This window comes from Pyrus communis, chromosome 13 (genome assembly GCF_041283825.1).
Source record: "Pyrus communis isolate YQ-2024b chromosome 13, ASM4128382v1, whole genome shotgun sequence".
Lineage (NCBI taxonomy): Eukaryota > Viridiplantae > Streptophyta > Magnoliopsida > Rosales > Rosaceae > Pyrus > Pyrus communis.
In genome coordinates this window covers 16,293,530-16,363,680 of record NC_142577.1, presented here as the reverse complement: position 1 = coordinate 16,363,680, position 70,151 = coordinate 16,293,530, and the positions used below count along the sequence as shown (strand labels likewise).

Genomic DNA, 70,151 nt, shown 5'->3' with positions numbered 1-70,151 from the left:
TTTTGCACTTTCGGTTATCAGGAAGAAGAAGAGATGAAACGGCTGGAAGCTTTAAAGATACAGAGGCAAAAGAGGATTGCTGCTCGAGGTGGTACCATCCCTGCTATGTCACCATTGCCCTCACTGCAAACCAGGAAACAAGGGCCGACAAAACTATCTCCGAGTACTCACAAAGGATCAAAGTTTAGTGATTCAGAGCCTGGGTCATCATCTCCTTTGCAAAGGATGCCCAACAAAACTGGCGTTGTGGGCTCTGCAGATTCTCACAAAACCTCCAAATCCAGCAAACTGAGTACCGGAAACCACTCTGCTGGACACAGGTTAACCCAGTCTATATCTTCATTGCCTGAACAAAAGAAAGACATCGCTGGTGTTGCCAGTAATGCTAAGCCATCCATGGCACGGATTAGAAGATTATCAGAGCCTAAGGTAACTAACAGCCATCATGTTACTCCAGTGAAGCCGCGGAGTACTGTAACAGTATCAAAACCAAAAGTTTCTGATGGGCCTGAGAGCAAGAAAATATCTGCTATCGTGAATTATGACAAAAGCAAGGCTGCTACTCTACCAGAATTGAAAATCAGGACACCGAAGGGACCTGATGCTGCCCAGAGCACATCAACAACAAAAGGAACGACACAGAAAGATAATTCTGTGAAGTCTACTTCTGAAGGTGGTCAACTGAGGAGGAATGATGACAAAAATTCACACCAGAGTGATCGGGATGACAACCCAGTAATTAAGAAAACCGTTGTGATGCTTGAGAATCCTTCCATTCCTATAGTACATGCATATGAAGAAAAATTGGGGGATGCAAAAGGACAAAATATTAGGGAGAAATCAGAGGATGTGTCAGAGTATGCTGTGATTCGGGCACCGGTTTCACCACTTACAACTGATACCATCAATAGGGAACCCACTCATGACCTATTACAGCAGAAAATTCAATCTCATGAGGTATGGCTGGGCAGATAACCAAGGACTTTGCTTACAGTTTTCAATTGTTAGCCTTTACTGACTACAATTGACAATGATGGATGTGATTGATCTGAAAGTATTACAGCTAAATTTCAATGTTTACAGTCTTGAATATTGCAATTTCAATAACTGTGACACGACACAAGAGGAAGATTCATAGGTTTTACTCGGATGCATTGTATCAATTCTTGGTCATTGTTCCCAGCTAACAAAAGTGCAGTTTAGATGAGTCCTTGCTATTACTACATGTGAAGTTCAAAAGGCTTTTTATTTTTGTTTATTTTATGTTTCCTAGTCATGGCATCCAAATTTTATTTGCAAGTCAACTGCTTTGGTTATTTTTTTGGGTGTTATGTAGGTTGTTAGGCTTTTCTCTCTGTCTGCCTATTGGAAAAGAATATATTTTTTATGTTTTGCTCATATCATTAATTTTTGATCAATTTCCGAGTGGTCTTTGTGCAAATGTTTATTGATGATCTAATATTTTTGTATAACCACTTTGATGGATAGGGCACCGTGAGTAATATGCAGAAGGAACCAGCAAAGTCTCCAAGCAATAGCATCGTTGGAAAGCCATATCAAGCTCCTTATGTGCGAGTTTCTTCTCTGGAAGATCCATGTACTCAGAATTCTGAGTACGGAAAAGCACCCCCAAACTTAGAGACTCTGGCAACAGGCACAGTGACCATAAAAGCGTTTGTTTCTGAATCTAGTAACCTGGAAAAGATTCCAGAAGCAATTGAAAGGCCTCAGGCAAAGGAATCATCAAAAGGGTTTAGACGGCTGTTAAAGTTTGGGAAAAAGAACCATGGCTCATCATCAGGAGAACGTAATGTTGAATCAGATTACGTCAGCATAAATGGTACTGAGGCAGCTGATAATGGGACAAACAATGTTTCTTCTAGTGAAGGTAACTTTGCATTATGCCTTTAAAACATATAAACAAAACATTTTGATGACTGAATTTGAAAAGTGATTAACATTACAGAAAGAATAAAAGAAGACTAATGAAAAATTGCAGCTATAACTAAGTGTCAAGACAGGAAAGTTAAACAAATCTGAAATCCACACGATTTAGGTTGGATTTGGATATGTGGACTTAATTCATAAAATAGCGATTCAGCTTGTGTTGACTAAAGGAAAAAAAAAAAAAAAGTCATAGTTAACCAGTCCTGTACCATTTTGCTCAATCTAAACTCTCGAAACTAAAGTACATACTATTCTCTTTGAGAATATTACACTTTTCATTGTGCCGGTTAAACTTTATACCATCCAAATCCATTGTAGATTAAATATTTCTAAAACCGTCTCTTTAAAAGAATGTCTAATTCATGTGCCTCTGTTTTCTGATTGTCAAAAACTCACTCCGGATACTGTAGGGTTTTGATGCTCCCCTCTGACAAGGCCAATGAGTCACAAGTGAAGAAAAAAAGAGTGAGAAGACTTTTGGCTGGGAGTTCGCTTTGCTTTGTTTTGTGTGCTGTTGTGTTGCATGAGTTTTTGATTGCCGTCTCTCCTGTGTTTTTTGTTTGTCATCACTAAGTTTCTGTTCATTTACGAAGATTGCAAGTCACTGGTTTGTGAAAAAATCGAAATTTGTAATGTCAAGGTGGGGATTAGGTCAGTGGGAGGTTATTTATAGAGTTTGATCTCGAATACTACTTAAGCTGACTCATTTTTTATGCTCCTTTCCAGTGTTTACATTAAAGAATCTTATCTCACAAGATGAAACTCCTAATTCCAGCTCTACACTGAAGTGTAAGTGTTTACAATTTCTGCAACATGCATTGCTTCGTTCGTTCATTTTTCTTTTCTTTTTAATGTTCCACTAATTCTAGTTGTGACTTACAAGTTCTTTCATATGGTTACAGCTTCTCGCCATTTCTCCTTGTTGTCACCATTCAAAAGTAAGACTAGCGAAAAGAAGCTGACAACGTAACGATGTGAATGCTTACGAAATTGAAGGTGAAGAAGCAACAAGCCTTCTCTTATTTTGCCACCACTTGGCCGCAATCTCAGTCATCAAAGCTATACAAATTTTCCTCTCCTGTATGTTTAAAAGTAAAATCTTAGTTTTGTTGTTGTTTAACTTGTCCTTGTACGTTCACATTAGTTTGTTAGTGTTGCATGCGAATTCGTTTGCAGCTCTCCTCTGCGTAATTTGTAAACTCGACGATGATTGTTGTTGGACGGTTTGTTGTGAATGGGATTGATGTCTTGGGTTCTTGGATCTCACATAGAGGAAAAATGAACAAAATAGTGTTCCTACAATTGAAGAGTGGCTTATATTTTCTCTCAAATTTAAACCAAAAGAGTTGGAAAAATCCCAAATAGCATTGCTCCTTGATTTGTTACATTTTTGTTGTCACTCTTTAAACTGCTAGTCATGTCTTTTCGTCAGTACAAGCGATATTCTTACATTAATTTACACTAAGGGAAGAGAATGGCTGGAATCTGTGATGCAGCGGGTTGAGGATAAGTGCCCTAACCGATGGGACAATCCATCACTTGCAAGTGTTAAGTCATGTATGTACTAGTAACATTAAAAAAAAGTCTCTTGCCCGACAAGTATCGTATATGGCAGATTGCTTTGTAAGAGAATGCCACCTATAAATCTTCACTCGTTGCACAAATTGGTAAGGAGAGCATTGTGCAACATTTAACTCGATGGGTTCACAATATTTCACCTTCAATCCTTTTTTTGGGGGGGTTTTATCAACGGGCGAAGGGAGAATTGAATTCAAACTCCGGGCATCTTCTACCAAAAGTTGGTTAATACTCACGGTTGCGAACCACTGAGGTCGGCAAAATCTCAGGTGCAAACGTTGTAAACCATCCTCTATCTATCTTTCGTCACGAGGACGTTAAAATGGCTACACAGTAGAATCTCTCAGAGGTCTCTCATGAGTTTCTGATGTTTTTGAGCCCTTCATTTGGGGTTTTCTCAGGCCCTATCAGGTTTGAAGTTGTTTGAATGATATTCAGATCAAACCCAAAAAGTGTCTAATACAAGATGAACAAGCAAGTGCTCAAGCAAATGGTGTGGCATGTTAATCAAATCTGATGACCAAGCAAGAAACGCAGCCTCTGCTCATCCTATTCGAAGCTTCTTCCGCCAAACACTCGGAAGCCTTGTGTGGATTTTCGATGTGCCGGATGAGATTCACAGCCTCTTGATTCTTCATTACCTGGAACAGATTATAGTCTATGGATTAGTTACTCTCTAATAGGAATAAATTTTGGTAGAATGTGTGTGGGATAAGAGAACGTCAGTGCTACCTCCCATATGCCAGTGCTTGCTAAAATGACAAATTCAGTGTCGGGATCAACCCCTTCAACCCCAACAACAAGGTCTGAGCTTTTGGAACTCTTGGTGTTTGCTGCATTACCTGCAATCTCACACTAACATGTTTACTTTTCGTACACGTTCATACACGAGCATGCCAAAAATGAGGTACATACAGGAATATTAAATACGAGTGCGTCAAAAATAAGGAATGGATTCGGCCGATGCTGGACGTGATGATTCATGGCCATTTAAGGTCATCGAATTTGTTTCTCAGCATGGTGTGGTCGAGTCCAAACCTCATTTCTTAAGTAAGAAAGATATTGTCACATCATCTGCCGTATCAGTTGGTGAATAAATTTGGCGACTATAGGGTTATGGTGCACCGTACCTCTAAGGAACCTGTGTGACCAAATTTTTTTGGTTGATTGCTTGTTCCTGCTGCCTATCTGACGAGCCAAACCATCTTTACACACAACTGCTCTATAGTCTCCCATGTTAGCTAATACAAGCTTTTCCCCGTCGATCACCAGCGCAGAAACTGAACCGACTCCATTCGTCTCCTCCGAGGCCTCTCTAACCTTCGATCTAGCACCAAGATAGGCTTTTCTCATTGTCTCCTTGCTCTTTCCCCTTATATGAGACTGCACATGGTTGGCCTTAAAAAATGAAGCACATAGGAGGAAAACAAAAACACAGACAATTGGGCAAAATTGCAAATCTCCAATAACATCTATGTTACCAATCAACGTATTCTTTTCTTTGTTATATGATGACAAATTCTCCTCTCCTATTGCGCACGCTCGAGCAATTCTAAAGTTGGTGTACACCAAAGAGAAAATAAGGCAAAACCCCGTTCGCATGAGCCGGAACTAATTGACAATTATCTTAATGAAAATTGGATTGTGATTACTTTAATTTGTGCTTAATCAAAAGGAAGTGTTCCCTGCAAATATATGGTTTTACCTCTTTAGGCTTCTTATCAAACAAATGTGACTGCATGTACTTGGTAACTCCGTCGCCAACCCGGGCATCAAAAACTCCAAAAAACCACAGCTCAAGCTCTTCAATTTGCTCTCTCTGAGCCACAACAAAGTCCGAATCGGAATCACCATAAGTAGCCGGTGACGTGTTGCTCTTAATGGTGTGATATCCATGTGAGACTGCAGGCATCATCCACGACGGTTTCCTTGCCATGGTGGCTTCTTTCTTCTTCCCCCCCACACCACTTCTCATGAGGAAGCGTTTCAGCTGTAAAACCGGAAACAACATTGTTGATAAAATCAAGAAAGAACTGCTATAGTTAAGGACACATACATACATACATACATATATATAGGGGGAGAGAGAGAGAGAGAGAGAGAGAGAGAGAGAGAGAGAGAGAGAGAGACGATCTTTAGGGTAAAAATTAGTGATAAACACATATGTATGCAAAGAAACCATTGAAACTTAAACTAAAAACAAGCAAAAAGACAAAAAATCCAACGTTTTTCTTTTTCTTTCGAGCAATATTCTAACTTAATCTAAATTTTAAGGAGAGACTCAAAGTTGAGTACAGAGAAGAATACGTAATTAATATTTAAACAACTTGGCTACGTCCGGTACGAAAATCAAACTTTGTTTATGGTAATTCCATGGGTATATAATAATAAAAATTTCATTTTATTTTTTTCTTTGGTCATTTCCCATATTCCAAACACAATCGGCATATTCCATAATCTAGTACTACCATAATAGTTATCAGCCAAAACTCAGAAACCCCGAAATCAGAGTATTCAGATAGTCCAAGAAAATTAAAAAGGCTAAACAAATGCAGTCTTTCAAGAAAATGAAACATATGTACAAGAGCGCTCAAACGCTAACCGGAAAACACACGTAGACTTACCTTTTTCTTGATATGAAAATCTTTAACGCCCATTAACACCCCTGAATACGATCAGAGGCCTTTCGGTGATTATCTGGAAAATGGAGAAGATGATCCACCTTCAGGCCAACAAAAATTAAGAGCTAAACTTGGCAAATACGACGGTTTGAAAGTATTGTGTTGGTAATGTAATTACAGTTTGGAGGCTATTTAAAGTCGATGAGGAGTCAATGCTGATTTTACATTCATCTAGAGTCATCCTATTTTTAGGGCTAATCAATGTATTAAAGAGATAATTTATTAGCTTTAATCATCTCTTAATCTGTTAGCAAGAAATTTAAACTCTGTAACTCCCCATTTGTGGATATCATGGTTATGGTCAAAATTTACGTGGATATCTTGTTTGTGGTCAAAATTATGTTGTTTTATTTCCTGACCCTTTGTACAGTACAGGCGAGTCTCACATATAAATGTAGTTAGCAATTATAGTACAAACAGGCCCTTTAAAAGAAGGGATCTCTTAAAATAGAGATTAGTTTTAAGACCTATTCCACATCGAATTTTAATAATTCGAATTGTCTATTTTGTCAGTCTCGGTTCATAGATCATCTATGCAAAAATTCAATTCAATCCAAAACCATTTGCCTATTTAATTGTCACGATGAAATTTCAATGTTTCTTAGAATATAGTGAAAATCAATTTCTTTTAACTCAATTAGATGTTTCAAATATTTCTAATGTTACATCTATCTTTGATAACAAAATTGGACAGTAGCCCAAATATATGGTTCAATGTTACATCTATCTTTGATAACAAAATTGGAATCAAATTAAAGGTTTGAATTTTATAGTTTTGATTCTTTTACTAGTCCGAGTCGTGGCTGTGGACTTGCAGTTTGGAATGGAACAAATGTAGACTTGCCAAGGACGGCAAGAAAATGGCCTTTCGGCTTTCATTATGCAATGATTCTTCTTCTCAAGTTGATGGAGCTGTCAGCCTGTCATTGTCCATTGAAGACCTTGACTAATGACCACCTTCTCTCACGTTGCAAAGTTTCTACGACGGCATGATGAAATGCAATCTCTCGAGAATTTTTCGTGAGTGCTACGTAACATTGAAGTGACACTCAAGGAAATAATGTAATCAAGGTAGATAATTAATTGTAAAGTGTACATTTTATATTAAAATAGTTTTTTCTTTACATTTTTTGTGTTTTTTAATGCAAGAGATAGTGGCGAGGGGCATTGAACTTAGGGTGTCAAATGTCATGGTGAATGATCTTAGAGCATTTCCAAATGAAATGTCAAAATATTCAAATAAGCAATAGCGACAAAAAAAATTAAAAATAAAAAAAATAGCAATGTTTTTCAGCCAAATCTGATGTGGTATGACATGGAATGACATCTATTTCCCTTGCTGCCAAATTTGACAGCAACTTCAAAAAAAAAAAAAAAAAAAAAATTATTATTAATTATTAAGTAAATTTGGTTTTAATTCCTAAATTTCATTTTTTATGTTCTTTTTTTTTTCATGTAAATATGGGCTATGGTATGTGTTTCTGGGTTTAGGCCCTATAAGGGTTGTGGTGTGGATTTGGGGGTTTGACCTTGTGGTGTTCCTTAATTGGAGTAATGTCTTTGTCCATTTAGGCATGTATTAAGCCTAGCACAATTATGGGTCATTTAAACGTATCTAGTTTCTCTTTAAGATTAAAGGTTTCACTAGTGGGCAAGTTTGTTTTCATCAAAGAGATAGTAGGCATGAGTACTTGTCGAGAGCCTAAAGTACGAAGAAGTAGTGAACAACCGTCCATAGATTTAGATTCTAGCAAAAGAGATTACATTCTTGTGTTTACATTTGAATTCAACTTTTTTGCAAGTTAAAATGCCACTAATTACAAGAGACTCTCACGGTTGCAAGGACAATTCATGCCCAATCTGTTTTACGCAGACTAATCCACGACGCTGGACTAAACATTGAATTCATTTCCAATGGTAACTTTACAAACAGACTACTGAGCGATGCCGGAACTTAACCACAAGGTGCCTGCGCACTTAACATACAGACTACTGAGCAATTCCGGAGCTAATGCAAAAACTATCGAGATGAATGCGAGCCAACACTATGCTTAAGCTCTTATACAGGCCAAGGCTTAACATTGCACATGAATGCCTTTTGTTGGCCGGAAGCTGAACTACGAAAACCAAACATGTAATGGTTGGGATATTGCAACCGGGGACCCAAAAAATCGCCGACTACTGGTCTCAAAACAGATTTCAGACAATGAACCATGATAAGGGTGCAAAGACCACGCTCCAAAAGATAGCTAAAACATCGATTCCACATCACAATGACAAGACAAAGCAGAATGACAGAAAATTCATCCAATATAAGTTCTCCATTTGTCAACAATATTAGAAACAAAAATTGCTCTTAAAAACTAAATTCGATCCAAGATAAACAACGGGATTACAATCCAGAGTACACTGAAAAGATTCCATAACAAAATTGTAAACCTCACGACTGAAATTGCTTAAGCTGTGGACTTTTTCAATTTTGCAAGCTCGCTCCTCACCAGTCCAGCCCTCTGCAAATCAGGGAAATATGTTACCTTGGGGCGGTTCAACATGACAAGGACAAGAAAACAATAGCAATCATCTAAAGGATTAAAATAAATGATGTCATGATAAAGAGCATAACCAACCTTAATCTTAGCCAACATGAGCTTGAATCGGTCAAAGTCGTTGAGAGCTGCTCTTCTCTTCTGAACAATCAGTTTCCTACCCCACGAGCTGTTCTCCCACTTCTTCTTCACATCTACCAACACACAAACAATTATCAAAAAGGACGGCGTGGGAATGAAAACAAGACCATTGTTATTTATGAGTAATAAAACGTACCAGCAGCTTCCATTGCAGCAAGCAATTCCTTCTTCTTGGGGACCCTCTTGATATCAATCTTGATGTCAGTGAGAGAAAGCCTCTTGAAGTTCATTTGGGACCTCACCATATCAGGAGCATCGACAAGAGCCTACAAAGACACACAAAGCAGAAGTACGACAATCAAAACCATGATATGCACAGATGATATCAATGTAGAAGAAATATACAAATGTACTGTATAAAGAGTGAAGTTCTCTGAAAGACTACCAAACATATGAGGAGGGGAGCAAAAGTTCGGGATGGATCCCAACCTGACTCCGACTGAAGTTATTACGAAAGTGACATTAACCCAATAAAAAATTTAGGAATAACTGGATTAGCATTTGAATTTTGAAATATGATTCCTCACTACTTTGCATGGTACACGCTGTCGACACGACAATAAACACTGAATTTCCTTCTAAGATGTAACTCCAATGAAGCAGATTTCAGTACAGATATATAAAGCAACAACTAAAGCAATACAAAAACCTAACCGCTTTCGAACTCACTGAAAATTTACACGTACAGGTCCTAACAGAAGCTTTGATTCAAAACTTATCATAGCATGCTTCACAGGTATTAGGCATGCGTAACGCAAGGGAATACAAACAAAAATTCCCAATACCCATTTTCATAGAATTATTAAAATAAATATCATATAAAACATCAAATCAAGCATAAATCAAGACAAAAATACAGACAATTACAAAAACGAATGGAATTCTAAATTATTTACAAAAAAAGTAGAGTGAAATTTGGAGATACAAAAAAAAAAAAAGGGAAGGAGAAGGGTACCCTGTTCTGGTCAAGGACGTCAACGATGACGACGAGCTTCCCGTAGTCCTCTCCGTAGTTCACGAGAGCCACCCTTCCGATCTCGACGTACCTCTTGAAAGGCTGTCCAAACAACAACAAAAACGAAACAAAACAGAACAGGGTGAGATCAAACAAGAAGAACGAAACGAGGTCGTATTAAAAGAGTACACAGAGAAGCCAAACGCCATGGATGAGGAGAGAGAGCTCACCATTTTTGGTTCTGGTGAAGCGTGTGATATGTGAGAGAGGTCTGAGGAGGCGGAGCTTTGAAGAGAAGAGAAAATGGTCACGGTGGGATTAGGGTTTTGCTTATGGGTCTTTGTAGTGTGCTGCGGACCGTTGGATTGGGTTGGCTTTTGCTATGGCTGTTGCCGCTAATGGGCTTTACATGAAGACCAAGTAAGGCCCAAATTTATAATTGGGTCTTTGTCTACACCCAAGTTTTATCTTTGGATGCTCTTTATTTCTCTAGGAATTCAATTTCCTTTTACACGTTTATTTGGACACCCAAAAATATAACCTTCTGTTTTACTTTTTATGAAGATTTTGGTTTATAAGAAAAGTGGAGAGGGACGAAAGGTTGTAGATATTTGAATAATCCTGAAATCGAAAGAAAGAAGGGGAAAAATAGGTTATAGGTCAGGGTTGGAGATGGTCCTATGAGTACTCTTATTGTGGACGCATGTTGTGAGTCATGGAAATAGTTATTCCTATTTCCTTGGTCAGTTTGTTTTACGCTTTTCTATTTTATTTTATTTTTTTTAACAAACGAAATTATCTACATTAAAGAACAAACGAAATTATCTACATTAAAGAAGAGGAGGTGGGCTTAACCTCACAATGGGCTAGCAATAATGTGATTCAAACTCACCTTTGGGCGAGAATTGAACCTAAGACCTCACACTTACAAGTGAGGAGAAATACTACTATACCGTAATACTAAATGGCTACGCTTTTCTATTAAGTGTTGAATGATTAAGTAAGTTGAATGAAGTTCTTTTTCCTTCTCCAAAATATTCTATTGTTTCCTGCCATAGTTCTCTTTTATTCAACACATTATTGGTGGACCGCCAATGACGGAGACGAGATAGAATGAAGGCAATATCTAGGGAGAGTGAGAGGGAGAGGAAGAGGAAGAAGGAAGGGACCAAGTGAATTTTTCCAGTGGACGGTGAGCAGATAGAGGAAGGGGCGGAGAAGGTTATTAATATTTAGGGACAATTAATGAAATTTCTAATAAAGTATTAATTACCCACTTTAGCTCACGTCGCACTCCTCCATGTGTTCGTATTTGGTTAGTATCAACATTTAGCATTGTCATGTGGTGGGAGTATTTTTGCTCACCATCATAACTATGATGATTTTTGTTCACCATCATAATTATGATATATGCTCATCATACATTTAATTATATGCCACATGTCATTTTATCTAACTCTTGTTAATTTTCATATTAAATATTATTTTTTAATTTTGAAAAAAATGACCAAGATTAAGTAAGAAGACAAATGGCAAATGATTAGGTGTATGGTGTGAGTATACACCATAATTTGTGATGGTGAGCAAAAATAATCCCTTACATGGTAGTATTGTACTTGATTAGTAAGTACCATCATTTTAGCTCACATAGCACTCCGTGTTTGTATTTAATATATCCTTATAATATTAAGTTTATTAATTGAATGGAAATTTGAAGTGATGTCTTCTGGTAAAAAGATGTGTCTAATCTAATATGAAATTCAAATGAATAGCCACTACTTTTGACTCTTCATGTATAATCACGTGCTTTCCAAAAAGACATCTCAACTTCCATAAACAGGGAAGCCCCTTACAGTCACAAAAGAACATTTCATTGTTTACATAATCATACATAGAGAGCACTAAATATTAGAGAGTCTCATTGAGTCCATATAAGAGAGTTTTCAACACAATTGTAGTTCATTGAAGCCTTATAATTTGGAGTGCTGCTATTACAAGGACGTGATTGTTGGGAAACAAACGCCAATTAACTATGAGTATCGTAATGGGGCGTAAACTTATCTTAATGACAAAATGTTATAAACATTCCTCGACCGATTTTCAGGTTTCTCTAATCCATTATGTCATGTTCATTTAACATTTAGCTGTTGATATGCATGATTTAATTGTGTATTTACTTCATGTTAATTTATAAATTTTATATGTGATTAATATAGCAATCAGACTCTAATTTTTCAACAAAAATATAACATCATTTGTATCTCTCGAATATATATGTAGTAGTCTTCACTCAACCCTAAAAAATTTGAAACAAAGAAGTAGAAGAAGAAGAAGCGAATGATGCTTAGATAACACTTTAAATTCAGAGTAAATTATAGCAACTAAAAATTCATTACTATTGGTCCCTCAACTCATCAAAACATGCAGCTATGGTCCCTCAATTAAAAATCAATTATCATTGGTCCTTCAACTTTAATTTAACTGGAGAAACAATCCCTCAACTTTAACCTAGTTGGAGCAATGGCCCGTCAAGCTTTAAATTCAATTGTAGCAATGGTCCTTTCAACATAACTCATTTTGATAAAATTCTAACAAAGTTGACGAAAATGATCATAGCTACATATTTTGATGAGTTGAGGGACCAATGATAATAGATTTTTAGTTGAGGGACCATTGCTCCAATTTGATTAAAGTTAAAGGACCATTGCTACAATAAATTATTTTCTTTCCGGCCAAATTTTTGTTTTTTTTTTTTTTTTTTTTTCAGAAAGAGGAAAAGTTTAATAAACACCAAAGCCAACATTTTAAATTGGCGACTTGTTGATATATAACCAATTAACCATTGCTTTCCATCTTATCTTTCTCTACAAAGCAAATTCTTCACTCTATTTGAGATGGATGTCAAAGTCCAAAACGACCGACCAAACCCTAGCAAGAACAACAAGATTCTGAATTTTCCACGCGAGTATTTGCCACCCCTTTCCTCATTTTTTATCTTATCGTATCTTGTATGTGGCACTGAATATATCATTCTTTAGTTTATCTTTGTTCATCTTTCATGTCAACACCCTAATTCGATAGTTTAGCCTTTCCAAATTATTTATTTGCTTTATTTTTATAAATCGATATCGTATATTCTTGTAGTTTTGGACTTTATTTGGATTTTATTCACATTTGTTTTTCTGAATTAATGATTATTCTCAAGGTTGCACTTGTACGAAAACTTTTCCGGCCCTAACAAATTTTAATTTTTTATAAGCATTAGCTATATATAGTGATGATGATCATTTGCACTCGAACGACACATCTAATCTCCTTTTCTTTGGTGCTTTTGAAAACAAAGATAAAAGACCGCGTGGGAAAGCTTTAAGAATTTTATACCCTCACTTTGGAATCGTTGAATTCAACTTTATATATGCTTCTAATTTCAGTAATTTGTGTCCTAAAAAAATTAATAATGGAAAATAACATTAACTGGTGTATTAAATTAACTAGTTAATAGATTAAATTAACATTATGATAATATAACATAAGAAATTGTGTAAGAAAATTATATCATATTAGCTTTGAATACACAAAAATGTATTGGTGCAAAATGCCGCATCTATTAATAGTATGATAATATAAATAAGAAATTGTGTAAGAAAATTATATCATATTAGCTTTGAATACACAAAAATGTATTGGTGCAAAATGCCGCATCTATTAATAGTATGATAATATAACATAAGAAATTGTCCAAAAAAATCGTATCATATTAGCTTTGTTATCTTTCTCGCACACACAAAAGTGTATTGGTGCAAGATGCCGCATCTATTAATAGTATGATAATATAACATAAGAAATTGTCCAAAAAATCGTATCGTATTAGCTTTGTTATCTTTCTCTCACACACAAAAATGTATTGGTGCAAGATGCGGCAATTATTACAAGGAAAAGCATCCAAATTATAAAAGGAGGAAAAAAGCAAGTTTTGTTTTTCCTGGGGTTTGGGTTGTATATTGGTTGCATATTGGCCACCCATTAACATGCTGACATGCGAATAATTAGAGTCAAGCGTTCAAACGTTAATCCACTAGTAAACAAACTACCAATAGCCGCCTATTTCATATCAATGTTCATGAATTTTTCTTGAAGCAAAAACAATATACAATTACATCCAAATTACTAAATCATACAAGTAGAAAATTGATTAGTCGTATAAATATATAGCTCTTAAGCGTTAACCTGATAGTAAAATGAGAATGAGATCGAATACTAGACAACTTACCGCAACTTTCATATCAATGTTCATGAATTTTCCATGTAGTAAAAAGAAGGTAAATTTACACCTAAAGGGGGTAAATGATCATACAAGTTCATTTGTTAGAGTAAAATTGTTGCATTTTGGAGATGAATCCCTTATGAGTAGACCTGGCATTCGTGTTGTGTTTTTTGTGTTCGTATTGTTTTCGTGTCATACCCGATAGCTTAACAGGTCGTATCATGTAACACCAGTTAAAGTAAACGGGTAATATGATTCGACTCGAAATCGACCCGTTAATATTATCAGGTAAATGACCTAACCCGTTACTTGTCACATCTCGACCAGGGCCCCCACCACATCCCGAGCTCGATTCCATCGTAGCACGATATTGTCCGCTTTGGGCCCCGATCATGACCTCACGGTTTTGTTTTTGGGAACTCATGAGCAACTTCCTAGTGGGTCACCCATCATGGGATTGCTCTCGCGTGCTACTCGCTTAACTTCGGAGTTCCGACGGAACTCGAAGCTAGTAAGCTCCCAAAAGGTCTCGTGCTAGGTAGAAATGAGAATATAAATATAAGGCTTACATGATCCACTCCCCTGGGCGATGTGGGATGTAACAATCCACCCCCTTCAGGGGTCCGACGTCCTGGTGTCGGTTAGCACAGCTCGATTCGAGTCCTAGTGGATATTCCGAATCGGGGTGTGTCATTACTCGTTAAGAAAATATTTTAAATCAATAAATCATGAAAATGAAAAACATAATTTGATCCAAAAAAATGTAAAACATAATACTAAATTAGTATATACATACTAAAATTTCAGAGTTGACCTATTCATGAAAGTTGTAAAGCTTGTCATTACTAGTGATTGTGTATATATATATATATTCACAATTCTACAATAGTTATTATTAATTTTATTAATTTTGCACTCAAATAAAAAACACTATTCTTGAGATTTGGAGGGTTTTAAACATCTAAACTGTCACATCCCGACCCAGGCCCCTACTACATCCCAAGCTCGACTCCACCATAGCACAATATTGTCCGTTTTGAGCCCCTACCACACCCTCACTGTTTTGTTTCAGAGAACTCACACGAGAACTTCCCAGTGGGGGGAATGCTCTTGCGCGCTACTAGCTTAACTTCGGAGTTCCGATGAACTCCGAAGCCAGTGAGCTCCCAAAAGGCCTCATGCTTGGTAGGGATGAGAATATACATATAAGGCTTACAAAATCCACTCCCCTGAACGATGTGGGATGTTACAATCCACCCCCCTTGGGGGCCCGACGTCCTCGTTGGCACACTTTTGACCAGGGATTAGCATTGATACCAAATTGTCACATCCCAGCTTGGGCCCCCACCACATCCCGGGCTCAACTCTACCGTAGCACGATATTGTCTGCTTTGGGCCCCAGCCACACCTTCACGGTTTTGTTTCTTGGAACTCACACGAGAACTTCCCAGTGGGTCACCCATCATGGGAATACTCTCGTGCGCTACTCGCTTAACTTCGGAGTTCCGATGAACTCCGAAACTAGTGAGCTCCCAAAAGGCCTTGTGCTTGGTAGGGATGGGAATATACATATAAGGCTTACATGATCCACTCCCCTAGGCGATGTGAGATGTTACATAAATGATACCATGTAACCATCTCTAAGCGTAGAGGATGCAATTACGAACATTTATATATGCTTTCACATTTTTTCAGACTTATACATTAATGATTATGAATTTTATTTATTTTGAACTCCCTTAAAAATACTATTCATAAGGGTTTGTATGGTTTTAAAAATTCAAACGATAATGTACCCATCCTCAAAGTGTAGAGGATGTGATTACGAGCATTTGCATATATTTTTTCACATTTTTCGCACTTGTAAATTAACGATTCTAATTTTTTTTAATGTATTTAGTATTTTTATATTATTTGATATTTTTATTTTTAATGTGTTTTATAATTTTTTAATCTCACTCTTTGCCTATAGTATACTATAAAAATAAATGAATAAAACATAATACCATAATAATTAATAAACAATATATACATATCCCCTATATATCTATTGTATTTTATAGTAAGTTTTTTTAGTAGTTTAAAAAATTAAAATCATCAAAATAATTTTTTTCTTATCGTGTCGACATAGGTTACATGCGTGTCATTCTCGTGTAAACTTGTTAAGGATCCATTATTAACGAGTTCTTATCGTGTGATCTGATTAGTTATCGCGTTGATTCGAAACCCATTATTTACGTGTTGTTTACATATCATGTTAACGGATCATGTAAGAAATTGTCAGGTCTACTTATGACTTACCTAAACCCAACTAGTTGTTGGAACACTCACACGTACATTCAATCTGGACCGGCCATAATATTCCTAATGGTTGTTGACTTAAACCTAACACATGGTGAGTCAACATGGAATATTCTCTACTAATTATTGCAATGAAGTGGCCATTTAGCACACTGGGTGGACGGTAAGGAATCTCTTGTATAAATCATCAGGATGACCGAGGGCAAGCATTTTTAGACTTTTTATCCTTTTCCTTTTGTCGATTTTATTAGCATATAAGGTACTTATTCCCTCAAAAAATAAAAATAAAATTTGCACCTTCATCCTTTTTCAAGCTATAAAAAGTCCCTCTCTTCTCATCTCCATGCAAAAACCCAAGAGAGTGAAAAATGGGAGAAGGAGAAGAGATTAATGTAGGAGAAGAAGAAAGAGAGAATATTAGTCTCAAGGACCTCTCTAAGAAGCTTGAGGAATTCGCCAAGGCTAGAGACTGGGAGAAATATCATAGTCCCAGAAATCTACTCCTTGCTATGGTATAACTAAATCCTTCCCCCACTACTATGTACCTTCATCATTTGTTTTGTTAACCTTGAAACTATGTTCTATGTATGATGCATGCCTAACCATGCTACTCTATCCATCATCTTGTCATTCATTTCTATGTTACTTTTCTCTGTCATTAGTTTTTACATTTGGGTCATGCAATCTTCTTTGCTCTTGGAAAATGTTTTGAGGACATAAGATGTTTATATATTCGTATTACCATATTAATTATGATGATATTATGTTAATGTATGGTTCAAATTCACAGTCTGAAGAATATAAGTATATTAGTGTTTGAAAAATTGCTCTAGGCGGTTGCCTAGGGCACTAGGCGATGGCTAACAGCTACGATTTTGCCATAGACGTGAGGAGAATTAGAAAATGAATCAGGCGTCCGTCTGAGCGAAGCTAGAATAAAGTAGGCGGGGGCGGGCGAGCTTATACGGAACACTGAATCTGAAATTTTTTTAGTTGCAGAGCTAGTAACAAATTCATAAGGAAGATGATTTGCCTTTGAATATTACCTATGTCTGTAAACGACATTGTTTTTCTCTCAGACTCATCGTTTTGTATCCTCTTTTCCTCTCTAAATGAATCCCACCACCTTCCTCTTTGCTAACATTTCATATTTATTATCCTTACCACCTCCTCTTTTGTTGAACTTTTGTTTTATATTTTATCTAGGGTAAAGTTAGGGAAACTAAATTTGTACACAAAATTTTGAAAACTAAAGAATATGCAAGTTGATGATTTGTTTATCACTTAAGCATTGATAAACGTAATTATTCTTATTGGTGACACATTATTTAGTTTGTAAATTAAATTTAGTCTTCAAATTTAATCTCCCTAGAATTACCCTTCTATTCGTCGTTCATTATTTACTTTTTCTCTTTAAGATCCTTCCATATTATTTACTTAAAATTCTCTTTACATATATAAAATATAAATAATGCTAGGCACATTGAATATAAGATATTGTATTCTCCCTTTTAAAAAGAACACAAATACTATTTAATGCTTATTATATATATATATATATATATAGTAAATATTATTTTTTTAAAAAGCGCCTAGGCCCCTTTTAGTTCTCTAGGCACTAAGCTCATTCTCGCTACCCGACTAACGCTTTGTAAGTACACACACGTTGGAAGATGTTGTTCCTTAATTTGCCACATGCATACATACAGTTTTTTATTTTTCCTCTTTTGTTCCATTTTATTTGATCTCTTTGTAGATGCAAACATATTATTCCTAAACATGTGCATGGGCTGTCCGTTTCATTAAATTTGTTGGTGTTTCTTTATTTGATAATTTTAAATTATTTAACTTACGGGAATGAGAATTCAAATTAAGGTTTAAGTGGACGGTCATAGTGCTCTGAGCAACTAGCCTAATACATACCTGTTTTTGAACTTTTAACATAAACTTCATGAAACACCAAGACCATTAAACATTATTCATTCACATGAGTGTGGTTTAGCAGTTTCTGAATATGAAACTGCTAAACTGTATGACACGAGTGGTTGAAAATACAAATACAAATAGAATTCGAAAACAGATAAATAATTTTCATGTTTGGTATAACATATAGGATGGACTGGATGTTGTGTATAGGTGGGAGAGGTAGGAGAGCTATCAGAAATATTCCAATGGAGGGGAGAGGTGGACAGAGGGTTGCCAAATTGGGAGGAATCAGATAAAGAGCATCTGGGAGAAGAGCTTTCCGATGTGCTTCTTTACCTCATCAGGCTGGCGGATATATGCGGCATTGATCTTGCTCATGCTGCCTCCAAAAAGATTGTCAAGAATGCCATCAAATACCCTCCCAAATTCTTCTAAATTAATTACCTTAATTATTCAAACACATGATAATTTGTGTATTTCTCAATTTTGTTTCATGATAAGATGATGAGCTTTGAAAACTTGGAATTTTCAATAAAATAATTATATGAATTTAAGAGTGCAATGTCTAATTAATTTAATTTCTCCTTATTTTCTAATTGGCTGATGGAGATCGTGTATACTTCATATCATCTATTTGTTTCTACTTATACGTTAAAGGTGTTCGCTTTAAATTATGAATAACGAGTTTGATATAGTGTAAATATAAAGAGGTACATCACGAAACTGTAGGACAATGCACAACTTTTTAATTTGATGATTTGTGAATTTGATTAAAAATGTACAAATACAGAAATGCACTTGCATACAAATTTGTTTACTTCATATTTCTTGGTTCAATCTACTCCAATAGAAATTTAATTATGATCATTTATCAAACTCAAACAAGGCCGATATCAACTTTTTACACCAGCTTTTGATTACCTATTAATCTGACAATTATTTGTTTGTTTCGAATAATTAACGTCCAAAACAAGCTCCGAAAGTAGATAATCAAACTTTAGTGTTCAAGATTAAGTGGTCCTTTACCATAATGGTGAAGAGGAGTGTTTGCCCTTGCATCATGACGTGGATTTGAATTTCGTTTGCTCTCTAATTTAACATCTAATTTAACAAATTTTAGTGTTCAAGATTTGGCAGATCTCACCCGAGTCAAAGGCCTCAGAGTTGCAGAGATAGATTTTAATTTGAAAAAATTAGTATCTGATCCCTAATTACTAATGTTCATTGGCTAAGACCTTATTAGTTTTCAAATTTTGATTGAAGTCCCTAGCATTAATGTGATAATGAATTTACATGTTTATTACATATTTTTTTAAAATAAAAATTAGTAATTGATTTAGAGTTTTTATACTCACACCTTTATTAAACTTCAAATTAATTTTCAATTCAAACATTTCCAAAATAAAAAAAAATTAAAAATTAGAATAAGTTTGTACCCATTAGTTTTTTATAAAAAGATTCTCAATTTTTTAATCTTAAATGTACCCATTCATATAATTTTCAATTTTTGTAATCTTAAATGTACCCATTATTAAATATACCAATTTGTTATATGTAAAATGTACCATTTTTTTTTAATATAAAATGTACAAATTATTTATATAAAAAGTACCCAATTTTTTAATATAAAACCCATTAAAAAAAATTTAATCCATTTTTAAACTCATATGGGTACATTATTTTTTCGTTGATTTGAGAATGTATCTATGTCAACTTTAATTGAAGAAATTTACTAATGTTTTATTAAGCCTAATATCTTCCTTTTTTTATGTGTTTTGAAGAATGTACCCATGTTTTGGTACAATAATTTTTTTTTTTTTGTTAATTTTGATGAATGTACACATATTTACACATGACACACCCCGACCAAGGTCAGGGAGTGCTGGCCATCACGCGTAGGTGACGTAACCATGTACACAGTGCGGAAGCTAATAAAATAGTAATGTAAAAGTACGAATAATTAAAAACTAGCATACATAAGGTAAAAGTAATAAGTGCTAGCGTAAGTGAGGCACAAGTTCAGAGCAGAAAGCCTAAAGCAGTCCAAACTAAAATGACGCTACAACAGTACACCCGAAGGTGGACCTACGCTGGTGATCGTCTGTCAGAAATGCCGAGAAAGCTCTCTGGGAAACCACCGAACCTGCTAGGTAGCTAGAACCTGGAGGGGCGCAAAACAAAAGCGTGAGTGGGCAAAAACAAAGCTTTTCGAAAACCATTTCAAAAACAAGATTCTAACCCCTCGCCGTAAAACCTGTATACTTCCCAGAAAATAAACATATGTACGTAAATGTAGATATGCCAATCATGCATAAGAATATGCCATGCCAAGTCTCACAATATAATGCAAGTGCTCAGGTATAACTCACATCGCTAATATATATAATCTGGCAGCCGGAGTCACCTAACGTGACCTGTACGGCTGCAACTAGAGCTCAAATCTCAATCACAATAACTAAATCTGCCCACGAGTCGGAACTACCTAAAGTGGTCTGTACGACAGGCCTGGGTGTAAAACATATAAACGCTCTAGTGCTACGATCACGTGAAGGCTGTGCGAATAATCGCGGGTCACCTACGAGTCGGAACCACCTAAAGTGGTCTGTACGACAAGACTGTGCACCTAACTTGGATCCAAGCTGAGCGTGTGGTGCGGGAGGTGAACAACACGTGAAGGACTGTGCCCTACTATGGGCGGGAGCACTAACACCGGGGGTGCAGGTTATGAGCTCTCTAAGCATCATGAATCACTACTGAATATAAACATGAATAACACTTACCTCTGCCTCCACAGCACCAAATATGCATATGTATATAAATATATACGCCCAATAATGCAACTAATAATACATAAATGACGATAATATAATGCATGGCATATAGCTAATAAACATTTAATTCAATTTCTGGGAAAATATAAGTATATAGGTATATATGGAAAACCAAAAGCCCACTCACTGATAAGTGGAAGGGTCGTAGCCCCCCTGCCTCGAGTGACCACGCTCGTCCTCGGGATACGTCTCACCTATATGCGAAATAACTATAAAAACGTTAATTTTAAAGCACATAACCAAACTTTCGAAATAACTTCTCATACATTGCTCAAATGGGGTGTATGAATACACCAACGTGATCTACTCAACCTCACGAACATCCCCAAATTTTTAGAAAAATTTTCCACCGCCGCACGCGCCCCCACGCGCCGACCACGCGCAGGCACGTGCCTGGCACGCTGACGGCGTCAACTGACGCCGTAGGGAATATTCCGTCAGTTTTGACAGATTCAGTCAACGGCGTCAGGAATATTCCGTCAAACTTGACGGAATATTCCGTCTTCTTCCCCGGCGACGTCGCCGGCGCCGAAAAATCGCGAAAACTTTAAACTTCGATATCTCCGCCGTTTTTCAACCAAATTCCACGATTTAAGTACCAAAATGAAGCCTAGAACTAGAGGAACACAACTATACAACTCTCGAGGGTTAAAAACCACGAAATCTCACCTGAAAAATCGAACCAACTCCGGCCAACTTCGAAACCAACGATCCCGACGTCCAATTCCTTCAAACGAACTACTCCGAGCCTCCTTGGGACCTCACCAAGCTATCTACAAGCTTCATTTTCCCTAAAACGTGAGAAATCACGTGTGCATGAATAGTACCCCAAATCGGACATTGTGAAATCGACGTGAAAACGATGGAGTTCTTACCTGGAAATGGTATGGTTGGACTCGTACGAGCCTCACGAGCTCGAATATGTACTCAGTTCCTTCGATCTGTGGAGGTTTAGTGTGTTTGTGTGTGTGTCCGTACGTTTTCGAAGAAAAAGGGAAGGAATGGGGCTCGGGACAGGTGCAGAGAAATAGGGAGAAAGGTTGTGGTGTGTGGGAAGGTGTGTGTGGCACCAAACATGCCAACAAAACCCCAAAACAAACAATAAACGTAACGAAATCGAACTAGGGGCAAAACTGTCTTTTCACACGTACGTTTTTTGATATTTTCGGGACGGGCTGTCACAACACACACACACATGCAAAAAAATATAATAGGGAGTATAATTTATATTTTATTATATTTAATCCCGAAAATTATGGGTTATATTTAAAATCTTATTAATATAAACACATACAAATTTCAATTTTTATTTTTTAATTTTAAAAATATAGTAACTTACATTATTACATTAATGTTAAGGACTTCGATAAAAAACTAAAAACATACAAGGTTTCAATCAAAGCATATTGATAGCTAGGAACTGCATCCAAAGTGTTCCTTTTGGTACCGTTTGGTACGTGGGACGGGATGGAACAGAGTGGGACAAGACATTCCGTCCCATGTTTGGTGCGTCTAAAATGGGTGGAACGAACTGTTCCACGGGACGAGTTTTGGGTGAATTTTCGTTCCACCTCATCCCCCTGGAACGACTCGTTCCATATCCGTGGAACACAAAATTATAACCTCTCCGTCTCCTTCTTCCTCCTTGTTTCCATCCGAGGGCATCTTTGCTCCCGCTCCGTTCCGTTCCGTCTTGTCCCGTCCTGTCCCGTCCCATTCCGTTCCGTCCCGTCCCGTCTGCATACCAAACGATTCCTTTAATTCCTAGTCCATGATTATCTCCATATGAAATATGAATATTAATACACACTATCATGTTTTGGTTTTAGCTACCGTAAATTCATTTACTTAATACATTAACAATCTAACAATAAAATATACAATTAAAAAGAGAGAATATACTAACAGTTAAATAGTAAAGCAATTAAGGGCATATACTGTACTGTAATTAATCCTCTATTTTTCACCTTTTTGTACACTCTAATTCGATCCCTTGATTTTTCTTAATTTGTTTAATCCAATAACAAGAATAAAAGAGCGAGGTGCTAGAATCGAGATATAATCTGAATTTCTGTGTTTGAAACCAATGGACACAGTGATTAGAAACATTCATGTTAAATCCTACATCATACATTAGTCTATCTCACTAGTTCATCTGATATAACCAAAAGTCCTGATCTCTCTCATTTCTTTGAACGGTCCAAATTTATCCATCTGTCGACTCCTAATTATGAGATTCGGAGAAGAATGAATTCGAGGTGATGAAACTGAAAGATTATGCGCATGAATTATTACTTGATTATAAAACGAAAAAAAAATAAAATTAAACAGATTATAAAAATTAAAATTAAAACGGCCACGAACCCGCCCAGCCTTGAGCGGGCTGGCGGTTATCCCTTTCGCCAATCCAACACGTCTTCGTATCCCGGACTCTGCGGATTCGCAGTTGATGTCAATTAGTCAAATCCCCTTCACTCCATCTATACATTTACCTTCCAAATCAATTCAAATCACAGAAGACGGATCCGATTCTCCCATTGCAATTTCTCCACCCAAAGGTTTCCCATTTCTTGAATAATCGAATCCAACCCAACCCACATTTTAAATTTCGATTTTGATCCTCACCATTTCTGCAATCTCACTCAGATCCAACCGCACCAACAACTTTCGTGTAAGCTCCGATCTTCCTCTCACTCTATCTGAATTACCCATTTGTTGTTCATCTGGATCTTTTTTCGATTAATCTGAAAGATATGAGCTTTATTTGTAAATTTTACTGTTTTTTTTTTTTGCGTGTGTGAATTTTAATGGTGATATGAATTGCGCAGTGAAGTGGGAAGAAGATGGAGGGGACTGTGTTCGCTCCTGCTCTGGAAGGATTCAAGACTGTCAAGTCCGAACAAGGAGAGATTCTGACCAAGCCCTTCCTTGATGTCTGCAAGCAGATTTTGCCTGTTATAGGTTCATTTCTCCCCCTCTTTTTCTCTGACCTAGAAATTGAACCGGGTTTTCCTTTGCGTTAATGCCCGATTGCTGTTTGTACCTGGTTTTTAAGCACAATGCTAGCTACCCTTTTGTTAAAATTTTATAATATGAGCTTCATGAGTTGGTTCTGGGCTTGATCCTTTTGACTTACAAGTTGAAATTCTAAATTGGTGTTAGATAAGTTTGGAGCTGCTATGACCCTTGTTAAATCGGACATCGGAGGTAACATAACGGTAAGAATGTTCTTTTACTTGTATTTTCCCCATTTGTGCTCACTGTGAGTTTAGTAGAATTATGTTTTGTGTTGTCTAACTTGTATATGTCAGTGATCTATATTTCCATACTATGTAAACAAGTTAGATCATCTTTTAGGTTTTTCTTATTTTGAGTGCCCATTTGTGTTCTCAATCTCGTCAATTTTGGGTTTTTACAGAGATTGGAATCTAAATATACATCCAATCCTGCCGCATTCAACCACTTGTACAGATTGGTACAAGTTGAGATTGAAACGAAAACAGCAAAAGCATCATCCAGCTGCACCAATGGTCTTCTTTGGTTGACAAGGTAAATGATATGATCGTTAACGTGTGTTTTTGTGCTTTAATGATGTTGCACTTTGTTAGAATTGATACCTCATATGTGTGATACTATTCTTATTCATTTCAGAGCAATGGATTTCTTGGTAGAGCTATTCCGGAACTTACTGGAGCATCAAGATTGGTCAATGTCACAGGCTTGTACAGATTCCTACGGCAAGACCCTGAAAAAATATCATGGATGGCTTGCTAGTTCAAGTTTCAGTGTAATGTCTCTGATGCCCCTTCCATTATTTGATGCACTACCAGTTTTCATACTGGCTTTAGTCCTTTGATGTCTTATGCTGGACTTAGATAGTACTATGACAGTGATTATATTTCTGCAAGTTCAGTGCTTCCGTTTTAAAATGCTTGACTGTGTAAAATTTTCGTTTTGTTGGGCCCTGGAGGTACCCTTATGGTTTTGCAAATCTCTATCTTTATAAACTACTCTTTGGTGCTATTCTTTCTCTTGTACAAGAATTTAGGCATGTAAAAAGTACAGATCAGAAACCAAGAAACTATTAATTTTATTAACCCTGGAAGCTTTTTTGTGTTTTCCCTTTTAGAAAAATCCCTATCGTAATAGTCTTACTCTTCCAGTAGAGGATGGTTTCTAAATTTCTGATACTACGAGTAAAGTCCACTTAGATTTAATCATCCATTAGTTGATCATTACTCTGAGATTTAATTATTATACAGTTTCGTTTTAGTATTTCACCTCTTGCTTACCGAATGTTTGAAATATATAGCGAACTAGAACTTTTTTCTTCTAGAAATTTGGACTTACTAGTCACTATAATGATAGGTTGCCATGAAGCTTGCTCCTGACCGAAAGAAGTTCATGGAGGTGATAGGGGGCAACGGCGATATCATGGGTGACATAGAGAAATTCTGCACTGCCTTTACGCCTCTTCTTCAAGAGAATCACAAGTTTTTGGTAAGGTTTTATTTGTGTTGCCGAATTTAGTGAGAGCGAATTTCTATGACATCATTGTTTAGTTCTGAGGTTCAAAGTTGCATTATTAATTGACCACAATGATTGGGTAGAATGACCAATGGATGATTAAGGGAGAAGTTGAAGGAACATACTCTATTCCATTAATTAGCCACGGAAGATTGAGTTTGGACAACGCTCTGTTTTGAAAATTCCCCGAACTATTGCTCTTGAAACACGTTATACTAAAAAGTAACTCGGGTCTTGTAAGATTAGTGAAACTCAAAGATCTGAAATATCCTTCGGTTGGAAGGGAAGTTCCGTAATTTCCTCCAGTTGTGATTCCATTGATTTTCTATTTGGAAACAACAATGAGAACTGAAGACAATAAATTAACAACTGATTTGCTATCGGAAACAGTTAAAATATATGCTGACGAAGTTTATTCAATTGACACAGGCTAGGGTCGGCATGGATGATTTGAAGGCTTCGTAATTGAGAAGGTTTTCTGATGAGAGGAAGCTTGTGCTCTTGGACATGTTCTAGTCCTTCAACTTAAAACATGAAAAATAATGCAACTTGTTCCTGCATTTAACTTGGATATTTGATTTTATGTTTGATGTTAAATTCTTATGAATGTTTATTACACAGGGTATCTGATTGTTATTTGGTTTTATATGCTGCGTTTCTTGCTCGTGCCTTGAGTTGTTATCATGCTTTCTTCTTGTATGCTTAGGTTGACGTGAGATATTGGACGAAACCAGTTTTTAAAATATCAGTATCGGTGGAAATATTGATATGCAAATTTGTGGAAATATCGACAGATATATCGAATACCGATATCGGTTGCTTTTGATGGAAATGATGGAAGTGTAAATTGAAACTTTAGGGATTGTCAAACATTGGTTTGGACGAAAAATAAGAGTTTTTTTTTACTTTTAAGATGTGTTGGAAATATTGACGATATCTGTCGGTTTTAACCTAAACTTAAAAGTTTCTTCGATATGAGGTGAAGTTTAGACTTCACTCCTCATTTTTATATCTTTCTTTGATTTGTTTTTGGATATTTCCATGGAAATATCAACCAAGTTTTTATATATTTCTTTGATTTGGACATACGCAACAAGAAATTCGAATGGGTAAATTCAGTATAATCGATTTCTAACATTACGCGAGGCCTTTGGTTTTCTCCACTCTCTTTATTTGGGGCTTGATGTTGATGCAGGTAGGAGACTAGGGAGTGTTCCCTTTCTCGAAATCCTTTCCACCATATGGATTTCTTAACTATAGAAAATCACACCCTGACCTATCTGCGCCTCCCTACATTCTCTAACCATTTGGGCCTCAGCCCATAAATGAGACATAGGCTAGTTCCGTAAATTTGAACTAACTTCGTTCGTAAAAGAACATCGACAGCGCCTTTTAGTATTCAGGTTATCGCCTTTTAGTATTAAAGAACAAGAGCACGACGTATTAAAACTACTGACATCTATCGGTCATGATTAAATAAAGTGGATATTAAGTCAATTTTCTCCTATTTTCTTAACTTTCTTGATTCATGAATTTATAATTAAACACCTCATAAAGCATATTTTTGAGCTGTACAAAAAAAAAAAGACAAATGACTTATTGGAGTGAGTCGTTATGGGTGAATTAGAAAATGATAAAAAATTAGGAAGAGGATGATAAATAAGATGTGAGCAACTAGTACAATTCCACAACTGCCACACAATTGTTTTTCCCAACCGCTTTTGCCGCACATTCACCGAAAAACCGTTAACAAGCCCCCTCACCCAAATTTGGCCTATGGTTCTCGCCATTTCTACTTCTATCTTTCTTTTGCACCCGAAAATCCAGTGAGCTACAGGTTTTGATGATTGGCCACCGGGAACGACCACTGCACTCGTCACCGGGACATCCATCAAAACCTGTGCTCTCCTTGCAATTCTGATTCTTCTCGGATTTTCCGACTCATGAAAAAAATTAGGCCAGACCCCATGGCACCACATCTCACATTTGCAAATCTGGGTTCGTAAATTGACCTCTCATTGCCCAGTTGGATTATTTGGGTAGGGTTGGCAACATTTATCATGATGTCTTCACATTGCTAGACCTTATTGTACCATGCTGAATGCCTTTCTTCTCAAGGTACCGGAACTACATTTTTTTTTTGTTGTGTGTTTTTGGATCAATGGGGGAGGCGGGATTCGGACTTTTTTGTGTTGCGCTAATTGGGGATCAATTTCGAAAATGACACAAGGTGGTGTAGCAACTAGCAACTGATGAATATTCTTTGGGAAAAGAAGTTTTCAAATTGTTGCTGTAGTATTGATTCTTTTCTCTGTTTTGTGGTTTTCATGATCAGGAGCTTGTCATACACATTGTTGCTTTCTTTGCATTTGAAGTTCTGAATAAGCGCTGCTGTCCATACGCGCTACACTCGCAACTTAATTTTCTGCTGAAGATTTCTTCTGCAGTGCATGTCTTGAAGCACTTGAGCCAACAAAATGGCTACAAAGGTGAAGGGGCTCTTGAAAGGCCTGAAACACTTTTCGCAAATGTTTGGTACGTGCAATTTCCGTTGATTTTTTCAAACATTAATTAGATGCATTTGGTTTCTCATCATACTATGTCCTTGTCATGAATTGACTAGATAGTTGTGCAGTCTCTGATTTCAACATATGTTCTTGGTGAAATTAGCTTGCAGTTCCTATCGTCAGCAAGAATTAACAATGCAAACTAAAATATTGCAGGATTTTTTGCTTTTTCCTTAATGTCTTCAGGGTGATATGAATAATCTTTTACCAGATGTTGAAAGGGAAGGGCAAAGTGATTGACCAAGTTGTACAATTTTGCAGATGAGAAAAATGATGACATACAAATTGGATTTCCTACAGATGTTAAGCATGTTGGGCACATTGGATGGGATGGTCCATCTACAAATAGTACTCCGAGCTGGGTACGTTGCTCGCTCTCCCTGTCTCTCGATCTTAAACATCCACACTAGTTAATCATTCTTAATTCAAAAAGCACATTTTTTCCATTTTACATAAAATTGTGACCATGACAGTCATCTTGCAGATGAATGAGTTCAAAGGCGCTTCTCCAGAAGTCTCATCCCCCAGGCAATTGACTGTTAAAGAACTGTCCTCCCAAGGTTTGCTAGTTTTTCTAACACGACATATCTTTTCCACCTCATAGTATTAGCCTTGCCTGTTTAGATTGACAGTCTGACAACATAGCATGTCACATGTTGATGTGAAATTAAAATTGATCACCGTCTTTTGCAGATATGCATAAAACAAGCCTTGCTGCCCAAGAATTGGTGCAGCGAAATGACATTCCAAGGACTAGGCATCATTCCACAGATGAATCTGAAGGTTCCCCAACCAAGAAGAGCTCTGATGGATCAAAGAAGCATTCTAGGCGCCACCGCTCCAAGGAAGGACCAATGGATTCTCCGTCTCGCGAGTCTCGAGAAGGTAGTAGCCGTCATTCAAGAAGAAGCCGGAATTCTAACAATCTTGGATCGGAATCCCCCTCACAAGACCCTCCTGGAATACCAAAGCAAAGGAAGAAAAAGGGGTCATCTGAAGGCGGGTCGGCGAGGTCATCAAGAAGGGCAAACAGATCAAAAGGCCAGAATTCTTTGACTGAGATTTCGTTGGAAGGTTCAGTGCATGGATCCAAGAGTGGAGAGAGTCCAGTGCACCCAGTTTTGAAGGAAGCAAAACGTTCCTCGGGCGGGAATAATGTGAACTAAATGCACAAATTGAGGTCTTAAGTTCTTAAACCCTCGAAACCAAAAGTGTGACACTTCTGCTTGCTTACTTCATTGATCATATTTTATTTTAATTTGTCATGTTGATAGCTGTGACGTGCAAAGCTCCAAGTGAGATTTGAGAAGTTTGGTTTCCAATTTATGCACTGTCTTACTGCCTCTAGAATACGTACAAACAAATTTGATTGAGTCGAATGAGTCTACAACAGCCCGGTGTTCGATTCTCTCACTCCATCAGAGGAATTTTCTTGGTTCATCATGTTGTTTCCAAGCCAAGTATTTATAATTATGCCAAACCCCGATCCTAACTCGCACACGAGGTTCTTCTCCAGTCTAAATATTTTATTCTGCTGACATCTCAAATTCAGTTTGACACAGGAAGCAATTGAGGTAAAAAAAATCTCTATAAAAGTGGGGATACATGCCCCAATTTAGGTCAAAAAGATATTTAGTCTCCGGCGGGCATTCCTTTGGGTGCTGCTATGCATAATTTTTATGCAACTCTTCTTGCAGAAACTCCTCTTGTAAAAAAGATTTCATGAAAGAATCAAGAATAAATTCCTTCAAATATCTGAATGCGAATCATTTTAACGAAAATGCGATCTAGAGAACTCAGATTGTTTCCAAATTCCGTTCCTTGTGAATCAAGGCATACTCACGCTGCCGGTTGTAGGTCAACTTGACAAGCTCCTTTTCTCCAGAGCTAAATGTAAACACTTAAAACTTGTAAGCAACAACAGAATGCTTTTACAATTAGTAATAAAGTACAGCACACAGCCCGTGTTTGAGGAAAGTGAGAGCGTTCAAATTAAATCATTCCTCTGACATGCGAACGTATGAATTGGTATTCGAAAATTACTGTTTTTGACTGATAACTGAGCGGATCGATTTTATCTGATCTTGCTTCAACTTTCAAGCCACCACTCCACCAGCATATTAATCTCGTATATATACCTATACTAGGTCAGATTTCAGATAGCTTTAACATCTCAATGCACTAATGCCTGAATTTCAGAATTCTTCAAATAGTTTTGTAATGTGAAAATTGGAGAAAAGAAAAACAGTAAAATCTGTTGCAATAATGTAGGATGAGTTGGAGATTATTTAATATACAACTTTCAATGGAAAACACCGTACAATTTTATCGAAACCAAATGAAAAGATTCGAATAGGGCCTGACAGAAGTTCAAATCTAGCTTGCATTTCTTGTGAATGATGAACGACAGTGGAATTTGGTTCACCAACCCAAAACCATGTGGAGAGTGGAGCCTTTCTGAATGTTGTAAATTGAAAGACGGCATTCATCATCAAGGCGTTTACCGGCAACTACAATACTCTGAACATGAACCGGCACTCTGACCTTGCAAAATATCTTGTCCTTCACCTCTCTGACAGTAGTCTTTCGTGTCACGTCAAGTGTAATGGTTTTCCCACTCCACGTCTTAATAAATATCTGAAACCAAAAGGCCAGAACTTCTAAGGTGGAATTTTCTTCGACCTGGTAAAAATCCAAGGTCTTGCAATCCTGCAGCTCATTTCCTGCATAGATCATACTGCAATCGGTAACAGGACACCCGATAAAGCTCTCAACAATCGTTTTGATATCCGAGACAGTGTAAAAGACCTTAACCTCAAATTTAACCATCTTTCCGCTTGGTATTTTCACAAAAATCGACATCACATCTCTTGGATTGAAAATCACATAAAGGGTTGATTCTGTTCGAATGTCAAGTGACGCCAATGTCTGGTAATCTTCAAGTAGTTTTCCTCTACAAACTAGAGAGTACTGGCCTGATTGGACTCCCTCCTTGGACCAGATCATGGATTTGATGTCATTGATGATATTGTACCCTTTTGCTTCCAATACAACAGTCTTCCGATTTGACGGAAATTTCACATATATTTTCATGCTCATTGAATTCGGGTGACATATACCATAACTTGGTTCCTCCAGAGTTCCTCGATCAGCTGGTATTTGGCTATTGTGAAGCCAATTAGTATTATTACCCAAGAGAGGCTCCTGAGGGTTTTCGGCTTTCAAATTTTTAATTACGACAGACTTCTTGATCCTCAGACATATTTGTTTCAAGACCTTCCACGGTATATTCCTCTGCTACAAAGACCAAACAAATTAATCTCATGAAAAAAGTTCAGTTTGAAGGATGCACAAAGAAACAACTTTAGCTGTGTAACGAAGAACAAGAAAACGAAATAAGAAAATGTGAGAGGAAACATAAGAAAAAGAGAGATGGATTTATAATGTTCCGATGAAAAAAATAAGATGATGTAAATAAAAGGCAATAATAAAACCTGCTGACGAGATGAATCAGAGTAACTTGATGGGAGTGTTCGGAATCCCCGGCGTGAGGGTCTACGGAGTCTCAGTGATTCCATTGGAAATTTTCAAGACCGTATAGTGATTGTTCAGATTGCCAGGTTTCGGCAAAAAATTGTATCTCGGATGAAACTTGGAAAGAAAGACATGAAGAATGAAGAGTCTCTAAGTAGTTGCCTTCCCAACAAGACCAAAAATGTTATAAAAACTCAACAACAACAACAGCACAACCCATTTCCGCTGACTGATGAGACGATATAGTAAACTACAATGTATTGGGAGGGAGATTCGAACTTGAGTGCAGAAGGGGGACACAATGACGAATAGGCATAATCCATGTCAGCTGTGGTGCTCTTAGTATATAGCAAACTGAATAATACCAACACTAAAAGCCATAGCTTTGAATGGTAGGACAAAAGGAAATCTCCAAGAATGTCAACCCTATATTTGTTTCAAATAATTTAAGGTGAGGTTCAATTGATTAAGGAAGAAAGAATTATAAACTGATTAAAAATCAGCATATATACTAATCATAGATAATAATTAGTGGTTAGCGTTTGAATTGACTGATATAGTAGCTGGGAAGAAACTTCAGTTAAATTGCATATCAAAAGTTCTACTTACTATGTCTTATAACCAAAGTTCTAAAAAATGCTAGGCACTAGTCTAGCGGTAGGTAGAGGCTTAGCTCCTAGGCGGGCGCCTAGACGGCCTACGCAGATTTATGTAAATTTATTATATATTTTGTAAATAAGTGCCATTTACACGTAAAAAAAAAAAAAAAAAAAAAAAAAAAAAAAAAAACTATACTTGTATGGATAATAGAAAATTGATAAAATGCAAAAATAGAAGTAGAAGAACACATAAAGTACATCCATCCAACAAGTTCAAGTTCAATAAACAGTAAGCATATAATCATAATGAGGAGTATTCTTGGATGATAGACTAAATTCTTCTTGTTCATGATCTTTGCATTGGATTGAACATAAACTAAATTATTTAAAGTTGTTGTATCTAGTTTATTTCTTTTTTTTTTTTTTTTTGTATGTATCCCCTCAAAAGTTCTCCAATTCATTTCACATTTGGATGAACTTGTAGTCAATCCATCCTTTGCAAATTAGGTACGCCATTTCCATAAGTATACCACCTTGAAACTAAAAAATAAAAAAGCACACAATTAATTAAAAATAAAATAAAAATCAAGGACAGCCTGGCCTGCCTAGCTCCAGACCGATTTTTCGAAACTATTTGCCCTAAATCGAGGAGGGTCTTCACCGCCTAGCGCCTAGGCCGATTTTTAGAACACTGCAATTAATTATATCTAATCATCTTGGTTAACGTTGCTAGAACTACCATAGGTGTGTGGCTTAGCAGGGCAGTGAAATTAGATAAGGAATTAGTTTAATTCCACAAACCATGAGTGGCACTTAGCACCATTTTATAGCTTTCTGGATTAGTAGAAGTATACGTGAAGTAATCATGATACTTTTTCTAACCTTGATTCTAGTTACAATGCAATTTGGTTCTTCAGTCATCCATATCCCAATCTAGATATATATGATATGAAATTATGTTAAATCACATATAGATATCTATGATCACCATGATACATCTGTTCAAGCAGTTCTTACAAATATAACTTGATAAATAGTTATTCTAGCTAGATATTTTTGAGATTGACCTTTAAGTGGCTTCAAGGGATCTCTGCTTCTATTGAAAAATTACCAGAAGGTGACAGATTCATTATTAACGTTCATGTAAACGCATCTCCATACTCATACATATGAACCCGAGTATCACATTATTGGGTCTGCGAAGTAGCGAGGGCTTTGAAGTGAAATCAAAGTTAAGCTTAAGATATCTAAAATGCCTAAGATCTGAGAACTATTTGCATATTACAACTAGAAGCTTTCTAACGACATGTGGTAAACATCCATACGTTTAAGCTTCTTGGATAGTCATTGTTCAATGAACTTGTTCAATAGGTAAACACCTGTATATCCACACGTGTCCAACCTACGTAGAAGGAGATTATGCTAATTTAATGTCATATACACCAGCCTTTTCTGATAATCAATGTCCAATTGACTTTCCAATGGCTGGGAACTTTATTTAAGAATTAAGTGAAATGGAATACAAGTCTTCCTACCCTAACCTTGTTGCTCCTTGAGGACATTGCTTCCATAATATAAAGCAAAACTCATGAATTAATTAATCTTGCGCTTTATTAATGAATTAATATGGAGTTGTTATGACACGCCCCGATTCCAATATTCCCCAAATACCAAGATAGGCACATGTTGGCCGACACCCGAGGGTGACGAAAGCCATTTATTGAGTACAAATGTTGAAAACAAGGGGTAGATAAGACTTATAAATATAAAAGAATAAAGAATATGCATTTAATGAACGTGTTCAGAGCATACAACTAACTAGAACACTAAAAGAAATAATATAAAATTGAATGAAACAAAGGATGAATCCTACATCGAGAGAACTCGAAGATGGCAATGCGGAAGTGCCTTGACGTCGGAATTGTATGCCTCGATTCTAAGTCTTGAAGGGGGCGCAAAACAAATATGAGTGGACCAAGTTGATATATATATTTATATATATATAAAATAAAACAATTATCAACGTACTAACCCCCAGGTTTTATGAAAACACATATAACATGATAAAATAGGTTTTCTGAAACCTAGCATGTCGTGCAATGTCTCACAACATATCTTGTATAGATAATAATCACTAGTGAATGTCCAATATCCCTCTAGGCCCTATGCCAACTCCTCGTCTCTGTGCAAACAGCCAGAGGAAAATTACCCCTAGGCCCCGTGCCAGCTCCCCGTCCCTGTGCTAATAACTAGAGGAAAAACCCTTCAGGCCCTATGCCGACATCATAACCGTTGCCCGGGATGGACTGGAATCTATCTCTCATCCTATAGCGGAATTGGGACCACTAGGTAAGTACAAAACCATTGAACATACATATATTGAAAAACAACTTCATAGTATAAAGTCATCCATCATCTATACTATAAAGAGGTGTCCTAAAGGTGTTCTAAATATCATATCGTCATCCATCAGATATTCTATAAGAACACGGGTTATAGGAAAAATAGTAATAATTCAAAATAGCTTCAGTAAGCATGTTATCTCATAAAACGTTTCATAAAACGTAATCATTAAATCATGCTTTTCATGTTTGCATTTCTACTATTAAAACATGCATTTTTAGAAGGGATCCACTCACAGATACTTAGCCGCTGAAGAATCATGCAAACTAGTAGAGATAGAACGCCACAATAAATTGCCCCTAAGCACATAAAGGGTACAATTAATAAAACTTTACTCAAATGATTGAATTTGGGAAAACAGACGTCAGAAACGAATTCAGGATGTTGAATTACTCTAAGAAGGGTTCTGAGTAAATTTCGTAAAAGTCAATACAAAGAATATTTCAAAGAATATTCCCTGATGGAATATTCCCTAATGGAATTCCCCATAAAAGGTTGGGCCGGTTAAGGTTTAGGGTTTGAAAGGTTAAAGGGTTTAGGCTTAGACTTTTTAGGTGGGTTGGGTTTAGGGGGTTTAGAGTCACGGGCCTAAGGCCCGACTTCCAAATGGCCTAAGGGCCTCAAGCAATAGGGGTTTTAAGAGAAATGGGCGTAGGGCCCAACAGACATGGCCCAAGGGCCTTTAATAAAATAAGATAAAACTAAACTAAAATGAAAAGGTTTGGGCCTTGGTTTTTAAACTAAAAGGGTTTAGGGCTTTAACATATAAGGCCCAAAGGCCTTTAAAACCAAAAATAAATAAAACAGAAAAATAAAAAGGGTTGAGTTGGGCTCGACAGGAATGGCCCGAAGGCCTGGGAGGTTTCTTGGGCTGGGTTCACGTCGGAGAGGAAGGTTGGAGTTTTGACCGGAAATTAGACACACCTTAAACACTCATAACTTTGTCAATACTCAACGAAATCGAGTGATTCAAAAAGAAAATTTATTGTACTCAACAAGACGAAGAGATTGATACCTTGCACGCCGGGCAACTAGCCATGGTTTGGCCGGAAATTGCCTCAAAATGGGCGGTGCTCGTCGGAAAATTTGGAAAAGCTACTCTGACCTATGTATTGCGATTCACACATATACACCACTTATAATAACCTTCGATCTAACCCTAAAACACAACCCAAGGGTTTCTAGAAGCTTACCAACGTTGGAAAAATACGAAACACGTCGGAGAAGACGACAAATAGTGATAGCTTCACTGTGGGGCTTCCCATGCACGACCTAGGGTTTTTGGGGCTCTTCCATCCAGGTGTGCAGGTGGTGGTGCGTGTGTGTGATCACAAAGAAGAGGACGGTGGGTTTGTAGAGTGATGAGAGCTCGGAGTGAGGGAGTTCGAAAGTGAAGAGAGGGAGAAAGTTGAGGGAGTTGTGAGATAAAAAAGAGAGAGAAAGACTTTTCAGAAAAAATGAAAGAAAATGGGAAGGAAACTGAGGAACAAATCAGGGGTGGGCCCTTGGGCTCACCAATTAAGACCCAAAAACTATTATTTTAAACAAAAGAAACTCAACCAAAGTAAAAATACAAAAATACCCTTTTCATTCCGTAAAATTCGGAACGGGTTGTTACATGTTACATAATATCTAATATTGCAAAATTGGTTTTTAACACACAATTTCAACAATCTTCCACTTGCACTAAAGCTAATGCTCATAATGACGCACACCAAAACTATCTAGATGTCAATAAAACAGCTTCTATGTTATCACCTTAATTAGTGATTAGGTTCGCTACATTTTATGCAGTATTAACTCTTAAACCTAAACCACCTTCTTCTTCACAGATTCTATAATCTTGTAATTAACGATGCTTTTTTATTTTTGTTTTGATGATTCATGAAATCGTAGTTCCTTGGATTGAGCTAATGCCCCATTTTAATCACCTAATAATATCATCAGTGATTCAATAGTAGGAACATTTACAAGTCCAGTGATGAACTTCATTATCCAAAACAACTTTTCGATTAGCATTGAAGCAGAATCATATTTTGTTTCTCATACTTTACCTCTCTCTCTCTCTCTCTCTCTCAAACTTTTCTCTCATTTTTTATCTTCTCTCCACTCATCACCTCTCTCCATCCATGACTCCTCACCTCACCACGACCGCCAATTTCTTGCCCTCATGATGTCACCCACTCAAAAACCTCCCACTCTTCTCCTGCCACAGCATTAGCAACGCGACAAATCAACCCTAACACAACCTCCATGCGCTCTTCTCCTCATGCTCACCGCAACAGCGGCGACCATCCCTTCCCACTCCACCATGTCGCTCCGAAAATTAAGGCGGTTCAACTAGAACGAACATATTTGTAGTGGGAGCGAATGCGACAATGGTGATACATTCTCTTCGCCGAGGTCGTCCACCTATGGTTCGATTGGCCATGACCAGGTCCTCCATTTTCTCAATTTCTCTAGTTTTTTAAATTAATTTTTAAAATTATGAATAATCGTAGCGATAATTCGAAGTTGTTAGTGATTCTTAATTTCCGAGTTGATAGTATTTCGATTTCTAAATCTGATATGTTTTCCTTTCATTCAAGTTCTTCTCGTATGGTTAGGAATCTCACATTCTCTCTACTCACCAATTGTTTAATTTCGAAAATCTAAATTTGCCTCCTACGGTTACTGAAGATGAGACTGAGGAGGAGTTTAAAAACTTCAGTCAAATTATACATGATGAGGGTTGGCAAGGTGCTATTGTCTCTAAAACTATGAACTAGATCGGAGCTAAAGTAGAAATTGGTGCATGCGGGAAATTAGAGTCTACTACGCTTTTATTAAATATGAAGACATTGCTGGCGTTCACGATGCAATCAAGGTTTTATTTTTTTGTGATAAGTTGTTGATCAAGTTTTTTTCTTAGGAACTTTAACGAAAAGCTCTCGGTACTGTTCAATTTAACGAAAAACTACATTTTTACTCTAAAAAGTCAATCATGGTACTATTCACTTATAACACATTTTTATCATTTTCGTTAAAGCTCAAAGTTTTCAAACTTTTTTCATTAATTTTTCTTTTTTTTGTTCGTTTCAAAATGTTCATTGGATTCAGGCAAATTTCCTGTTGTTTGTTGAAAGTCTTGTCAGTTCTCATATATAGTTATGCATCTATTGGAGATTCTTAAGGCATACTGCATTTGTCTTTGGGTATTCAATTGTTAGAGAGTTCCCATACTTGCACTATTGTCAACATTGATGAACTATCTGCCTTCGTATTTGCTTTGTTATAATTTTTTGGGTTTGTGCTTGTAATTTGTACTTGTTTTTAAATATGTGTGGGGTTTGGTGTTGTGGCACTTTTAAGGTAATTTGGTTGCAGATGAATGCCTGAATATTTCAATGCTAAGTGTTATTTGGATATTTTGTTGACTATGGTCAGTTATTAGACAATCTCTATGGGATTCGGTATAGAGAATTAAAGATCATTCCATTATTTTTAAGTTAATGTGGATTGATGGCCTGTTGTTTCTTCAGTCAGTTACCTTTATTAGGAGGTTATGTTGTCCTTGGGGCATAATATTAGAATACAATATAACTTTGATTGTAGTGTTTTCCTTTTTTGGGTGTATCTTGTGGATTACTGGTCCATTGCTGTTGTAGTTTGATGTTTAGCACATTATAAATCCATTAAATCTCTCAAATTCTCAATTGAATCTCTCAAATCCATTAAAATCTCTCAAGTTGATAATTTTGAAATCAAGGATTGTTTGTTTGCTATTGGTCCCCTTAAATCTCCTGGTATTAATGGGTTTCTAACCCTCTTCTTTCAACATTGTTGGAATGAGTGCTAATGATGTCATCACTTCTGTTCAGCATTGTTTTTAGCATAGCGGAATTCCTCATAGTATGACTGAAACGCTTATCACTTTATTACCTAAAGTCCATAATCCAATTTCTATGAGTCAAATTAGGCCCCTTAGTTTATGTACTACAATGTATAAAGTAGTGCAAACTTTTTGGTTTGCAAACCGCGGCCTATAAGAGCACTTCCAATGTAGGAAGGTCTCCTGGGTAATAGGCAATCCAATTCCTTTAAATAAACAGTGACTACCTACAACGAATAATAACTGCCCAAGTTCATCTCCACTCCTAAATTAAATAGCCCAAGCAATTCATATTAAAATTTTAATATTTTTTTATTTTATAAAATAATAAAAGATAACTTTATTTTTAATTTTGGATAATAATAAAAGATTGGTTGAAAGTATTTGAAAATATTGAAATGTAGTGTGAAGTGGAAGAAAATGGTTAGGTATTTATAGAGAAAAAAAAAATTATAATTTTTTATATTTCTATTTAGTTTTTTTTTTTTTTTTTTTTTTTATAATTTTTAATAATTGCTACAATTTTTTAATAATTTAAATTGTGGTTGACTTCAGCTTTATGTAACATAGGCAGGGTGATGGGCTAGGCAATTATTGCTTGACTTCTCTATCAGGCTCACCTTGGGTCCAATTGCATGGGTGGGCTGGAGTGTTTTGGGGAGGGGTAGAGTGGATTGGGTTGCCAATCCCCAAGGCAATAAGCAATGGTGGAGCTGCTCTAAGAGCACTTCCAACGTGTAAAGGCTCCCCTTAGCAATAGACAATTCAATCCCCTCAAGTGAATAGTAATTGTCTTTAATGAACAGTAATTGCCTATTGCATATCCACTCCTATACTGAATAGCTCAGGTAATTCGTAATATAATATGGAAATTGTTATTAGCACTCCAAAAATCTCATTTGGCACTCCATATAAAATAATAAAAATAATTTTATTTTTAATTTTGGATATGATTTTTAACCGATCTCGTCACCCCACGTGTTATTATCCAAAAGTACAATTTTTGTGGATAGATTTCAATAAGATTTTTAACCAATTCTGTCACGGGACGTGTCCTTACCTATTTAGAATCGTTGAAAATATTGAAATGTAGTGTAAGATGGGAGAAAATGGTAAGGTATTTATAGAAAAAAAGTTATAATTTTTTCATAATTATTTTGAAATTTTTTTGGTTTTTTAATTAATTTTTAAATTTTTATTAACTTAATTAATCTGGACCGTTGGATTACAAAAAATTGAAATCCAACTATCCAGATTGTGACACATCGCCCACACGCATGTGTTGCCCACGCGCCTGACACAATTTTTTTTTAATAACGTGGCTAATGTCAGTGATCGGGGCTTAGATTTTAGCTTGACCTCTTGGTTGGGCTCCCCTTAGCCCAATTGCCCAAGGTGGGCTGGAAGGGTTTAGGGGGCATTGGATTTAATTTGTTACCAATCCACAAGGCTATTGCCCACAATCCAAATGCTCTAATGGAGAAGATTATTAGCCCAAATCAAGTCAATTTTGTTCCTGCGCCTTCATATAATAGATAATATTGTTCTAGCTCAGCAAGTTTTGCATAAGTTTAAGCTTGCTAAAGGAAAAAATGGCTTCTTGGTTTGGAAAATTGATTTGTCTAAAGCTTATGACAGATTGTCATAGAGTTCCATTGCTTATGTTCTTTTTTAAATTATATTAATGGAAGCTTACTCTAGCTTATCTTGAGTTGTATAATGCTGTCAATTTCAGAGCTATCGTTAATGGAGAACGTACTGATGCATTTCAACCAGGTTGTTGTATAAGACAAGGTGATCCTCTTTCTCCTTATCTTTTCGTTATTTGCATGGAGAATCTAAGTCATTTGATTACCAATGAAGTTAATAAGAAAAGATGAAAACTTGTCAAAGTGTCAAGATGAGGTCCTGATATTTACACAAAATTATATCCTTCCTAATAAAGGACTCCTAATATTTACACAATCTACACATGCGCTTTTTAATTAACTCACATTTACACTCCCCCTCAAGTTTGTGCATAGATATCACACATGCCCAACTTGCCAAGTGAGTCATCAAATGTTCTACTACATACGGCATGAGTGAAGACATCTGCAAGTTGCTATTCAGAATTAACAAATAGTATAGATACAACTTTTTCTCAATAAAATGTCAATCAACCTCCTCATGCTTCGTCCTGTCATGTTGTACCGAATTATCTACTACATCCCTTGCAGATTTGTTATCACAATATAACTTCATAGTCTTCTTTGGCTTGAACCCAAGACCCCAAAGAAGTCTACGTAACCAAAGAATTTCACAAACCCCCTAAGCCATACCCCTATACTCGGCCTCAGTTGATGACTGAGACACCACCTTATGTTTCTTACTTCGCCATGTAACCAGATTTCCTCCAACAAAAGTAAAATACCCAAAAGTGGAACGCCTATCAGTCACATCACCTGCCCAATTCGCATCAATAAAAGCTTAATCCTCAGGTCCTATGTCTTTCATACAATATTCATTTCCCTGTTGCAGACTTTAAATATGACAAAATACGCATAACAGCAGCCATGTGATCCACACTCGGTGAGTGCATAAACTGACTCACAACACTTACAACATACGCAATATCTGGACGAGTATTGATAGGTGCCTTATTTATCATATTTTCATATTAATTATCCCTAGGTTTTTTTGAGGAATTGATTATAAAAGAGCCTTATTACTTTCCTTTTCTCAGTTTCAGCCATTCGGCGCACTTAGAACGTTTTTGGTGATAATTCGACTTTCTAGAGAATTTTTTATGTAAGGCCAATTGTGTCTGAATTTCATAATTTCCCATGAAGCCAAACATTCTAGTTTTGCAAATCAATCCCGCAAAAGTTGTTTTCCCGTCAGAACTGCACAGTTGTGGGAGAATGATGATTTGAAGGCTTTCTTGATTTTTCCTAGTGGCGTGCGATATATACTTGGAATGATAAGAGATAAGGCTACGTTTCCCATATGTTTACAAAATTTTCCAGAAGATAAATCGACCTCAAAAATGGCGTGCAAGATAGATGATGTGTTTCCCAAGCCAAGAAGGATTCTTTCCTAGTTTGTGTCGTTAATTGTTTATGAGTTTGTTTTATTTAGGAGAATTTATCCCATACCTTTTAGGGTTTTCTAGTATAAATAAGGTGCCCTAAGCTCTCTCTACAGAGTCCGACATCACCCCACATCCATACTATCATTCACCATCTCCGCAATTTGTGAAGAAAAGTTTAGGGACGTGCTTTGCCATGGATTCGCTTCTATCTTTCTTTTATTTTTATTTCCATATGTAACGAAGTTATTTTCTAAGGTTTATGATGAAGCCATGAGATGAATATTTGCGAAGTACTTTGTTAATTATTATCCAATTATATGCCATGTTATATTCTTAATCTTTGTGGGTATATTTTATTCTAAGTTTGAATTTCTAATGACTGATCACCTTTAGGAATTTTTCATTTATATATTTACATAAATCTATGAGGATGACCAATCAATTAGGTTTATTGGAACTAAGGTTAGGAAGAGTAGACAAACTAGTGAGAATGACCAATATCAAGCTAGTCCTACTTGGTTGACATGATTCTTCTATACTTAATGGGTTTTTATGTGTTTAATTGTATGCCTAACCAATAGGATATAGTTATCATGTAAAGATACAAGAGTTGATGCCAGACCACGGAATAATTCGTACCTTAGAAAGAACAACTTTTGACATTGGCATGGTAATTGGATAGTAGTTGGCTCTAGGCAAAGTAAATACGATTGTTGTTGGTGGATTCATAACCTTAGACTTCCATTGTTTCTCAATTTCTTCTTGTGTCATGTGTGATTTTAATTAATTGTCTTTTGTTTTTCTTGTTAATTTTAGTCTTAATCAATTAATCAATTATTAAATTCAATCTACCCTTTGTTTGTTTAATTAAGTCTAGCGTGATTAATCGGTTAAGTTGTGTTAAAGCAATCCCCGTGGGATCGACCTCGTATTTACATATATTACTACAATTGATTCATGTGCTTGCGAGTTTGATTTGGTTTAGATTAATCTATTATTTAGGTTGGTTTAAATACACATCGAGTATGAGCCAAATAAATCAGTCTCCCTACAAGTCTCTAATATCTACCCTTATCTACCAGTTTATGATCCGGATTCAAACCCAGATGATGTTTTTCCACAATGGGAGTATCCACAGGCTTACACCCCTAGCATACCCGTTTCCTTTAATAAATCCAGAACATATTTACGTTGGGACAAGAAGATACCTTTGGATAAGCGAGCAACTTCAAATCCAAGAAAGTACTTCAAATCCCCCTAAATCCTTCATTTCGAACTCTGCAGCAAGGCTCCTTTGCCATTTTAATATTTTCTCAGAATCATCACTGTTATAATCATATCATGTTCATAGATAATCAATGCAGTCACTTTATCATGCCTACACTTCACAAATAATGTGTGATCAGGATGACTATGACGATACCCATTCTTCTTCATAGCTTGAGTAAACCTATCAAATCATGCATGAGGTGATTGCTTAAGTCCATAAAGTGACTTACGTAATCGACATACACCGGTTTTTCCACCAGCATCATAGTCAAGAGGAAAATCCATATACACCTCTTCTTCCAGATGACCATGAAGAAAAGCATTTTTCACATCGAACTGTGTCAATTGTCAATCCATATGTGCAACTAGAGAAATAAGAACACGTACTGTATTCATCTTGGCTACTGGAGGAAAATTTTCTTGGTAATCCACGTACCATATGTTTAAGTATATCCTTTTGCCACCAACCTTGCCTTGTACCTGTCAATCGATCCATCAGCCTTGTATTTAATTGTAAATACCCAAAAACACCTTCTTTCCCTTGGGTAGCTCTATTATTTCCCATGTATTATTTTTCTATAGCGCCAACATTTCTTCATCCATTGCTTTTACCCATTTTGGATCCTTCAAAGCTTCTTCCACTCAGGTTAGAATCTAAATAGACTCCATACTATTTCACCAACGCTTGCATGATATGTAGTTGGCTATTGGGTACTTCACTTTTCCTTCCGAAGAAAACTTGTCACACACCTGGATTTTTGCCTTGGTCACAACTTACATGAACTTACAACATTATTTGGATTAGTTGCATAATCATCTATTATACTTACCTCAGGTATACTTAGAGGAGATGTATTGGACGACACGGTGGAGCTAGAGAGAGGGTGACATACTAATAGGCTCGGCAAGAGGTTGTCGTGGCTGGGTACTATATGGTTCAGCAACAGATGGCTGCTAATCATCACTAATCTAGACAGAAGTTAACCGAACATCTATGCTGCTCTCGGCAAGAGTTGGTCGAGGCTCTATCTTGTTTTCAGCAAGAACTAGCCAAAACCCTGTAGTGCCTAGGTCAAAAGGTACAGGTTGATCTGCTTTACTATTCTCGGTGGCATCACCTGGATATTCTTATCCCCTTGAAATACTTTGATCACAAACTCCTCCCACGTCCAACCAACCAAGATCACCAGCAGAGCTAGTATTCTCCCCCTGGTGATCTGAAGTTGGAATGGACGAAGTATAAAATATTCAGACTCTGAAAAAGTAGCATTCATTGTCATATACATACGTCGAGTTTTTGAATGATAACATTTATACCCTTTTTGCTAAGATGCAAAACCAACAAAGATACACCGAATGGCACATGGATTAAGCTTACTACAGGTAATTTTCTGAATATGAACATACGCAACACACCCAAATACTCGATGGGTGACAGTATTAATCAACACCACTGGAGCATGTTGAGTGAGAACTTGGAGAGGTGTTCGAAATTCTACAACTTGGGATGGCATACAATTGATCACATGTATTGCATAAGTGACCACTTGAAGCCAAAAAAACTTAGGCAAGCAATGCACATGAAATTTCAAGAATGAGAGGGTTCTTTCTCTCAGCAACCCCGTTTTGTTGTGGGGTATATGAAGGCACATTGTTTCATGAAGAATTCCTTGATCACGAAGAAACTCAGATAACTCAAAATTAACATATTCACATCCATTGTTAGAGAGGAGAACTTTAACAGTATAGGAATATTTTTTTTAATCATCTAAGAGAAAGAACGGAACACCATACCAACATCACTTTTACTTTTAAGCACATATAGTGAAATCGTAAAGGTGCAATCATCTACAAATGTGACAAACCACTTGATTCCAGATGAAGTAACAACTGGAGATAACCCCCAGACATCAAAGTGCACAAGATCAAATGAAACATGTCTTTTATTCATACTAGGAGAAAACGAAGCACGATGGCTTTTAGCAAGAATACATACTTCACAATGTAAGTCTAATTCACTTATTTCATGAAATAAACTAGGCAACATATGCCTTAAATAACCAAAAGATGCATGGCCCAATCGACAATGCACTAACCATACTTCTTGTAAATACTAGCACGAGACTCTTGAATCGTATTAGCTCTGCTGGGAATGATGTCATCCACATAGTACAACCCCTCTCTCTTAGTGCCATGCCCAATTATCTCCTCGGTTTGAGTGTTATAAAGTAGACAAAAGGTCGGATACATTAGCACAACATAATCCAGTTGTTCAGAAACTTGTGGTATAGAGAGAAGATGATGTGATAAAGAGGGGACAAATAAGTTACGGTGTAGAGACAAAGATGGAGTAAGATTCACGTTGCTTGCTCCAAGAATCCAACCTATATGATGCTTAGTGTCTGAGGCTAAAAGAACACGCCTTATAGTACCTGTATTGGATAAGGATTCACTAGGAGCAACACAGGTCAACAGTGTTTGACTTGGATCTCAAAAACTAGGCTCGGCCTTCTTGGTGTTGGGTGCGGCAATAGCAAGAAAGGCACGACCTCCATTGGTTCCACTATTTCCTCGCTTTTTTGCACATAAGTGTTTCTTCATCTCCGGAAACCAATCGGGTACTCCATGTTTCGCAAAACATGTATCTTCAGTATAACAGGTTTGACCACAGAATGTACACTTCAAATCATCTTTGTTTTCTCAAGTAAAAGGATGAGAATTCGAAGATGAATTTGAAGAGAACGTTGAACGGGAAATGGACGATGGCCGAGACACCATTGCCACAGATGGCGCTCCTCCTTGGTTGCTCATGGTACTCCCACCCATCATAGTGGCATGCCGTTGTGCGATCAAGCCTAACAAAAGAAAACACCTCCTTGACATGTGGTAATGGTTGAGTTCGTAAAATATCACTGTGTACCTTATCGAATATATCATCTAATCTTGCCAGGAAGGCGTACATACGATCAAGTTGAATTTACTCTCGAAGGGTCTTTAAATCAATGGCACACTCCATCTTGATAGGTCAATGTTGATCGAGTTCTTGCCAAACGGATTTAAGGTCAACATAAGACACACCAATAGGACGCTCTTTGTGACGAAGTCAAAATGACTTTACCTTCAACTCATAAATTTGGGAAATATCAAACCCATCATAATACGTGCAAGCAACCTCTTCCCACACTTCCTTAGCCGTGCGAAGGTGGATGAAAAAAACCCATGATAGTAGGATCCATGGAGTTAGATCAACCATCCTTTCATAATTGCATTCCCTATCTCCCATGTTTCATAATCGGCACTACCTTCACTAGGTTCCTTGATGCTCGTTGTCACAAACTTCTTTTCCATGTCTAGCTATATGCATCTCCAAGACCTTGGACCAAAGTGGGTAGTTCAATCCATTAAGTTTCACAGTATTCGGTACGGCTGAAGCATCATTCTGAATAACCACTCGATTCAAAACTAGGTTCTTGGTTGTGCTTCGCTCATCACCCTCCAACTTCAGTTTTGGGCTTTCCTCTGAACACTTCCCAATTAGCACAAGGAACTTGGCACAGCACAACAGAAGGTAGAACACACCTCTGCGATTTCCATAGCAGTACATGGCAAGAGCAGATGCAATTCTTGCAGGAAACAGACACGATAGCAGCAAAAAATTGTTTTTTACGGTTAGGGTTACGGCAAACTAGGCTTGGATGCCAAATAGAACTTTTACAGCTTAATTCTCATTGTATTACATAATCAAAGATATATACACATACAATCCTTGTTCTACAAGGTAACAATAAAGGACACAAAATTATATCCGTCCTAATAAAGGACTCCTAATATTTACACAATCTACACATTCCCTTTCTAATTAACTCACGTTTACATAAGTAATGTGCTTTTTCCAGTGAATTAGTAAATTTTGAGAAGTCAAAACTTTTGTTTTTTCAAATACTAGGAGAAGAGTGGCTCGTAAAATCAGCAGGATATGTGGCTCAAATGTAGCTAGCTCACTTGGGACGTATCTTAGAGTTCTTTTATTGCATAAAAGGATCAATAAATCAACCTATTAATATGTGGTGAATAAAGTTCAAATGAAGTTGTCTTCTTGGAAGAGTAAAATGTTTTCTATGGCAGGTAGGCTTAATTTAATTAAGTCTATTGCTTCTTCTATACCGGTCACACTATGCAAACAGCTAGCATTCCTATCAGTATTTGTGATTCTCGTGATAAAATCAGTAGAAAATTTCTTTGGGGTAATATGGATAATAGAGCCAAACCGCACCTTGTGAGTTGGAACAAAGTTTGTTGTCCTATGATTAAAAGGGGGGTCTTGGCATTAAAAAAGAAAATCAAATGAATAAGGCCCTTCTTACTAAATCAGGTTGCAGGTTACTAAATAAGGACAATGGTCTATGGGCTAATATGTGTAGGCGAAAGTATCTCAAACATGGTGAGGCTGATCGTTTTAAAATTAAAGTCTAGAAGGGTGCTTCTTCTTCTTGGAGGAGTATGACTCATGATGTTGAGACTTTTCATAAAGGCCTGAAATGGAGAATTGAAAATGGTCAAAATACAAATTTCTAGTTTGATATTTGGGTTTGAAATGATACCTTGATTAATTATGCTTTGCCTTCAGTTCATGGCTTTGATCCAAATTTTAAAGTTGCAGACTTCATTGAGGGTGGGTCTTGGAATGTTGATAAGTTTACTCTTATGATTCCTCCCCAATTTATAAAAAAAATTCTTTGTATTCTGGTTGCTTTGTCCTGTGGTGGCAATGACTCCATGATTTGGAATGGCACCAATAATGGAGAGTTCAGTGTGAAAAGTGGTTATCTTATGCATTTTTCTAACCAGGAATTTGCTGATAGTTCTTGGGCTTTCATTTGGAAAATCAAGTTGCCTCCTAAGTATAATGCTTTCTTTGGATTTTAACTCATGTAAGTTGCTGACTAATAAACAACGTTTTAAAAGATAGATGTCTAGAAACACTTTCTGTCAGATTTGTAATTCTGTAGTGGCGAATATTTCACATGTTTTCTCAAGTTGTCTTGCTGCTATTTGGAGAAATATTTTCTTTCCACATCATCTTCATTGGAACCAATTTGATTCCTTTTTTGGTTGTGTGGGGGCAAATTTAAAATGCAATGATCCGCATGAGCTTGGGTTATCTTGGAATCTTGTTTTTGCTGTAGCCTTATGGTTCATATGGAAGTGGAGGTGTTATGCTATTTTTTGTCCTAATTTTATTAAACCTTCGGATCCAAAGAAATGTATGTTGGAGTATTCTACTGAATGACTCAAGGGTAATGTTAGCATCTCAAGTAAACTCAACCGTGTGCAGTTTCTCTTAGCTTGGGTTCCTCATCCGTCTGGGACCTTTAAGTTAAATGTGGATAGTGCTAGGCTTGGTTCTAACAGGGTGATTGGAAGTGGAGGATTAATTAGAGACTGGCACGTTAACTGAATCACTGGTTTATTGCTAGAAAAGGAGTTTGGGAAGTTCTCCATGCTGAGATTTGGGCTTCGTTTTATGGGTTGAAGGTAGCTAAAGCTAGAAATTTCTCTCATCTTATTGTCGAGGTTGATTCTGCTTTGGTGGTCTCGCTCATTCATGGTTCGCCTAGCCTTATTAATCATCCTCTCTATGGTCCTATCTCGGAGTGCAGAAGTTTGATCATAGAGAATTGGAGTTGTAATGTGTAACATGTTCATAGAGACCGTACTTTTGCAGCTGACGAGTTAGCCAAATTGAGTTTAAATAGTAAGATGGAGTTTTAAGAACTTGCGGAGCCTCTTCCTTGTTTAGTTCAAACTTTTTTGGACGACTTCTCTGGAGTTGCTGCAGCTAGAGTAGTTGTTCCTTAGTGTTTTCCTTTTCTTCTTCGATGTTAGCGGGAAAAAATAAAAAAAAGATAAAAAAAAGAGATATTTCTTTTCTTTTTATTTTTTTAATTTTAATTATTTGAGTTTAATGGGTTTTTTATTTCAGTGTTCTTCCTTTGGAAACATATGACGTTTTGGCTTCCACGACATTTCGCCAATACTTTACGTTGTCTCGCGTGTGTGCGCGTGTGTATTGAACTATGGGATACACAAGGAAGGTGTGGGAGCTCCCATCATGTGGGAGCCCTTTCTGCAAGCCAGACATTGATCCCGATCTGGGTTAATCTGTAGAGAAAATTGTAGGATTTGTCCCTTAATTTTAACTCAATCGCAGCAATGGTTCATCAACTAAAAATTCATAATCATTGATCCCTTAACTCATCAAAATGTGCAGCTAAGGTCATTTTCGTCAACTTCGTTAGGATTCCATCAAAACGAGTCATGTTGAAATGGCCATTACTACAATTGGGTTAAAGTTGAGGAACCACTACTCTAGTTGGGTTAAAATTAAAGGACTATTTCTCCAATCATAGGTTAAAGTTGAGGGACTATTTTTACAATGTTTCTCATTTGTTTTTTCATATTTGTCCCTTGATTTAGCCTCACATGCTTGGCATGTAACTCGTTAACGGAAGTTGTAATGGAGTTACGATACATTTCGATGAGTTAAAAGATCAACGTTCATGAAATTTTAGTTTGAAAGACCATTCCTCTAATTAAATTAAAGTTGAGGATCATTGCTACAATTTCCTCTAAATTCTGTGTTGACTCATTGATCGAGTAAAATAGAAACCCTTGCGTGTGGAAGGTTGTTTTGCGCCTTTTAGTTGGGAAGACCACTGTTCTTCTGTTGCTTTACACCCTTTCATGCTTCAAATTTCATTGAGTTTCTTGCCCTTTTTGTCTTTGAGTGGAAAACCAAAGCCAAACCACATTGTTGTTTTGTAATGTGTTTGTTATTCTTCCTTGCGGTTTGATGTACTGACTACCTTGCTCGAATCAAGATTAAATGCCATGGAGTGGAACATATTGAGTCCGCAAAGCCGATTAACTCTTTGTTGAGGTATCTCGCTGATCAGATATGACAACCACTTGAAGACCTTAAGAGCTGTGACCTTGTGGCTTTCCAAGCATCTTAAGCCCTTGAGAGTTGTCGGTCTCCTATCTCTCCGTCAAACTTCATGGCGGTCAAGGCCATTCTGCCAATTTCATTAGGTCAACTTTTATGTTTTATGTTCTGTTTCTTGACTTCTCCTTTGGAAATATGACTTATTGAAACTACAAGTTCATTGCTTGCTTGCAATTAAAATGCCTTTTGGGGTTGACTGCAAAATTGTTTGTTGCTTTGGATCCTCCCTGCCACCATTCAAACAGCCTGCTAGTTGATATCTTCAGAGATAAACTGAATATAATTTCTGTGTTTCTACCTTTAGAGAGTCTTTAATTCCGGAGTTTAGCGATTTAAAGGTTTCGGTTTTCTGTTCAGTGTTCACCAAGAAAAAAAAGGGTTTCAGTTTTTTGTTTCTTTGAAAGAATTCGATGCTGTTTTCCTTCAAAATTCATCTGTCACCCCTGTAACTATCAAACATTTAGTGTATAATTCATCTTTATTCTAACAAGTACTCACTCCAACTGGACTGTACTCTAAAAATGGACTAATAAAGCAGTACTTTGAAAAGTTGTAGCTCCACATGAATGAAAAAGTGTAGCTCTAATGAACGAAAATCGCAGCCAACCTAAATGAAAAATTGTAGTTCCACATGCGTCGGTTCTTAGATTTGAACACTCCTCTTCGGAGAACCTTGGCCGGAGTCCATGACACCAAATGAGAGGAGAGATCGGTAGGTGGCAGAGAAGTGGAGATGTGCTAACTCATTAATTATGATGTTTTAATGAATTTAATTATTCGAAATAGGTTCTATGGTTCATTGTTCTTAGCGAGTATAGGTTGATTTTCGTAAAATAGAAGCGCACTCTTGATCACGTAATCTTAGGCAGTCCATGTACAGTGCGCTTTAATTAGAATAAGAACGCTAATATGAACCAAAAGAAACACATTCATATAATAATGTGCTTTTTCATTACAGAAGTTGCACCGTCTCAATGCACTTCTTACAACAACCAAACCATCCATAGATTTCATGCAATCAGATTCAGAAGTACTACTTATGTTTTCTGACAGTGATACAAGGAGTAGAACCTAAGTTCGGTGCTACTTGGGGTGTCGTACAATCACCACCTTGGACTGAGAAGCAGGAAGTTGGAGTGAGTGGTAGTTGGTTTTCCAGTGATTTCAATGGGAGAGGACTTAATGGGAGAAGCTGACTTGGGCTTTGCATTCCCTTCAGTGGTCTCAGGCAAGCCAGGTACCCATTTGATTGATTGTCGAATAGGGGCAGCTTTGTTGCCTGAGTTGCTGCTTCCTTCTCCTTCGCTACTGAAGCTCCACTCGGGTCCTGCCATGAAGAATCCACAGATGGTTAGATGGAGTTTTTCGTGTTTCTTAATCGCAGAGGCTAAAGAGTTCTATGTTTGAGCATTCTATCAGAAACAGAAAATATACTAAAGAATTCCAATTTCGTCGAAACCAGAAAAGCTGCAACCTAGCATGCTGCACTGTAGCCTAGCATGTTGAAACATGGTTTGAGACTAACAGAAGGACTTACCCCAAGCATGAGAAAAGTGAATGCTTGATTGTCTGCCCCGAGATAGATTTCAATCAACTTTCGCAGGTCAGCAAGGTTTGCGTCTTTTACAACCTTCAGTGTTGTAATAAACTTCCCTGGATTTTCTTTTGAGCCCTCCCATTTCACATACACTTCAGTTGTATCCGAATCAATGCCCTCATTTGAAGGGTCGCAGTTTTCTTTGGAAGCCAATGCTCTCTCATCACACACTCGGCTTTTGTTTATCTCTGGTTCCACCAATTTTTGCTCATTTTCTGATTTAAATGATGCAACAGTGGGTGCTTGACTTGGGATATGCTGAGATAGCTCTCTGTAGTTTCCACAGAGTGTAAATATGTTGCGGATTCTGACAAGCCTATCATCCGGTTTTCCATTGCTATCTTCTTCCTCTGGATTTCTGCTTTGCCGATGCACAGTTGGTGTATCTTGATATTCCTGAGGTAAAGATGTCAGGTAGCCCACATTATAATTACTCCTGAAGCTAGATCCATCAACCACACACACTCTCTTTTCCTCTATAACTTCTTTCTCAACCTCTTCAGCCTCCGCATTTTCATTAGCTCCTTCCTCTTCTTCCATTTCTTCTTCCTCAAAAACAGTGCTCAGACATACCCTGTCAGCATATTTTGGTTCAAAAGAATCAATGTGTGCAGCATTTACAATATTGCTGTCAGATTGAGAAGCAACCCCAGGTGCCACTCCTACATATTTGATCTCCCGAGCAAACGGTTCTTGATCATCCATGTCTAAATCCATTGACTTTACCATTCCTCCTGCATCATCACTGGCATAGATTCCTAACAACCTTTTGGCAAACTGCGTTCCATCAGGCTCCTTTGACCCGCTCTCCTTACCATTTCCATCACTTGAGCGGCACAGTTCAAGCTCAATTTCCTCCAACCGCTTTCTCAGCATCTCAACTTCCTGCTGCTGTTGCAAAATCCTTTCTTCCATTCTCCTTCTCTCTAGTTCAACAAACTCATTAGCCATTCTCTGGCATTCAGCCAATTTCTTTTCCAACTCATATTTCAGAGTCTGGGCCACTTCATTCACCTTCAAGTTGATTTCTTCCTCCTTTGCCCCAGATCTCTTCCCTTCTGTAAGCTCAAGTTTAGATCTCAAAGCAGCAACCTCCTCTTCTTTCTTCATTAGCTCCTTGTGTGCTTCATTCCGCTCTTTCTCTTTGAGCTTATTCTCCCTTTGCAGTTTAAGGATAAATTCATCCATGGCAGCAATCCTTGATCCTAAAATAACTGCAGATGCATCTTCAGTCCCAGTTTTGTCCTTGAGTGGCGTATGAGGGCCGCGGACAATACATTTTGCTTTTGCACCGTATTCAAGGGTGGAGATTGTCTTGTGTATCTCCTTTGGGTCTGGACTTGCACACAGGACCATTAAAATTTTTGTCTTGTCGTCCTCAAAAGAATCCTGGACAAAAGGAACAGAAGAACCATCATCCACATACTCTTACACAGTTAAAGGGCACCATATAAACCTAGTAACTGGCATTAGTGTGACTAAAAGTAACCTGTAGAAGCATGGTCAGTTTGCTGTCCCTGAAGGGCACATGAGAATCGCCATTGGCAATGGATTCAACTACCCTTTTCAAAGCTATGTTTCCTTGGTTGATCTTTGCAGTCTGCAAATTCAATGTAAGCATAAATCAGCAATCGTTGTGATGCCAATGAAAGTGTTGCATACAATACAAGCATAAATTAAGCACGACCACGGAGAAATTACCTGCATTTTTGCCTCGAACCCAATTTGGCCTGCTTGCTCGATATTTTCAGATCCAGCCATGTCCACAAGCATCAAGCGGCCTCCCACTGTTGGCACATCAAGGATTATCTGTACAGAAAATGGAAAAAAAGTTATATCCAACTAGTGGAAAACAAGATTTGGTTTATTATTATATAATTGAAAGTTTGAGGGAATTCTACCATGCAATGGCTTCGAGAACTTCTATCATTGCAAAGGGTGCTCCTAACAATCCTTCTCTTTTCCACTTTCTGAATCTCTTTTGAAATTTTCCCAGCTTCATTTCCAGAAATGTAGGTTGCATTCTTTGCCTTCTTTCCCATCACTTCAAGCCTAACCTGCAGATCCAAGTAATAGTACAGAAAACCAAAGCAAAACTATGTACAGTGAGGCAAAACAACCAAACCAATTTATCCTTATAAATTACAGTGAGCAAATCAATTCAGAGTACGTTATAATTAGTTTTCTTGAATTGATGCGAACACAACCAACTTAATCAAATTTACAGTAAGCAAACACAACCAAATCTAAAAATTCAAACTTGCATAAAACCCATTTCCAAATCCAAACTTAGAGTTCTAAACAAAAATTAAATGTGACAGAAAACTCATAAATCATCAAGAACTCAATAAGAAAAGAGAGACCCAGTTAGTCTAATCACCTTAGAATTGAAGGTATTCCCCCTAAGTTTAACCAACAACCAACCAAATCCAAATATCGAAATTTGCACAGAAAACCCATTTTCCAAATCCGAATTTACAGTTCTAAACACAGAATTTTTTTACAGAAAAACCATAGATCGTCAAGAATTCAACAAGGAAAAGAGAGACCCAGTTAATATTATCACCTTAGAATTGGAGCCATTGCTCTTTGGCCATCCAAATCCGAATCCTCCGCCGCCATTGCTCGACAACAAATCATAAATCTCCTCATTGTAAATCTCCAAAACAGTGACCTGCACAAACGACCCAACCGCAGTACCACCATCGTCTTCTCCGTCCCCAAGAATATCTTTCAGCGACCTGTAAACAATCCCAGGCTGCTTGAAACACCCGAACATGGTGTGGCTCTTCCCTGAACCAGTGGGTCCGTACATCATGATCGTACATTTTTCCCCCAATTTCACGCTGTCAATCCTGGACTGGACAAACTTTCTGTAAAACGTCCCCAAGTCGTCTTCTTCAGACAAAGAAACCCCATCGAGCGTGAAATCCCGGTATCCAAAATCGGCCCGGACCCGAATACTCTGCCTCTGAGGATTGATCTGGAGAACCGATGCGGGTTGTTCTTTTCGATCTGGGTGGTCTCGGATTCGGGCTAGGACTTCGACCGGGTGCTCCGCCGGCGGGTCTTTTACTGCTGAGTTAGGGGTCGGAGATGGATGGGCTTTCGGAAACTGGAGGCGGTGCTTGGACAGCGGAGTCTTGAACTGGGTTGTGTGGCAGTGGTTTAATTTGGAAGAAGACGGCGTCGGAGCCATTTTGGGGTTTAAGAATCCAAGATTTGATCTGAGTTGCAGAGACAATGAGGGTTAGAGAGAGAGAGAGAGAGAGAGAGAGAGAGAGAGCTGGAATGGAAGAGTCTTGGAAAGGAATTAAACGAAGTCAAAAGGATTGTAATTTGAAAATGAGGGGCTTTCAGAATTGTATTCGAACTTTAAAAATGTAGCCGTTGTGATTTGTAACGTCTAGTTTTTTTCTCCTTTTGTTTTGTTTTTTTATTTTATTATTATTATTATTTTTTTTAATTTCACCTGCTTTTCAAATTGACTTGGTGGGTCAAGTAATTTCAACGTTCCTTTTAACAATGATTTTTCATTAGAAGATGCATATCTTTTGTCTCAAGGCTACTATCTAAAAAGTGAGTGACAACATAATTCAAAATTTTGTTATGGTCAAAGGAAAATGTGAAATTACTAAGCAAATTCACTGTATTGATTTCTAAGGTATAAAGGGTTCAAAGAACCCCGAAATTGTATTAAGCATGAAAAGTAGAGGTAATAAATTAACTCATTTAGTCATTAATGAGTATCTATTAATATTCATTTAGTTTGATTTCATCTTACACATCATCACCATTATCAATCTCACTCCTATATCATGGTGATATCAAATTAAACGAGTTTTAACGAGTGCCCATTAACAACCCAATGAATTGATTTGCCACCTCTTATGAAAAGTAATTGATGATATGGTAAACCATAGCCAAATTAATGGCCCGAAAAATACTTTCTTAACTGCTAGATGTAAATTTTTGTCACTTAATATAACGGTTAAGGTTAATGATATTTTTCTTTATTGTTAGTGAGATGTTTTAGCTTGAATTCCCTTACTGATAAATGTAAGGGAAATTTTTTGAAATGTCAACGTATACATAATTTTCAATTTTTTCTATAAACTAAAATTTCAAATGAATTGTATATAAATTTTCCAATCTTATTTTTTTTTTTTACCATCTCACACAAACTCCAGTAAACTTTCCATCCAAAACAACTCATGTGCCCTGCACATTGCTTTTTGTTCGGGGTTGTTTCAGATTTTTTTTAATTAATTTAGATAATTTGTCCTCTTTGGCAACCCGTGTAAGAGATCAGATAGGATAAATAATGCTAACCAAGATGTTCGGTTCAGTTATGTACTAAATAGGACCCATGTTTCAATTGGACCCACATGTTTTATACTGTATCTGAAAGCCTGCTAATTTACACTCCCAAAACCTGTGTATTATTTAGTCAGGTCCATAAACATGCTCCGTCTTGCTCTCTCGGTCCCGCTCTCGCATCGTTCTGCAAGCTTACTCCCGTTGCCGTCATCAATTCCAAGTTTTCTTCCTCCTCTTCTTCTCCTTCTCCTCCTCCTTCTTCTCCTCCTCTCTTTATCCTTTGTTCCGCCCTTATTCTCTGTAGGTGTTGGGTTTCCTTCTTTTTTTCTTACAATTTTCTTAGTATCTTTCTAGTTGTAGTTTGTTTTTTTTTTTTTTTTTTTTTCTTTCATATCATTAGAACTTTGACAAATACACTGTATGGAAAGCCGGAATAGTCTAAATAATTAAAATAAATGAATGAAAGAGAAAGAGGTGTCCAACTACAAGTCTACAACCGGATATTTAACATGTTACATGTTACAATACGAGTTCCTGCCGAATTCATACAGATAAAACTAGCTTTAGGATTTCAATCTTTCTTATTATTCTTCTTCTCCATCTTGGAGGTAATATAACCACATCTTTTGTGACATCCCACATCGCTCAGGGGAGTGATCCTTATATGTATATTCCCATCCCTACCTAGCACGAGGCATTTTGGGAGCTCACTGGCTTCGGGTTCCATCGGAACTCCGAAGTTAAGCGAGAAGGGGGCTAGAGCAATCCCATGATGGGTGACTCACTGGGAAGTTGCTCGTGAGTTCCCAAAAACAAAACCGTCAGGGAATGGTAAGCCTAAAGCGGACAATATCGTGCTACGGTGGTGGAGCGGGGCCGGGAAGTGATCCGCCCCGGACCGGGATGTGACAATTTGGTATCAGAGCCTAACCCTGGTCGCGTGTGTGCCGACGAGGACGTCGGGCCCCTAAGGGGGGTGGATTGTGACATCCCACATCGCCAAAGGGAGTGATCCTTAAATGTATATTCTCATTCCTACCTAGCACGAGGCCTTTTGGGAGCTCACTGGCTTCGGGTTCCATCGGAACTCCGAAGTTAAGCGAGAAGGGGGCTAGAGCAATCCCATGATGGGTGACCCACTGGGAAGTTGCTCGTGAGTTCCCAAAAACAAAACCGTGAGGGAATGGTAAGCCCAAAGCGGACAATATCGTGCTACGGTGGTGGAGCGGGGCCGGGAAGTGATCCGTCCTGGGCCGGGATGTGACATCCTTCGTAGTACAAGTAATAGTTAATAACTCCAAACCAAATTAGGAAATACAATAATAATAATTATATGCTGCTACTACAAAATTATCTATAACTGGCGGTCCAAAAACCGACAAAAAACATATATTACTGTCGGATTTTAAGCAAAATCAAACAAAAAATGGATGCAGTAGCAGATATAATAAACGACAGAATTGCCAGTGTCAGGAAATGAATTTTCCGACAGAAAATATTCTAAAACCGACAGAAATTGTGTCGGATATAACTAACAGAAAATATATTAATAATAAATAAATAAGAGCACTTCTATTGGATAAAACCGACAGAAAATACTAAAACTGACAGAACTTGTGTCGGATATAACCGACAGAGAATTTATTAAGAAGAATAAATAAAAGCATTATTGTCAGATAAAACCGACAGAAAATATATTAATAATAAAAAAATATATAAACCACTTTCTACATTTTCCATATCCTTCCATATTCACTGCATTCACTGCACTTTCTGCATTTTCAACCTGTTTCTGCATTGTTGGATATAAACCACTTTCTACATTTTCAACCTGTTTGACATGTTTCAAATCCTTCCATATTCACTGCATTCACTGCACTTTGTGCATTTTCCATTTTCACTGCATTTTCCACATTCAACCTGTTTCAAATCCTTCCTCTCTGATGACAACATGTTTGACAGGGGAAGAATTTGTATGGACTATTTATCTTAAACAACATCCATTATTGTTTGCTTCTTACAATTATCTTAAATAAATGTGCTTGAACTCATGTCTAGCACATACATATACCTTGAGTAGCAATTTTCCTCCACTTCCTCCTACACTTCGTGACCTCGCAGGCCGTATTTGAGGTGTCTCAAGCAGCATCAGCACCATAATGTTGTGCTAACCGTTATGAGCAACCACATCTGCTCATAGCACCACCACCAACAAAATCCAACCCACTGAAACAAACAACACAAAATTGTTCAAGTTTTCCAACAGCATCTAACTACTAACAAATTTTAGCAAGTTTAAATTCGTACCCACAGTTCCCCATATGAGAGACAGAGAGACAGAGAGATAGAGGGAGGGAGGGAGAGAGAGGGGGAGAGAGAGAAAGAGCAAGAGCAAGAGTGTTACCTTCTGAACTTTGGTTGCAAGTGTTGAACTGGAAGTAAATGAGGAGAGAAGAAGGAGAAGGAAATAAGGAGAGGAGAAAAGAGGGAAGGGAGAAGGCACCGGTGCAAGGAAGAGATGAAGGGGTTTTATTCTGGAAAATTTCATTACTATCGGTTAAAACTGATAGAAACCGACAGAAACATTTTCATTACTGGCGATTTTAACCGACAGCAAAAAAAAAGGCGTTCCACCCCCCCCCCCAAAAAAAATATATTGTTATGATTTTAAAAAATAAAATACTAATTGTTTGGTTTAATAAATAAATAAATAATATGTATTTAAATAGAATACATTTTTAAAAATTAAATAAATAATTGTTTGGTTTAATAGATAATAACTCATGTAAAATATGCAATAAAGAAACAAAAAGATAATTGTACAATGAAAATGTCATCACACAAACTAAATATTGTCTAATCAATACTTGAAAAACATAAATAAAAATTTAGCACAAATTACTTTTCCCACTTAAAAATTTAGGCAAATTTAATGCAGATATGCATTCTACAAAATTAGTTTCAATGATCGAACCATTAAACTTGTTTGTAGACACTACAAGATCGCATACGTAAAAAATCGTAAAAAACAAACATTCAGAGATTACGTAATGGAACAAAAGTTATTTTAGCTCCAATTTAATAGTTATTTTAGCTCCAATTTTAATGATTTTTTACAGCTACACACATCGATCCTATAAGAATGTAATGAGTAGATTTGATCTTCAATTTAAAATATTTACACTATTGGATACCACAAATCTTATTTTATACTTAATGGAAGTATAACATTAACTCTTAAGTGTTTATTTAATCTACTGTTTTGATGCGATACACATTCTACGAAACTTTTTTCAATGATCTAACAGTCAAACTTATTTGTACACACTCCAAGATTGCATGCATAAAAAATCACAAAAAACAAACATTCAGAAATTAGGTAATAAAATAAAAGTTTTCAACGGTTATAAATGAAAAATCACAATTTAACGGTTATTTTAGCTCAAATTTTGATATTTTTTTACAGCTACACTCCTCGACCCTATAAGAATGCATTGAATGAATTCAATCTTTAATTTAAAATATTTACACTAGTGGATACCACAAGTCTTACTTTATACTTGATGGAAGTATGATATTAACTCTAATTGTTTGTTTAATCTACTGTTTTGACGCTATATGCATTCTACGAAATTTTTTTCAATGCTCCAACCGTAAAACTTATTTGTACATAGTCCGAGATTGCATACGTAAAAAATTTTAAAAAACAAACATTCAAAGATTACGTAACAGAACAAAAGTTGTCGACGGTTATAAACGAAAAATCACAATTTAACGGTTATTTTAGTTCCGATTTTAATGATTTTTTACAGCTACACTCCTCAACCCTATAAGAATGCAATGAATAAATTTGATCTTTAATTAAAAATATTTACACTAGTGGATACCACAAATCTTACTTTATACTTGATGGAAGTATAATATTAACTCTAAGTGTTTGTTTAATCTACCGTTTTGACGCGATATGCATTCTACGAAAATAATTTCAACGATCCAACCGTAAAACTTATTTGTACACACTCCGAGATTGCATACAAAAAAAATTGTAAAAAACAAACATTCAGAGATTATGTAACGGAACAAAAGTTTTCGACGGTTATAAATGAAATATCACAATTTAACGGTTATTTTAGTTCCAATTTTAATGATTTTTTATAGATACACTCCTCGACATTATAAGAATGCAATGAATAAATTTGATCTTCAATTTAAAATATTTACAATAGTGGATACCACAAATCTTACTTTATACTTAATGGAAGTATAACATTAACTCTTCAGTGTTTATTTAATCTACCGTTTTGACGCGATACAAATTCTACGAAACTTTTTTCAATGATCTAACTGTCAAACTTGTTTGTGCACACTCCGAGATCGCATACGTAAAAAATCACGAAAAACAAACATTCAGAGATTAGGTAACAAAACAAAAGTTTTTGACGGTTATAAACGAAAAATCACAATTTAACGGTTATTTTAGCTCCGATTTTGATGATTTTTTACAGCTACACTCCTCGACCCTATAAGAATGCAATGAATGAATTCGATCTTCAATTTAAAATATTTACACTAGTGAATGAATCTTATTTTATACTTAATGGAAGTATAACATTAACTCTTAAGTGTTTGTTAAATCTATCAATTTGATAGGATATGCATTCTACGAAACTAGTTTCAACGATCCAACCGTCAGATATGTTTGTATATACTCTGAGATAGCATGTGTAAAAAATTGCAAAAAAAAAAAAAAAAAACATTAAGAGATTATTCTGGCGATCATCCAAAATTTTGCCTTGTTCATGTCGGTTATATTTGACAAGGCCATGAGTGAAACAAAAAAAAAATTAAAACATGTGTTTATTTATTTATTTTGAATCAATATAACATTTTAAAATAATAAAATCAGACATGATTGAGTACACCACATGTTCATGTGTGTTTATGTGTCAGATAATGTGCTTTGTGACGCATTGAAAAAAATTGTTTGAATTTCTTTGTATCTTGTTGCTTGCCTGTGAGGGAGCATAATCCTTATTACAAAAATGATAGAGCTTCAAATTGTAGTCTGTTGTTATTATTCTCTCAGAAAATTTATGGCTCGTGAGAATTGGGTTCATTAGTGTCACATCCCGGCCCGGGGCGGATCACTTCCCGGGCCCGCTCCACTACCGTAGCACGATATTGTCTGCTTTGGGCTTACCATTCCCTCACAGTTTTGTTTTTGGGAACTCACGAGCAACTTCCCAGTGGGTCACCCATCATGGGATTGCTCTAGCCCTCTTCTCGCTTAACTTCGGAGTTCCTACGGAACCCGAAGCCAGTGAGCTCCCAAAAGGCCTCGTGCTAGGTAAGGATGGAATATACATTTAAGGATCGCTTCCCTGGGCGATGTGGGATGTCACAATTAGACTTTAGGGTCATGAGTGAAAAAAAAAATTATTTAAAATATGTGTTTATTTATTTATTTTTAATCAATATAACATATTAAAATAATAAAATTTTCATTTATGTCAGTTATAATCGCTAGAATACTAAAATAATAACCACCAAAAAGTAAAATAATAAAATAGTCAATTTAGGTCGGTTATAACCGCCACCATTAACTTAAAAATCGACAGAATCTTCAAAAATATTTAAAAAAAAAAATTCAAAAATACTGTCGATTATAACCGACATGATATTTATGATATCCGCCATTAAATATCCATCAAGACTTTATGTCGGATATAACCAACATAATTTTCTAATATCCCCCACTAATTAAATGATGTGTCGGATATATTTTATCCAATAGAATGGTTCTAATATCCGCCACCATCATCCGCCACCTAAAGCTAATATTGTAGTAGTGTTCCTAACAAAATTAGGACTCACGCCAACACTCCCCCTCAAGTTGGTGTATAGATATCGCATAAGCCCAACTTGTCGAGCGAGTCTTGAAGCCTTCTAGCAGAAACAACATAAGTTAGAATATCTGCCAACTGTTCTTCTATCTTCACGAACGGAATGTCAACCAACTTAACATCTAGCTTTTCTTTTATGAAATGTCTGTCTACCTCAACATGCTTTGCCCTATCATGTTGTACTGGATTGTTAGCAATCTCCCGCGCTGCTTGATTATCACAGTACAGCAGCATAGACCCTTTTGGTTTGAACCCTATCTTAGTGAGTAAAAAGCCATAAGAGCTCACAAATACCATGTGCCATTCCTTTGTACTCAGCCTCGGTCGAAGACCTTGCCACCACATTTTGCTTCTTACTTCTCCAAGTCGCAAGATTACTAGCTACGAACGTAAAGTATCCTGACGTAGACTGCTGATCAGTAATATTTCTAGCCCAATCTGTATCAGTATACCCTTTCACCTCCATGTGTTCATACTTTCTGTACGTTAACCCTTTTCCAATAGCTCATTTCAAATAATTGAGAATTCACATTATCGCCGCCATGTGTGATCCTCACCAAGTGCATGCATAAACTGACTTGCCACACTTACCGCATAGGCAATATCAGGTCATGTAAGTGACAAGTAATTCAATCTTCCAACTAACCTTTGATATCTTTCTTTATTTGTCGAGACTTGATCCTGATATATCGCGAGATGATGATTCTGCACAATCGATGTATCCACAGGTTTACACGCTAGCATACCAGTTTTTTTATAACAAGTGTAACAGATACTTACGTTGTGATAAGTATATGCCTTCTCGAGACCTAGCAACTTCAATTCCCAAGAAGTATTTGAGTCCTCCTAGATGTTTCATCTCGAATTCGGAGGACAAGTACCCCTGTAGCCATTCAATTTCCTTTGTATCATCCCCTGCGACAATCATACCATCCACTTATATAATGAGTAAGGTCACTCTACCATGTTTTCGCTTGATGAATAAAGTATGATATGAGTTCCCTTGTCGATATCCATACTTCTTCATAGCCTGAGTGAATCGCCCAAACCAAGCTCTCAGCGACTGTTTTAACCTATATAATGCCTTCTGAAGTCTGCATACTTTTCCACTGGAATTCTTAATGCCATATCCTGGTGGAAAATCCATATACACCTCTTCCTCTAAATCTCCATGTAAAAATGTATTTTTCACATCAAATTGTCTCAGTGGCCAATCAAGGTTAGCAGCAAGAGATAACAGAACTCTGATTGTATTCATCTTTGCAATAGGAGCAAATGTTTCTTGATAATCAACACCAAAGGTTTGTGTATACCCTTTGGCTACCAATCTCGCCTTGTATCTATCTATTGTCCCATCCGCCTTATGTTTGATGGTAAATACCCATTTGCATCCCACGGATTTCTTTCCTTTGGGAAGTGTAACCACACTCCATGTTTTATTCTTCTATAACGACTCCATTTCAATTTGCATTGTCCTTGTCCACTTCGGATCACTCAAGGCTTCTTCCACTTTAGTAGGTATTTTAATTGTTTCCATTTGTTGGACTAATGCACAATATTTGGGCGAGAGTCAATGAGTAAAGACATAGTTAACAATTGAATACCACACTTTCCCTTCTGGAGAGTACCTGTTTGGTGGTTTTCCTCGATTCTGTCTAAGAGGTAACTCATAAAGTGGTTTAACAGTTTCTAAATGAGTACTTACATTAGAAAGAATATATGTAGGATCATTGATGGGAACTTGAGGAGGTTGAAAGGGGTTGTTAAACGTACAAGAGTCGGCACCAGCTATCATTTCTTTTTGCCACGTGAAAGTAGTTAGTCGTGCTCCCAGCCCACTTAGGCTTGCATTTTCTGGCCTTGTTGTATCGACCTAATTGCCCAGCCCAATTGGGTTTTTGTTTTCTTCTATGTTGCCACTTGTAGCATTTTCACGCCTAGATGGGCCCTCAACAACATCATCATTATGCCTGCTACTTGGGCTTTTTTCTTTCTTCCTTGCTGCCATCTGCAGTTTTCTCATGCCCAAATGGGCTTATTAGCGCTGCCATGTGCAGCAGCATACTTATCATGCCATATGGGCTTTTGAAGCTAGCTTGTTCATGCTCACTTAGGCCACTTGGGCTTTCAATCGTGTTACCTATTATATCAAAGACAACAGGGCTTACATTCACTTCCAGTCATCTCTCCTTAAAGATTAGGGCCAGGGGGAAAAAGTTCATCTTCAAATAAGGTCACATCTATGGTGACTTATACATGTTTAGTAAGACGATGATAACATCTATACCCCTTCTGTTGAGGACTAAAGCCAATAAAAACACATCGCACCGCACATGGATCAAGCTTGCTTCTTTGATTTTCGTGAAGATATACATACACCACACAACCAAAAACCCAGGGTTTGAGATGAAGAGTATAAGGGAGCAAAACATGATTAGCAAGCATGACCAAGGGAGTTCTAAAAGAGAGAACACGCAATGGCATTCGGTTTATGAGATAAATAGCATAGGTGACTGTATCAGCCCAATATGTCTTAGGTGCACAGTTACCAATAAGAAGAGCACAGGTAATCTTCGTTCGGCAACTCCATTTTGCTGTGGGGTTTGAGGAAACGTAGTTTCATGAAGAATGCCTTTTTCAGTAAAAATTTAGGAAAGATCTTGATTAAGGTACTCACCACCATTATTGATTGAAGCACTTTAATAAGGGGTGAATATTGAGTGTTGACCATGTGATAAAACTTTTTGAAGATGCCACCCACATCACTTTTAGTTTTCATGAGGTACAACCAAGTCATTCTAGTGCAGTCATCAACAAACGTTACAAACCAACACACACTATGCTGAGTAATAATCAGAGATGGCCCTCATATATCATAATGAATTAACTCAAATTGGATTGTAAAGCCTAGCTTTACACTTGCATCCCCATGTATGGAAATGTGAAAAACTAGGTTTCCTCCCTGTCCAAGCTTCTAAAGGTGTAATGTTGACAGCTTTGGTTAGCACTCTAATTGGCTGTCTTAATGGCTTCACCCCATAGAAATTCTGGAAGATGTGTATTTGAAAACATGCTCCTCACTATGTCTTTAAGAGTTCTATTTCTTCTCTCAACTACTCCATTCTATGATGGTGTACCTGGTGTAGTATATTGAGCCATTATTCCCTCTTGCTGCAGATACAATGCAAATGGTCCCTTGAGTTGCCCTTGTTTTGTGTACCTCCCAAAGAATTCACCTCCACGATCGGATCTCACTATTTTGATTTGCTTATTAAATTGTTTTTCAACCTCAACTTTGAAGATTTTAAAACAATTTAAAGTTTGAGAATTTTCAGAAATCAAATACAAGTAAGTATATCTTGAAAAATCATCTATAAAGAGAAGGAAGTAAAAGTGTCCACATATTGTTTTTGTTGGAAATGGACCACACGCATCTGTGTGAATGATCTCTAAAAGATCATTGCTTCTTTTAGCTTTAATTTTGTTAGTTAAATTAGTGGTCTTGCCCTTAAAGCAATCTATGCAATCCAAGAAGTCATCAAGGTTGACATTTGACAGAATACCATCATTTTTAAGTCTCAACATTCTGTCATTGGAGATATGCCCCAATCTTCGATGCCAAAGCATGGAAGATGTATCATTAGTGAGCATTCTCTTTGGTGCAGAATGCACTATGTTGAAACAATCATGATAATATGAACATTCAATTTGCCAAAGGTCACCATTTGGGAAAGCATAGCCAATAGCACTGTCAAACTGGTTCTTAAGATAAAACTTTATTTGATTGGCATCTCCAATATAAGAGAAACCATTTTTAACAAACTGAGTTACAGGAAATAAATTCCTTCTAAGTGAAGGTACATAATGTACATTGTTCAAAGTTAAAACATAACCAGATGACAGTTTCAACATGACAGTACCAACTGCTTCAACCAACACTTTATTTCCATTCCCAACATAAACATTATATGACTCTCTACTTGTCTCCTTCTGGCTTTGAAATCCCTGCAAAGAATTTGTTATATAGATGGAACATCCAATGTCAAACCACCAAGAGTTTTAAGGTACAAAAACCATACTTGATTCCACAGTTACAAAAACATAAAAAACAGTCATACCTTTCCTAATTAGCCATGCCTTAAAAGTTGGGCAGTTCTTCGTTAAATGTTTAGTGGATTGACAGTGATAACACTTTAAAATGAGGGTCTTTTGAACTTGTAAACCAAGTGAGGTAGAGGCTCCACTAGTTTTGAGAGACACACCAGAACCTTTGAACTGTTTCTTGGGACCTATTGTAGCATTTGGTGTGGTTTGAGCTCCAGAGGGTTTGTTGCCCTTTTAATTATCATTTTTGTTCCCCACAATCATTTTCCCTTTGCCTTTGCTAGTATTGACAAGATTAGCCAATTCCACTATGTCTGTTTTTTACTTCTTTAACCTCTCTTCCTCTTGACAATAGATGGCAATGAGTTCATTGATGCTTCATGTCTCCTTTTAAGTGTTATAGTTGACCTTGATCTGGCCATACTCTCCAGACAAAAAACACAAGGCCATATGCACCAGAAATTGATCAGTGATACCAATCTCTATTGCATTCAGTTTGTTGGAAATATTCACCATCTTCAACAAATGCTCACGTACACTACTTGACCTATCATGCTTGCTGTTAATGGGGGCAGAAAGTGATGCACCCACTTTAGCCTTGTCGTACCACTTAAACTTCTCCTTAATCCTAGCCATATAGTCCTTGGCTAAGTCACAACTGGATATGCCATCTCTGATGTGTTCTTTCATTGCATTTTGCATAATGAGAAAAGACATCTAATTGGCTTTTTCCCATTTGGCAAAGTGTTCTCTTTCTTGGGTAGTGCTTCCAACAACTAATGTTGTTGGTTTAGGAGTCTTGAAAGCAATGTTGAACTCAAGAATTCCCAAATTCATTTCAATATGTTGCTTCGAAGTGTTGAAGTTGTTACCATTCAACTTTTCAATGTTAACAAGGTTAAGCATATTAAACCCTGCATCATGAGACATTTGGTTTGAAAATTCATAAGTGTTGTAAACAAGAACTAGTCTTAATCGTCTTGTCACACTTAAACTATGAAACCAGTTACACCTTTGGGCAAGAAACTATCCATAAAGTATATGAATTTCAACTTCATTGCATAGCCAAGTATAAAGGACATAATCTTATGCAATACTACACCTTTAGGCAAGAAGGATCACATAAGTACTTGAATTCATCACTCATTATACGTCAATTCATAACAATCCCAGCAAACAAATTTCTTTGGAAATTTCTTAACTTGTTAATATTATGAACTGCTTTTGAAGTACCCTTTATGAATGCATGTAACCTTTATACTTGTTCGAACACTTTGGTGCAAGAATTAAGTTTATTACATGATATCAGTACTCAAAATTCAACACATACATTTGTGATACTGGTGTATCATTCTCTACAATGCACGTAGTGCAGACTTGAATAGCAGCGGAAAATTCATCATCATCATCATATATTTATATAAACATACACATATATATAAAAAATTTAGGTTTAAATGGATCGGCTCTAATACCACATGTAGGTCTTTTTAGAGATCGAAACCATCAAACCTTACCAACGAATTTATACTATGCTGGGCATTAAATGAACATGCATAAACCCTAATAATTTACATAAAAGGTTTGCATTCTGCTTGAGCGGCAGAGCATAGTTATATCACCGCTTGAGCGGCATAGCATAGTTATAGAATCCACCGCTTAAGTGGCAGAACTCAGTTATATCATTGCTTGAGCGGCAGAACCACTAACTTGAATTTGCAGCCATGTTTTGCAGTGGATGAATTGGTTCTTAGGGCAATGGTTAGTCTTCTCTTCTGTTGTAATCACGTTAGAGTTCTCAAGTTTTCAATGGGACAAACCAAACTATATGGAACAAAGATAGATTACCGAGAAGAGGGACCAAACATTTCTATATATGCATTGCAACTACTTTCTCCCATTAAGTGAGCAATTGCAATCAGTTATCAAAGGAACTCTAACTGCATCATTTAAATTCAAATTTGTTCCTTATATTTCCCTCCAAATGGTTGTTATCCGGTTACAACCCTAATTAAGTCTTACTTTATACATAGCTCATATTACTTGTGTTATTGCATGACTTAGTGTTTGATCTTGCTCACCAAGTAAACCTTACAACACTCTCTATGTTATTGGATTGTGAAATTCTGGAAAAAGCCTCATGTTGAATATGTGACAAAAAGTTTCTGTTTCTTAATACATACAATTGCAAAAATAATAAAATCAACTTCTTTTTACTTCTTACATACCCCTCTAAATTTTGGCAGTCAGATTGAATGAATTGAAAAAAAATCAAGCTATAAATTAACAAATTGTATGTAAGAAGGACAAATGGGTGTGTATATACCATCACCAAACATGTTGCATGAGTGCTAACAAAAGGATTGGCTTGGTAGTGTAGCGTTACAAAGTTTTAACACTTGAAAACGATGTGTGTATAGGTGAGAAAAATAAAAATTTGGTTGACCAGGAACGGAAGTAAAATGACCCTAAAATTCTCTACCTATTATTCGGATATAGCTTTCCCAGCCAATAATACCAAATTAGTCGAACTAGCAACCCCAAAATTTCCAAATGGGTTTCGCATTAAACAAGCATCTTACTGCATTGTCATCACCTGCCACACGGGCCACAAATTAATCATAAGCAGAAAAACAACAATACAACAATCCCAAAATTTGACATCAGGCCACAAATTAATCATAAGCAGAAAAACAACAATACAACAATCCTAAAATTTGACATGAAGATGTATATCATATATAAAAGTTGGGATAAACTAAAACTCTTCATATACAAAAGTTAGGATAAACTAAAACTCATCATATACAAAAGTCAAGATGAACTAAAACAACTCATCAACGAAAAGATTAAGGTAAACTACAACGCGTCGACGCTTATGAACAAGAACCGTTATATATACGTCTTCTCTAATTAATTCACTTGGTAGCTAGGCGCGCGCACACAGTGATTCGCAAAATCTAAGTTACGCTGCTCTGAACAGAAATACGGACGACTCTATCAAATTGACAATTTTTACGGCTTTCCTTTTCGCTCTAATTCATGGAGTTCCTGGGCTAGCAATGCTACAGCGCCTCAACAAATACATGTTACTCAACAATGTTAGTGACAGTTTAGAAAAGTCGAGGTTTTGGACGTACCTAGTTTGCTCTTATAATTGTTGTTAATATTGTCCTCATGTATTTGTGGATTTATACATATACCCTAAACCCTATCTATCTATATAGGAGCCCCCTAGCTATAAGGGGAATTTTGCTTCATTGTTTATACTTTTCTGTTTAGCAGAGTGATAGCGTTAGTAGGTTAGATTGTTAGATGTTAGGGGAGAAGAGAAATTGGTATGAATCAAAGCAGTACTAGTGCATTGGCATGATTGCTTCACTGTTTATATTGATAACCAACAACTAGCAGGCCCGGGGCGAAATAAAACTTAGGCCGTTGCCTCACCTAACGGCAGTAAACTCTCCCACCACCGGCCACCATACCCGGTCCTCCCTTGTGTTATTATATATACCTTTCCTTCTGTCTCTACTCTCTCCCTTTAGGTGTCTAAATCTGTTTAATTTGCCTAATCTCCATTTGGGGTGGCTGCCTCCTGCTCTTGTGCAAATCTTGGTGTCTTTGGCAGCGGGGTTATGGTTATTTACAGTTGAAAGAAGCACTCTAGAACACGTCCTCAAAAGAAGCTTTCTCTTCTCTGCAACTCCTTGTAATTAGTAGTAGAAGGAATTTCGGTATTTGATTCACCATATGCAATAATCTAATGGCACCCACGATTTTCCACATCTTCTACGAACTTGCGATATCTCCAGTCTTTTAACACTCGTATCAGATTTGTACTCTCCATGAATGCAAAGGAGTCACCTGCTTTGGAACCATGCAACCAATCCAACCAAAACAAGGCAAGCCGCATCCAAATATGATAAGTGACTTGCATGTACGTAGGTACGTACGAATTTAGTCCTATCTAACTTTTCCTTTATTAATTTGCCAGTTAGATGAACCTCTTTGTTTTTTCTTTTGTTATTGTTCTTTTGCTAGTTAGATGTGTGCTCAAGTTTCCATTTTGAATTTTGATAATTTGAAGTTTTTTTTTTATCAGAATTCACTCATTTTAATTTTAAGCGCTTCAGTAGTATTGTTTTCAACCAAAGGGAAAATGTTGCTGCTAGGTGATTTGAATAAGTTCATATTCTGAAGAACTTTAT

General features: G+C 36.9%; 8 protein-coding genes, 1 long non-coding RNA gene and 1 pseudogene across 12 annotated transcripts in view; 5 read left to right on the top strand and 5 right to left on the bottom strand.

Annotated features, from left to right (window-relative positions):
- Positions 1-3,213, top strand: part of LOC137736749 (COP1-interacting protein 7) — a 10,320-nt gene extending 7,107 nt beyond the window's left edge. The window contains exons 10-14 of one of the 2 annotated variants that reach the window (XR_015954764.1): positions 22-957; positions 1,489-1,888; positions 2,358-2,412; positions 2,674-2,736; positions 2,850-2,926. Coding sequence is in view for 1 of the 2 variants with exons in the window: in XM_068476003.2 (XP_068332104.2) it covers positions 22-957; positions 1,489-1,888; positions 2,674-2,736; positions 2,850-2,917 (1,467 nt within the window). In the remaining variant the exon portion in view is untranslated. Of the gene's footprint in view, positions 1-21; positions 958-1,488; positions 1,889-2,357; positions 2,413-2,673; positions 2,737-2,849 lie in introns of both variants that reach the window. The other variant, XM_068476003.2, reaches the window with a different exon arrangement.
- Positions 3,214-3,734: 521 nt separating this feature from the next.
- Positions 3,735-6,313, bottom strand: LOC137736750 (Protein phosphatase 2C family protein). Its single transcript, XM_068476006.2, has 5 exons — positions 6,150-6,313; positions 5,231-5,515; positions 4,656-4,908; positions 4,258-4,367; positions 3,735-4,166 (listed from the first exon to the last, which is right to left on the bottom strand). The coding sequence occupies exons 1-5, from the start codon at positions 6,180-6,182 to the stop codon at positions 4,029-4,031; spliced, it is 819 nt and encodes a 272-aa protein (XP_068332107.2). The 5' UTR covers positions 6,183-6,313; the 3' UTR covers positions 3,735-4,028.
- A 2,185-nt stretch (positions 6,314-8,498) lies between these two features.
- LOC137737238 (large ribosomal subunit protein eL14z) lies at positions 8,499-10,211 on the bottom strand. The gene is made up of 5 exons (XM_068476665.2): positions 10,079-10,211; positions 9,849-9,950; positions 9,030-9,159; positions 8,834-8,946; positions 8,499-8,716 (listed from the first exon to the last, which is right to left on the bottom strand). The coding sequence occupies exons 1-5, from the start codon at positions 10,079-10,081 to the stop codon at positions 8,663-8,665; spliced, it is 402 nt and encodes a 133-aa protein (XP_068332766.1). The 5' UTR covers positions 10,082-10,211; the 3' UTR covers positions 8,499-8,662.
- Positions 10,212-16,729: 6,518 nt separating this feature from the next.
- LOC137736476 (uncharacterized) lies at positions 16,730-18,895 on the top strand. The gene is made up of 2 exons (XM_068475740.2): positions 16,730-16,925; positions 18,550-18,895. The coding sequence occupies exons 1-2, from the start codon at positions 16,782-16,784 to the stop codon at positions 18,772-18,774; spliced, it is 369 nt and encodes a 122-aa protein (XP_068331841.1). The 5' UTR covers positions 16,730-16,781; the 3' UTR covers positions 18,775-18,895.
- Positions 18,896-23,368: 4,473 nt separating this feature from the next.
- On the top strand, positions 23,369-26,343 carry LOC137737475 (glycolipid transfer protein 1). Of its 2 annotated transcripts, none has more exons than XM_068476966.2 (7): positions 23,369-23,841; positions 23,999-24,131; positions 24,333-24,388; positions 24,589-24,719; positions 24,822-24,957; positions 25,539-25,670; positions 26,127-26,343. In XM_068476966.2, exons 2-7 carry the CDS (start codon positions 24,014-24,016, stop codon positions 26,160-26,162), a joined length of 609 nt encoding a protein of 202 aa, XP_068333067.1. In that variant the 5' UTR covers positions 23,369-23,841; positions 23,999-24,013; the 3' UTR covers positions 26,163-26,343. The 2 variants fall into 2 exon arrangements, with proteins under 2 accessions (XP_068333067.1, XP_068333068.1); XM_068476967.2 differs by having other exon boundaries at positions 23,510-23,841; positions 24,004-24,131.
- Positions 26,344-27,473: 1,130 nt separating this feature from the next.
- On the top strand, positions 27,474-29,671 carry LOC137735896 (uncharacterized). 2 transcript variants are annotated; one of them, XM_088682435.1, is made up of 6 exons: positions 27,474-27,815; positions 28,033-28,232; positions 28,526-28,626; positions 28,749-28,824; positions 28,958-29,444; positions 29,539-29,671. In XM_088682435.1, the coding sequence occupies exons 2-5, from the start codon at positions 28,175-28,177 to the stop codon at positions 29,428-29,430; spliced, it is 708 nt and encodes a 235-aa protein (XP_088538561.1). In that variant the 5' UTR covers positions 27,474-27,815; positions 28,033-28,174; the 3' UTR covers positions 29,431-29,444; positions 29,539-29,671. The 2 variants fall into 2 exon arrangements, with proteins under 2 accessions (XP_088538561.1, XP_068331349.2); XM_068475248.2 differs by having other exon boundaries at positions 28,958-29,671.
- An 846-nt stretch (positions 29,672-30,517) lies between these two features.
- LOC137736109 (polyubiquitin-like) lies at positions 30,518-32,398 on the bottom strand. The gene is made up of 2 exons (XM_088683567.1): positions 31,759-32,398; positions 30,518-31,558 (listed from the first exon to the last, which is right to left on the bottom strand). Exons 1-2 carry the CDS (start codon positions 31,840-31,842, stop codon positions 30,686-30,688), a joined length of 957 nt encoding a protein of 318 aa, XP_088539693.1. The 5' UTR covers positions 31,843-32,398; the 3' UTR covers positions 30,518-30,685.
- A 4,292-nt stretch (positions 32,399-36,690) lies between these two features.
- On the top strand, positions 36,691-44,696 carry LOC148691846 (uncharacterized). The gene is made up of 3 exons (XR_015955144.1): positions 36,691-37,237; positions 40,407-40,465; positions 43,849-44,696. It is a non-coding gene; the product is annotated as an uncharacterized LOC148691846 (long non-coding RNA).
- Positions 44,697-50,929: 6,233 nt separating this feature from the next.
- LOC137738177 (kinesin-like protein KIN-10A) lies at positions 50,930-55,013 on the bottom strand. Its single transcript, XM_068477802.2, has 6 exons — positions 54,183-55,013; positions 53,518-53,673; positions 53,318-53,425; positions 53,106-53,216; positions 51,557-53,005; positions 50,930-51,346 (listed from the first exon to the last, which is right to left on the bottom strand). The coding sequence occupies exons 1-6, from the start codon at positions 54,813-54,815 to the stop codon at positions 51,053-51,055; spliced, it is 2,751 nt and encodes a 916-aa protein (XP_068333903.2). The 5' UTR covers positions 54,816-55,013; the 3' UTR covers positions 50,930-51,052.
- Positions 55,014-66,177: 11,164 nt separating this feature from the next.
- LOC148691845 (uncharacterized) lies at positions 66,178-66,873 on the bottom strand (annotated as a pseudogene).
- Positions 66,874-70,151: the final 3,278 nt, after the last annotated feature.

Coding starts and splice junctions, on each gene's coding strand:
- LOC137736750 (XM_068476006.2), bottom strand. CDS start 6,182: ATGGGCGTTAAAGATTTTCATATCAAGAAAAAG. Junction 4,909..5,230: donor TTGATAAGAAGCCTAAAGAG/GTAAAACCATAT, acceptor AACCATGTGCAG/TCTCATATAAGGGGAAAGAG. Junction 4,167..4,257: donor CAAGCACTGGCATATGGGAG/GTAGCACTGACG, acceptor AATCTGTTCCAG/GTAATGAAGAATCAAGAGGC.
- LOC137737238 (XM_068476665.2), bottom strand. Junction 9,160..9,848: donor ACGTCCTTGACCAGAACAGG/GTACCCTTCTCC, acceptor GTGTCTTTGTAG/GCTCTTGTCGATGCTCCTGA. Junction 8,717..8,833: donor TCATGTTGGCTAAGATTAAG/GTTGGTTATGCT, acceptor CCTGATTTGCAG/AGGGCTGGACTGGTGAGGAG.
- LOC137736476 (XM_068475740.2), top strand. CDS start 16,782: ATGGGAGAAGGAGAAGAGATTAATGTAGGAGAAGAAGAAAGAGAGAAT. Junction 16,926..18,549: donor GAAATCTACTCCTTGCTATG/GTATAACTAAAT, acceptor TGTTGTGTATAG/GTGGGAGAGGTAGGAGAGCT.
- LOC137737475 (XM_068476966.2), top strand. CDS start 24,014: ATGGAGGGGACTGTGTTCGCTCCTGCTCTGGAAGGATTCAAGACTGTC. Junction 24,132..24,332: donor GCAGATTTTGCCTGTTATAG/GTTCATTTCTCC, acceptor AATTGGTGTTAG/ATAAGTTTGGAGCTGCTATG. Junction 24,389..24,588: donor ACATCGGAGGTAACATAACG/GTAAGAATGTTC, acceptor GGGTTTTTACAG/AGATTGGAATCTAAATATAC.
- LOC137735896 (XM_088682435.1), top strand. CDS start 28,175: ATGGCTACAAAGGTGAAGGGGCTCTTGAAAGGCCTGAAACACTTTTCG. Junction 28,233..28,525: donor ACACTTTTCGCAAATGTTTG/GTACGTGCAATT, acceptor ACAATTTTGCAG/ATGAGAAAAATGATGACATA. Junction 28,627..28,748: donor CAAATAGTACTCCGAGCTGG/GTACGTTGCTCG, acceptor GTCATCTTGCAG/ATGAATGAGTTCAAAGGCGC.
- LOC137736109 (XM_088683567.1), bottom strand. CDS start 31,842: ATGGAATCACTGAGACTCCGTAGACCCTCACGCCGGGGATTCCGAACA. Junction 31,559..31,758: donor CTGATTCATCTCGTCAGCAG/GTTTTATTATTG, acceptor TCTTTGTAGCAG/AGGAATATACCGTGGAAGGT.
- LOC137738177 (XM_068477802.2), bottom strand. CDS start 54,815: ATGGCTCCGACGCCGTCTTCTTCCAAATTAAACCACTGCCACACAACC. Junction 53,674..54,182: donor GCAATGGCTCCAATTCTAAG/GTGATAATATTA, acceptor TTGGATCTGCAG/GTTAGGCTTGAAGTGATGGG. Junction 53,217..53,317: donor GGTTCGAGGCAAAAATGCAG/GTAATTTCTCCG, acceptor TTGAATTTGCAG/ACTGCAAAGATCAACCAAGG.